This window comes from Alexandromys fortis, unplaced genomic scaffold (assembly GCF_014885135.2).
Source record: "Alexandromys fortis isolate MF-2015 unplaced genomic scaffold, M_Fortis_MF-2015_v1.1 scaffold_116, whole genome shotgun sequence".
NCBI classification, from domain to species: domain Eukaryota; kingdom Metazoa; phylum Chordata; class Mammalia; order Rodentia; family Cricetidae; genus Alexandromys; species Alexandromys fortis.
Window position 1 is genome coordinate 4982634 of NW_026067998.1, and position 72089 is coordinate 5054722.

The 72089-nt window shown below is 39.6% G+C and overlaps 1 long non-coding RNA gene across 1 annotated transcript; it reads left to right on the forward strand.

Moving 5' to 3' along the window:
* The first annotated feature begins 27650 nt into the window (after positions 1-27650).
* LOC126512645 (uncharacterized) lies at positions 27651-50696 on the forward strand. The gene is made up of 4 exons (XR_007595112.1): positions 27651-27845; positions 41325-41467; positions 49372-49411; positions 50200-50696. It is a non-coding gene; the product is annotated as an uncharacterized lncRNA (long non-coding RNA).
* Positions 50697-72089: the final 21393 nt, after the last annotated feature.

Here is a 72089-nt window from a genome sequence, read left to right on the forward strand (position 1 = left end):
TTTGTCTCCAATTGATAACCATTTGCAAGTGAAAATTTAGGGTGTCTCCCCGGGGAAACAAACTACCTTTTTGTTGTTGTTGTTGTTTTGTTTTTTGTTTTTGGAGATAGGGTTTCTCAGTGTAGCCCTGGCTGTCCTGGAACTCACTCTGTAGACCAGGCTGCCCTCAAACTCACAGAGATCTACCTGCCTCTGCCTCCCAAGTGCTGGGATTAAGAGTGTGCGCCACCACTGCCTGGTAAAACAAACTGCTCTCACGGGTAGGCTGTGAGCCCAGCAGTAAATGACCAACAGAAAATGAAGTCCATGGTCAATGGCATCACAGGAGGCTTCTTAATTCATGATGTTGTGTCAGGCTTTTCTCTTCTTTTTAAAATTTTATTTTTATTCCGTTTGTTTATTTTACCCTACAGGTTCTTTATTTATTACAGCTTCTGATTTTGTTTGATGTAATTTATGTGTGTGCAAACGAGCATATCTCTGTATCTATATCTATTTTTGTACCCTTTTTTGGGATCTTTTCTTCCACTTTGTTCATTTTTCCTATTTCAATTTGTTTTTACTTAATATATTTTATTTTATTATGATCTTTTAGATGCCCATTTGTTTTCTAATGAGAGTTAGAAATGGGATAGACCCAGATGGGATGGGAAGAGGGGAAAAACTGGGAAAAGTAGAGGGAGGGGAAACAATCATCAGAGTATATTTTATGAAAAACTCAAATTTTAATAAAAGAAAAAAATCTTTATTTAGGGTGAAGTAAAGATAGCTGGGCAAGTTTCTGCTTTTGGAGAAGGCCAGAGATTGGATTCCAGCCTTCCTTTGGAGATTCACAACTGCATGTAACCCCAGTCCCAAGAGATTCAACACCCTCTTCTGGTCTCTGTGGGTACTGTGTGGTTCAGTGTGTATGCTTTGTGTGTGTAGGTAACTGTGGAATTCAGAAGAGCCCCTAGAGCTGGAATTACAGGTGGTGGTGACTTGCCAGAGTTGGGTGCTGGGAACTGAAGTCCAGTCCTCTTCTAGAGCAGCAAGACTTCCTAATTGCTAAACTGTATAAATCCTACTTGCATTTTAAATTCTGATGCCCACAGATGACTGTGTCCCTCACCCTTAAGGGAACTTCATTTTGCAGTAGACAGAGATTATTGCAGAAAGCCACATAGGCCACAACTGGTCACATCTGGCCACAATTGGCCACAACTGGCTTCAATGTATAGAACAACCCGCTGTGGGGTTCCAACCACCCACAACCCACACATCTCCAACACAACTGCTATACCTAAGGCTCTGGGAATATCATGCAAGAGGGGATGAAGAAGTTTAAGAACCAGAGGTCCAGGATATATGCTGTGAGATCATGTCTTCTGAACCCAGAAGCTTCATTCATAAAATCACAAAAGAGATGATTCTCTAATCAAGACCAAAAGACGACACTATCAGTTAACACACCAATGTTCATAGGGAAATCTCACAAGATTGCACTCCTAATTGAATAACTATAGGCAATTAATAACTCCTGAGAGAGGGAGGCTTAATCATCCCAGATATAATCTCCTAACTGGCTGTATAATTCCAAATGCTAAGCCCTGAAAACATATACATACAAGCAACACTAATCAAACTCAGGTATGTTTATACATTTATTCACACATATATGAAAATAATAATTAGCCAATAATAATTTAAAAGAAAGTAGGCCATGAGATTGAAACGTTGAAAGGAGGGAAATGATGTAATTGTATTTTAATTAAAAAAATAAGAGCGAATCACATGTGCAACTCTGTAGGCTGCACACTGCCTAGCTCTGGGGTTTGCTATTTCTAGGTGCTGAAAGAGCTGGCTCCTAAAATAGAAAGGGATATAGGACACGTGGAATGGGATCAACATATCAAAAGAGGGAGAGTCATTATTTGTCAGGAAGATCACAGAGGATGCTCAGCATGGGGTGGGGTCACCCTAACAGCGTCTTCCAGGGATGAAGTTCTTTTCTTTCTGCTAACAAATTGAGAACCAGGCTTTTGTTGGGTTCTCTCCAGAACCTGTTGAATGTGGAAGTAGATGTGTTGTGTGTGAAGACCCGTCTGTCTTGTCAGCAGTCTTCATGTCCACCTGTGCAGTCAGTTACCTTTGCAAATTCCCTTCCCACCCCCTGCCTCCTGTAGGCTTTGGCTCACCACCCCTGATTCACCAGTTATGTTCTTAAATTGTGTTATTAACAGGTTAGCTGAGCAGCCCACACTTCCTGTGTTGACAATCTTTACACAAATATGCATAACTTCCTATACACTTAAAACATGTGCCATTATTTTGACAATGTCTTAAAGTGCATTGCCAAGAATTAACGCTCTATCGTCATTTTCCATTATCAGGTAGACAGTCCATTTCAGTCCCGTGTGAAGTCCAGTGGTGCAGGACTCCAGAGAAGTTGAAATTTGATAAAGCAGGTGAACCAACCTGATCTCTAGACCCCCACAGTGGAGGAGCAACAATTTCCCACTAGGGTGGTTCAGCAAGGGACTTTACCTTGATGCACTTGAATATGTCTTGCCTCTCAACAGTTTAGAGTCTTCATCCATTTCAAGGCAGGTGATAAGGGGTTGAACATGTTTCTGGGTGTGTAACTGTGCCATCCTGTGTTTATGACATACAGCTCATTTTCCTAAGAACTCTATGGAGGTTGAGTGTTAATATCAGAAAACTCAAGGTCTATGTTAAGTGACATGAAATATAAAATTGAGCTCCTGTCATCCCAAGTAAGCAAGAAGATAAAGGCCATTTTAAAGTGCTTGTTGCTTGATTTTATTCTTGGCAAATAAACTTGGAGTACATTCCTTTCTAAACAAAAACAGACAGGTACTGAAACTCATTGTCTAAGATGTTCTTCAGCTGATCTCTGTCCTAAGGAACAGTTAACTTTATGATAGAGTTGTCTGCAAAGGCATGACTTCCATACCACTTACAGATTGATCAGACTTTTTTTGGTTTTGTAGCTCAGTCCTGTGTGTTTAATGTTGTTCATCTTTCTCTTCTTCAGTTTGGTCTGCTATTGAGAACAACTTCGTTGGGACCACTAGAAATCCTTGAATGAGAAATTCTCTGTGCATTGCCACATATAGAATTCATCTGGTATCTACAAACCTCTTCAGGAACTTACCCTGAAGACCTTTGTCCCAGGTAAGTAGATCAAAGAAGTGACACAGAACCAATGTGTTTCCTCAGGGTGGGAGCAAGGTTGGAGGCAATTTACAAGTCAGTCATGGATGGAGAGAAAGAAAACAAAAATGTGTGTTTTGAATAACCCAACTCTGGGTAGTAGCAATTTCCTCTGTGGAAGATCTTGGATTTTTAGAAAAAAAATTGGAAAGAGCAATTAGAGCCAAATAAGAAGTGGGGACTGTGTCACAGTGTGGCTTTCTAGAGTCTTGGGGAAGTGGAACCCCATGATCCTTAAGGACACTCATCAAAAATGAACTCGATCTAACAAATCAATCTGGGAAATCTAACATCTTTCAGAGTCTGGTTGTTTGCACTGTGTGTGTGTTTGTGTGTGCGCACACACACGCGTGCACACATAAAAATACTATTATGGGGTGAGAAAGGAGTAATAATTTCAAATTCAGGACCCCAGGGTGTCTGGTTGATGATAATGGGGAGTAGACAAAGAGAAGATGCAAATATTTTGGTTAATTCTAATAGTCAAGCTTTGTTAAGTATTCATTTTACTATAATGAACACTTCTGTCATATATCAAGTTTATCTATAATGTACATTCTATTATAGGGGCTGATGTGTTTATGATCTATAGTATACTACGATGTGAGCCCAGAATATAAATAATATGGATTATATGTGCTATAAAGCCAGCATATACACAAGCATCAACTATTTTGTAAAACATTTTACTAAAAAAAATCCCTTTCTCATGGTCTAGCATTTGTCTAAGGAATGTTTGAGAGGCTTAACATTGGGCATCTATTTATGTAAATCACTATATGACTCATTAAGAGACAAAAAATGATTAGCCCAACTGATATCAGAAAAGCAATTAATGAAGTGCCACCAGGATCATTTGCTGTAAAATGTGAACTGAGACTGCAAGAAGGAAATTTCCTTCCTGTCATAAATCACTCACCAGAAAATGACAGCAAACGTATTGAGTGCTAAAAGCTGAGCGCCATTTCCATTAGAGACTGGAGTAAGGAAACGTTGCCTGCCATCAGCATTTTAACGAGTGTTCAACAAAAAAGAAAGGAAGGAAAAGTAATAAAATAAAGAAAATTAGTCTAATTTGTCTACAATCAGAAATCTACTTAGAAATGACTAAGGAAGATATGAAAATGTTAAGTATGATGTCTAACCCAAAATTGATATCCAGAATGTGGTAGCTTTTTCCACTTGAGTAGTAACCAATTTGAAACATGAGAGACAGCGTGTCTCACTTCACATAGCAACTTGAAAATTTAGATAATATATTTAAAACTGTGTTGAAAGGTCAAATGAAAGATAATACATTTTCAGTGTCATATTTCTGAATGCAATGCTCAGCATTTGTCTATTGAACAAACGTTTAACTAATCCCATACTACATGTCAAACTCTTTTCCATAGTGCAAGAAAAACGATTCTTAAATGAGGGGCATAGACATTAACCAAAGGCACACAAATAAGCAAAATACCAAGCAGTGCTAAACATTACAGACAAAAGCGTTAATTGGAGAAAGGACAGGCAGGACGGGGTTCCTGTGTAAATGGAATGTTCATGAAAACACTCACCTTGGAGCAGGGCATGCTGCTCAAGGGTGTAGCTTTTAACTAGTACAAAGTTCCAGGTTCAATTCCAGCCCTGGAAAAGCATTCTTTATAGGGGAAATTAGCATTTCAGTCACAGTAGCTGCTGGCAGGATGACTGTGTAGATAGGTAATCCTGTCTGAGGAACAATGGCAAGCCAGGGGCCTTGGTAAGAGGCTGGGAGACCTGGCATGGAGCTGTGCAGGCTGCTGTTAAGCACTTGGTTTGATTTGGGAAAGGAATGGCTTGAGAACTGATACGACTTAACTTGAGGAAGAGCTGTGCTAAGACTGTGGTGATAAATGACACACAGAGTTAAGGGTGGGTCAGTAAACCTGGGCAGGAGCTCAGGGAACAGTGGTCAGATCCTGGAGCCATTGGGGAGATAGAGAGGCGGGAAATCATTTGAAAATGGAATGTGCCATGTGGTGAAGGGGAAGGACAAGTGATGAAACTGTGACATCTTAGTCGTAAAAGATAGTGTTGTCACTTTCTGAGGACAAAGCTATGGCAGGAGTGAGAAGTGTGGACATCAGTAGGAGCAGCCTTGGTAAGTGGTGTGGATAGCAATTCTCCCTAAATTAATTCTTAAATTCATTGCAACACCAGTATGGATTTCAAAAAACCTTCTATACAACCATAAAGGCTGGCACTGAAATTCAAGTGGTAAATGAAATTGAGTCCTTATCTCATTCTTCATACACATGCACATACTCTATCCAGGTGAAAGGAGGATGGTAGGATCACAAAAGAGCAAAGGAAATCATTTCTAATGCTAATAAAAGGTACTGGGTTAATTTGCAACATATACAAATTAAGTCAACAGATAGCAAGGAGAGCACAGTGGTACCAATATCTGCACAGGTTGGTGCCTTGTCTCTACTAGAGGAAATGAAGGTAGAACACGCATTCAAGAAATGACACGTAAATATACAGAATAACTGGGATGCATGCTCTGGTAGAGCAACATCACCTGCCACAACTAGAACCTCCATGTGTTTATAGCACAGAAGAAAGGAGCTAGTGAGTCTTGGTAGAAGGTCTCTAAGTGAGTAGTCTCAGGCATCAGATGTCCAGGAGGAGGAAGATGCATTCATTAGTGTTGGCACACACTGACCAATCATTCATATATACTCTTACTTAGACTAGAGGAAGGCTTTGTCAATTCTTACCCTGTTCTGTATTCACTCATGGTATGTTGTTATGCCAAATTTTAAGTTGATGAGGTAAGTTGTATAATTTTTAAGATTTAAAACATGAAGAATAATTTGAGAGTCTACTTAATTTTTCCTTGATTTGTAATGCTTATTTAATTGATAGTTTTAGTATTTGTTATTTAGTAAAAGCTAACATTTGTCTCCGTAAAATTTCATCTTATTCTACACAAACTCTGCAGTTTCGTAAATTGCACGTTATGACAGCTATTCACACCTGCTTAAGGGAAGGCAGAGACATCACAAATACCCACTCACTTGAATAATGATGTTTTCCATGTAAGTTTGGTCACTGCTTAGGGAAACTAAATGTGTTGCCAGAAGCTTATGGGCTGGAGAATATCAAACATAGTTAGCCAGCACATACCTGCTTTAGGTCCAGGGGTTCCTATGTGAAACCTATCTATTTTCAAACACCAATATTTGGTGTGAAATGACTTGAAAGTTATACAATATTGCTTCCTCCAGCCTCAGGGTGCTGGGAAAATTGATCATTTGTCAAGGATTTTGCAACACTGAGTTGGGAATGTATTTACTGGAGACCATGAGTTCTTGCTGGGTTACTGAGTGCTCATGTACGGTCTATGGCTGTTTCTAAGTATGCCATTATTGTCTGTTGAGGGTGTGTTGCTTGTCACCTGTAATTTGATGTCAGATGCATTAAGTGATGGAAATTGTGTATTTACCTGTCTGCGTGTTACACATCGGACAACATGCCAAAGCCAGTGCATGCAGATCTAGTCTTAGTGTTGAGAATATTTGCTGTCAGGCCAAGGTTTATCTCTCAACTTCAGGCTGCATCTTGTGTTTTGGATACTCTCCATCAGATTGAAGGGTCTAAAACTTTTCTGAAAGCTAGTCTTACCTTTTAGAATGTTAAATGGATTTGTCCAAGTGACATGGTATTTTCAGGACAGTAAGGTAGCTTAAGCAGCAAACTAACCACGGAAGTTGATATTGACAGTTGTAAGTCAATAGTTATCCACTTCTATGGGATTCCTTATTCTAAAGACTCAATTAGAAGGTATCTTATACACAGTGAGTTGGTCCTTCATATACACACATAAAACTAGTTAGGTTTAATATTCAGCTGCTGAATTTTAGTTTCAAAGACTATTTCATGTATTGCATTGCAGAGTGTTATTAGAAGATTCAAATCAATATTCACAACCTTTCAACTCAATGTAGTCCTCTCTAAAAGATAGTAACAACAATATATGGCCCTTATCTGGATAGAGAAAATATGAGGAAGTACAGACCCTGGGATCGTAGGATATACTGGAAGCCACAACACTCTGGAAATTCAGGTTATGAATAGAGGCATATGGATAGTTTACAGAATTTAAGATTTCCTCAGCAAAAGGTGCAAAGCCCAGGGCAGTGATGCAGGATGCCCTTCTGTATGTGTATTGCTTTTATTGGTTAATGAATATAGCTATTTCGGCCAATGGCTTAGCAGAGCAAATTCATCTGGGAAATCTAAACAGCAATATACAGAGAGAGAAAGAGTAGGCAGATTCAAGGAGATGCCATATAACTGCCAAAGGAGAAAGATGCCACCAGATGCTGCTGGAAGCTTACCAGTAGGCCACAGCCCTGTGGTGATACACAAAATAATAGAAATGAGTGAATTTAAGATGTAAGAGCTAGCAAGCCATAGGCCAAGGATTTTTTATTAATATAGATTTTGTGTGATTATTCAGGTCTGGGAGGCTAGAAACGAAAGGGCAGTCTGTTTACAATGCAGACAGAACATTCTTGGGTGAAAAGTCATATATGTAGTGTTGGTGATTCGAAAACAGCTTGACTAAAATTAAACTCCTCCTTGTGGCTTTTCCCAATGTAGACATTCCCCAGGATTAAAGAACATTCCTGTTTTGTATAAAGGGGACAGCATTCCTTGGTGAACTCTTTAAGAGAGTGGAAAATGTCAATGCTCTGATATACAGACCAGATTCTTCTCACGGTAAATTGCCTCCTGTGTTTGTAGACTTGCGTGAATCAGAAAGGGATAAGAGATATCTCTTTTGAAATCAACCTACTTGCTAGTAATAGAAGAAAAATATTCAAAGCTACAAAGTGAAAGACAAGATTTTTCAACCTATTACCAAAGTCTCAGATCCTGTTCCAACTTTAACATATTCACTTATGAAACTTGTTTTTGAATTCTTTTGTAGTTAGATGCTTCAAGGAACAGATCCCATAGCAACCATCAATATTTGCCAATAATGCATTAAAACTGCTGACCCTTTGTTGATTTTGGTGCTTGAGCTTGAACCAGGGTCTAATACAAGATCACACATGCCCTGTCACTTAATTATGCCTCCAGCCCTCTTGCTCTTGATCAATTAACTTTAGACAGTATGGCAGCTGATCAATTTTACTACATATGGAATCAAATAAAACCCAAGCATCTGAGCAAAACTGTGAGGGATTTTTTTATCGGTTGAATCATTCGATGTGGGAAGACACACCCTGATTTTAGATAATATGAGAAGACACACCCTGAATCAGGGCCACCCATTATAATGGTAGCCCACATGAAAGGAATGAAAGAAGGAAGCTTTTGATTTTCCCTGTTTTTCCTCACTCTCGATGGCAAATTCATTTATTCTGATACTGGGGTGTTCCTTTACTGCCATCAGAATGTACTTTTTAAGGATTATAATGTAGACTGAAGGTTGGCAGTCCTCTAGGACTTCCCTGGGACTTCAGCACCAGATTGGGACTGCTGAGACATCCTGTATCATGGCCTGAACAACTACTGTGTTCTTGGCTCTTCCATAAGACAATCATTATTAGACTACTCAGAGAGCAGAATGGAAGCCAGTCTCATAAATCCTGTGTGTGTGTGTGTGTGCATGCGCATGTGAATGTGTGTGTGTGTGTGTGTGCGTGCATGTATACATAAAGTTCTATTCCCTTACAGAACCCTGGCTAATACAGACAAGATTTATTTACTCTTCACTATGAAAGATGACACATAAGATTTACTTACATAGAAATACTTTGACCTGATTTCTGTGCCTTTTGAGCCATAAGCTGCCCTTCTTTTCTAAATCACTGTGATATTCTCCTTTATCTCCCTCTATTACTTTTCTGACTGTGTGTCCTGCATTGTGTGGGGTAAATGCTGGACAGAGGTACAGCATTATCAAGTCCTGTGCAGTCTCTCTCTCCCACTTGCTTTTGCCCCAATTGTCTTATATATCTGCTGAGTCGCAGGCATGAGGTATGCATGTGGGGAATATGCATATAACCCTGCCTCCGTTTGGTTCCATTTGTCCATTCAGGTACCTGACCTATTTGTGCACAGTGTACTGTTATTAAACCTTTGATTATCATGGCTCTGCAGAGTCTCTAAATATTCAGAATGACAAAGGCCACCGCATCTAGTCTTTTTTAGAACTGAATTAGGTGATAAGGTAATTTTAGCATATCAGAACAATACTAAAATCTAGACAAATCTTCCTAGCAGATTTTTAGATGTGATGTTTAGGTAAGGTCACCATGGCTGTTATGAAACACCATGACAACTTGGGCAGGAAAAGGTTTATTCAGCTTACACTTCCGTATTCGTGTTCATTACCAAAGAATGGCTTATGATTTCGTATCAATGTGCATCACTGAAGGAAGTCAGGATTCCTATCAAACAGGGAAGGAACCTGGAGGCCGGAGCTGATGCAGAAGTCATGGAGGAGTGCTTCTTATTGGCTTGTTCTTCATGGTTTGCTCAGGCAAATTTCTTAAAGAAATCAGGACCACCAGCCAAGGAATAGCACCACATACGATAGGCTGGACCCTTCCCCATCAATCCCTAAGAAAATGCCTCACAGCCAGATCTTATGAAGATGTTTTCTCAATGGTGGTTCTTTTCTTTCATTTGACTCTAGCCTGTGTCAACTTGAAATCAAACTAGCCATCAGAGAAGATAGAAATGTTTCAGACTGAATTGAGGAAAGCGGACCCGCTAGTACTGCGAAGTAGATATTCCTGGATATGATGTAGCAGAGTTTACATCTTGCCTCTATGAATCTCAGGACTTGCTGTCTTAAAATTTCAGTTTCTCTGTTTTTTAGTTCTGTGTTTATCATAGTAACATCTTATTTTACTTATGTTTTCTAGTCGGTTAAAACTGGCATAGAAAAAAATACTGTTGATTTTGTAGGCTAACATTTACCAGTCAGCCTGTGGCAATCTCTTCTAATCTAATTTTCATAGTATAATTTCATGCTGCTACATTAAATTATAGGTATATATCTCTTCTTTCTCTCTACTTCATGTTTGTTTTTCTTTGCTTATAATGTTTAGCAATCTGCTCTCTTAGTTACTTTTCTATTGCTGCAATACGATATCATGGCCAAAGAAATCTGGAGGAGAAAGAGTTAATTGCTATGGCAGTTCACAGTTTCGAAGGGCAGCCCATGACCCACATGGCAGCAGGCAGGTACGGCATGATACTAGAGTGGCAACTAAAATCTTATAATCTTGTCTGGGAGTAGGAGGAAGAGAGAGAGCTATCTAGGAATGATATAGACTTTTGAAATCTCAAAGGCTACCTCTAGGGACACAGTCCTCCGATAAGGCTATACCTCCTAAATCTGCCAAACAGTTCCACCCACTGGGGACCAAACATTCAAATATATCAGCCTTCATATCCAAACTGCCATACCTGCTGTAATCCTTGTTAATTGTAAGACAAAAAATAATGTTTCAAAAATATATATTGATTCTTCATTCAATATGATTATTATTGTAGGAGTTAATTTAAGGGTGTTTTGTACTACTATTAATTGGCAATCCTTCTACTTTTAGATGACAGGTATCTGATGTTATGAAAGTCTATTTATAGGCAGTCACACATTGTTCTGATCCTCATGAAATGATGAAAATGTTGACTTAATGACTCTCCACTTATTGATTTTTTTTCACAGTACCAGATGTGCTTATTTATATCTTGCTTAGAATCTAAACTCTTCCATTCTCCTTTGCTTGGAGCTTATTACAAAGTTTAAAAACAATAATTTTTAATCTGTGATGGTGATAGACATAATATTTACCATAGAGCCACATGTTAAGTTTGAGTCCTCAAAACTGGTCAGATGTGGAATTCAAAGACTAAAGTAAGATTATTTTTATTTTCTGTATTTTCCAATTATGTAATAGCATTTTGTCTTTTCAATTTCTCCAAGGTTATACAGCACAATTTTGCAATGTTTTATTTTCCTTGATTTTCTAGTAATAGTTTACATTTCTTTTTGAGCTCACTCAGCATTACGACTCCCTTTCCCTATCTAAGAGAGTTTCTCATTATGTAATCTAGGCTAGCCTTCAACTCCCAGTCCACCTTCATTAACCTCCAGAGTTCTGGGATCATCAGTATGTACCAATTTTGCTGGTCTGATACATAGAATACAATTGCTTTTCTGTCTTAGTTCTTTTATCTATCTATTCAAAGAATGTATGTTTTTCCCCTGGAAATATTTTTCTCATTTCCATTACAATAACGATAAGACTAGGAAGTAATGAATATATTAATTAATTCAATTTAAATGAGTACATATTCAAAATATTAGGTTGCACATAATAAACATTTAGTTTTCACTTGTCAAATAAGGGAGTATCCAAAATATTCCCACTTTTCTCTTCCCCCTGCCGTGTGTGTGTGTGTGTGTGTGTGTGTGTGTGTATGTGTGTGTGTAACTAGTCAATCTAGTCAAGTTGACAGCCAAATAGTTGGTTGTTGGATTGGGGAGCTACCTGGTCATCTGCCTCTCTAGCTTGTAGACAGCCTTTTGTGGACATCTTGGTTCCCATTGTGCAAGACAATACAATAACCTCCCCTTGTATAATATATACATACATTTTTATTGGTTCTGATGTTCCAGAGAGCTCTAATACAGTAGATGCAGACAATTTTGTTATGTATTAAGATATTATGTACATAGGCATTGGGCCTTTTTTCTAACACAGTAAGATTTACAATTAGTCTTTATATTTGAAAACGATCATTCTACATGGTGACAGAAATGTGTGTATGTATTTTGGGGTTCTTGGGATTGTGTTATTCTCTTGCAGAATGTGAAAATAACTGTGTTCCCAGGAAAATCATTAAATGATGAGATGCATCTGCAAAGTGAGTTTGAGAAGATTAGCTGAATTCCAGGGAGCCTAGGGGAGGATTACTAGTCAAAGGTTGTAAATATACTGATAATGAGGCCGAGCTCATTAACTTCTCTGGGACTTGCTTTGTGTGATGGTTAGTGTTAATCGAGAAAAAAAAAATCTAGGATTATCTCGAAGAGGTGCCTCTGGGTGTGCCCAGGGGTGATTATCTTACTTATGTTAATTGATGCGGAAAGATCCATCTTAACGGTGGATGGGACTATTCCCTGGGCAGAGAATCTTGGACCTGCATAAAATACAGACAGGGAACTGAGGAGTTGCATGGCATTCACCCTCTTTGTTCAGGATCGGGGGTGTGATGGGACAGTTCTCCCCAGATTCTGCTGCCTCTACTTCCCTGATGTGGTGGATTTCACCTTAAACTCTAGATAAAATATGCCCCTCCTGTCTTAAGTTGCTTTTGTGAGCACGCGTTATAATGACCAGAGGAACATAACTATGAATGCTTACTAATGGTTCTAAGATCAGTTGTGCTCAATTGGCACAACTCATACTTTTGAAAAATCCACTGCAATAAATGTATTTCTCTCCCCCAAAAGCTCAAAAAGGGGAAATCCATCCACCCATATTATGTATATACACAGGCCTTTATACACAGAAAGAGATATACCATGGAGGTAGTCGCTATTATATCACTTGAATGGATTGTCACCTTCTGTTGGCAGTTAGCAAATGGAGGGCAAATAGACTAATGCTCCAATGATTCACTCTCTAGAAAGAATTGCTTCTTCTCTCCCCAAGGTTCCATCAACTTCCAAGACAGCGCCACCCACTGGGGACCTAGTGTTCAAACATGTGAGCCTGTGGGGGACATTTCACACTCAAACCACACAACTATGTCAGGATCTATCTTGCTTACGGCCTTGTATCCAAGATTGTGTCATACTTCTGCTGCCTCATTCTCTCCCTGATCTGATGATATCATTTCTTCTTAAATTGCAACCCCTTAAAGCTGCTCGGATTCCTCTTATGGCTTCCTCTTGCTCTTCCCCTCCAGTTTCTTTCCACTTTTCCACTTCTCTTGTTGCTTCCTCTCCCCACCAGACTGTCCCTCTGAAACTTAGAAAGGCATAACCTGGTAAAAAATATAAACATGTATTAAATGAGTGATTCAAATGGGCCAAAGCATACAGGAAGACGTAAGAACCACATATGGGTAATGTGGGGTCTTTGAACCCCTAAGATTCCTTTGGGAAATCTGAGGGTTCAACTCTCAGTGTACCTGTCATCCCAGGTGTTAAAGTTTAAAATGGAAAAAGAATCCAGTTCTCTGTTCCCATGGGCAGGGACTTACTAAATTTATTGTATTTGTTTTACCTTTTTCCCCTGAGAAATTTTTATATGATCCCCCAGCTGTAGAGATGTATAAAGCATATATACAACTCAGACATTTGCTAATAACAAGACATTTTAAACAATTCTTTGGTGCACATGTACTTGTACTATTTATTAAAGGTCAGGGGAAATTTGAACAGCAGTGAGATGATGTATTTCCTTCTACATCATGGCCTAAGTCTTGGCTAAACATTTGATGTACAGGAGGTCCTTATAGAGCTTTTCCAGTGCTGATTGGCATTTCCATTTAGAATCTTCAAGACAGAAAGCAGCACTTCCCACAAGCATGGACACGCTAGGGTCACCAGAAAAATTCCATTCTAAATACTTTGAAATAAAATACTCAAACAGCATTAAACTTGTTTTAAAAATTACATTTATCTATCTATTTATTTATGTACATTGGCCTGTGAGAGTCAGTACTCTCCTTCTGTCATGTGATCCCCAGGGTTTGAACTCAGGTTTTCAGGGTTGACAGAAGGCACCTACACCTGCTGAACCATCTCCTTAGTCCTCAAACAACAATTAAAAAAATAAACCATTTTAACATAACATACCAAAGACATATTCATTTGGCATATGCTTAGAAACCATGACTAAAGGCATTGAAAGTCTTTGCTTTTTATAATTATAGTGTGTTATTTTACTAAGAGCAGAAACCTTTCATGTGCAGTCAATATTGGGCTTGATAACATACAATCTTGTCAGGGTCTTTTAGGCAACATCACTGGCATTCTGTGCCATGATATCATGGGCAATGCACAGTGCAAGTGCCCTGTGCTCAGAGCTGTAAAGTCATGTGCTGTAAAGTCACATGATGCAACACAGGTGAGCACTGCCAGAGATACCTTGGCTTTACTACATCTTTTATTTTAAATTAACTTTTGGTTGCTGGACCTTTAAAAACCTTTAATGTCGGTATTTTTTTCTCCCCTCTTCATTTTGCGAAGGTATCTGCACATGGGCCCACAACCTACATGCTGAGAAGCTGTGGCTTGGACCACTCTTCTGATCTTGTTACCATTTGCTTACGTTTTAAAAACTTAGTTCTGGCTAAATAATTTTGGATGTATGGGAAAGAATTGAGGAAACAGACAAAAGCATTTAAAGATGTTGAGAGACATGGAAAACAATAGAGGGATTTCTCCAGAACAACACATTCGCAGGTCCCCAGGGAGCATTTGAGGAAATAAAGATAATGCCTCTGGACAGAGACTGGACTTCTCTAGACGTGGGACTCTTGGGGTGAGTGATACAGAGCATGATGCAGCAGTAGGCCTTTCCTGAACATACAAAACTACAAACTCACCATAATTTAGAGGAAAGTCCTCTTCCCGTAGTGGGTATCAAGTGGGGGCACCCACCATTAAGAAATACCAATTTTTTTTTTTTTTGCTTAATCTTGTGACTCGTACCTTGCTAATTTCAGCTCACATTCATTTTTGTTTCCTTTCTTAGTTTCCCTTTGTGTGGTATGAGAGTACCTTGGCAAACCGTCGGCATGTTTTTATAAGAATGACCTTCTATTCAATGCCAAAGTTTGAAAGTTTTTGGTAACTCACCTAGTCATAGAAGTGATAACAGGAGAAAGATGAAGAGCTCGGGAGTAATTAGCTTCAGGGATGCAGACTGAGTGGAACCCTTGCATTTCAATGCCCCAGAAGAGCCCCGTTGCTCTGAAAACTGCCGTTAGAATAAAAATAGAGATATAAATACAGCCGCAGCAAAGCAAAGCACTGTAGAATCCAAAACTCCATCATGCTTCTGGGACGTAAATCACTGCCGTCCTTCCTGGGCATCTCTCCTCACTGGTCCTCCCAGGGAAAGGAGAGAATGGGGCTCGTGTGAGTTAAGTGAACCTTTGCTCACTCAGCTCTCTGCTTCAGGGCAGGGTGAAGAGTTTCCCTCTTAAATCAGACATTGATTATAAAACAACAAAACAACAAAGCACTTGACGTGGAAGTCTTGGAATGGGCAATTCTGCCATCTTCATTATTTCTTCCTGTCAAGAGGAATCCAACTTAATAGCATTCCTCTCACAGGCACGGCCATAAAATATGTCTAGCTGGAACATGAGAAAAGCTAGAGGTAGGTACAACTAATTGCATTTTATGTCAGGTGCCGAGAATAATCGATATGCCCTTGCTTTATTATTTGCATCTGGCCCAGCAGATACAAACTTAATGTTCAATATTATTCTTACCATGTTCTCATCGGTAGAGTTATAGAGGAAAGATGACCCAAATAATTTAGCACCAGACACAGAGAACTGTACAACTACCTTCTGTAGCCAAAGTTTAGCTTGCTTTCTCCAGACAATTCTCTGTTCTGAAGCCCTTGGCCTCAGGTGGAACTTGAAAGTCAGGTTACCATTTTGTGTCTTCAGAGGAGACTCACTGCCCATCCTGGGGTTTTGGCTCTCAGAATATGGCCTATTTCTCAGTAGCGACCAACTATTCTCTTATTTTGGTATCAGTAATCTGAAATCCTAATAACCCTTTTGTCTGACTCCCTGGGTTTCTCTATGTCTTAGAACCTGTCTGTGTGTTTGCTTCTAAGGTGGCAATGTCTCTTAGTTGACTCCTAGATGGTCAGGGTGAACACCTGAGGAGATGAGAGAGCTGCCCCTTGACCACTGGGATACGGACCCATATTTCTGCTAGATGACCTATATCAGTATTCACTATGACCTAAAGAAAATTCACAAGGTTTTCTTTAGGGTCCTTATGTTTGGGGCACACTGTCCTTGTTCAAGAGCATCTCAACCAACTGAAGATGCTTTCAATAATGGTTTCATTGGTGACTTCCCAGCTCTGATATATAGCTATCCAACCTGGGGTTGACTCTAGGAGGAGTTCTTGTCTCAGAATCCACCAGGCTATCACTTATCTCATTGCTCTGTACGAGTGTTATCAGGTGACTCCCAGCTTCCCTTGTTTGCAGTCAGTGTTTTGATATTAGAATAGTGTAAAACGTGATGAACTTTCGGTAGAAGCTGCACTTACCGTTTTGAATTTGGATTTTTTTCCCCTCTGGGTCGGTGATTTGTAGACTAATCCGCAGAAATGTTGCTGGACAGCAGCAGTGAGCACAGCAGCACAGATGGCTGTGGAGAAGCAGCTGGACCTGTACTTTCTTGTTGCCAGAGTTCCTTTGGATACAAGTATTCAATTAATTACATGAGAAATTAGACACCCTCCTATAAAATAGCCTTTGCATCAGAAGATTTTTGCCGACCAGCTGAGTAGGTTAGTAAATTAGGATCATTCGATGCTTTCAGGACATATTCAATTTACAACGAATCAATTGAGACATGACTCCACTGTAAATCAAGGAGAAATTGTACTTCAACGTGCATGGTTATTGTTACAATTTCATGATAGCTATACAATATTGCACCCCAAGACTTTGAGAGGCTGATGCAGGAGGATCACAAGTTCAAGGTCAGCCTGAGATGCATACTGTGATTGTATCAAAAGAAAGAGCAAAAAAAAAAAAAATCTAACAAGCAAAATTGTGTGAAAATGGCGGGCTGCTCATTGTCCACCTCCATAAGCAAGTGTGCTGATGGGGGAGGAGCTAGGATACGAGGGCTCGACTCAGCAGAAAGCTTACAATGTGTTTTCGCATACAAATCCAATGAAGAGTTTTTTTCTCATGTGACCTTCAACTCTGCAATTCCTCTATTTGCCTGAGGAACCAAATCCATCCTATTCAGACTTCATCCTCTCTTCAAGCTAGGGCTTGACTTTGCAATGCTTTCCACAGCAACCAGGGCACCTGTGTGAATGTGCCCTTTGAAAATCGTAATCCCGTCTTAGGGAGCTTGCTTCAAAAATCAAAGAAAAATGCTTAAACAAAACTTTGAGATTTCTATCATTGCTTACAAAATAAAACGATGCAGTTAACTTGGCCTGAGAGGTTACATTCTTTCAAGCTTATCCAGGAAACACTTCCTTTTGAATGAAAACCGACGCATGCAGGCAAAATAGCTGGTTTTCTGAGTTGTCATTAAAAGAGAAAGGAACAGAGGCAGAAGCAAGGCTGTGGAGATGCCCTCACCAAGTCTTTGATATAAAAGTAATAGAGGAACAAAAAAGATATGAGATTTGGCATCCAAAGAAAAGAACATTATAATCTTCAGAGATTCCCTGGATAAGAAATATGCTTTTCTTTCTAAGCTTTGAGCAAAGTTAAGCTGCAAGGGGGAAACTGTAATGAAAATTGATTCTTTACATCTTTTGCTCTCTTTTGACTTTCTTTGTTTTCTTTCCCTTTTCCTAAGGAAAGACTGTTGCAAACTTCAAACTTTTGTGATTTAATAGCTACAGGAACTATTCACTAGTTTTTCCCTATGGGGACTGCTTTGCTTGACAAGTAAGTTACAGGCCATTTCCTCAAGCAGTGGACTGGGAAGCTAGCTGGCAGGGTCTGCGGTTGCCACTGAGCCCTGAAGCTGCCTGGGGGCACTGGTGCATCAAGATCCCTAGCACTGTCTGTGAACTTGCACTTAGATGTCTGGTTATCAAAGAGCTGTAGGAATTCTTTCCTGTACTCTAGACTCTTGAACCCTCTCCTTCCTGTCAAAATATAGCATAAAAATAACATTTCTTGTATGCTATCTCTAGGTTGGGAATGTTTAGACTTAAGCCTGTAAATTTAAGGCTCCTTGGGGGTGGATTTTCTTTGTGGGTGGTGAAGGGCAGTGGAGGCCAAAACACCCTTTGCAGTGTCTGAAGGACGACACCTGTCTTGGCACTATCGCTCATGAGCAGAAGCAGGGCACAATGGCTAGGTTCTGTCAGAGTGGGATGCCAGTCACACTGACACTTCTGAAGGTTGGGGAATAATAAGTTGCTACTATAAGCTCACAAGAGGGGACATGAATGCTTGTTTCCCAGGGTGGTTGTGTTTCACGTGGTATAGTAGGCCAAGAGAAAGGATTGGTGATGCTTCATGGTCCCAGATCTCCATGTCAATATACACATTTCTATATATGTCCCTTACATCTTCCATTCTTTACTCATAATAAGGTCTGCATTGACCATCTTATTCCTAATTCTAGCCCCTTTTTCTTCATTCAATAAACTGCAGTAGTTGGTAGAGTGAGGATGGTTGGAGAAGAGAGGTTTGCAGAGAGACCTTGTGGAGCAATGATGGTGAGGGGGTAAGGACACCACTCGTATAGACAAAAGGAGGGAAGTTAGTAGAGGACCAACCAGGTCTTTTAACTGGATTCTTGCTCGTTATCTTGTAAATGCAAGGCCCTGAAGACCCTTCACTTTCAGCCTTGAAGAACTTCACTTTAGGCAGGAGAAGGAAGAACTAGTTCATGCCAGCCCAGAGAGCTGTATGGTCTGCAGAGGTGCTCAGATAATGAATTTGGACTGTCTTAAGTTGTTCAGTTTATGATGATCTGCTATGACAGCAACATAATTTTCATAAAACATGCAGTTTACTTGAAATGAATGAATTTTATAGCATGCAAGTTATCCTGCAATAAAGCTGTTTAATAAGTACAAAACAACTGTTCCTCCATTTCAAGAGTGGACATCAAGTATTGAAGGTAAAAGTAACCTATTATACTTTGGAGAAGATTCTCCAAGATGGTCCAAGAGGACCACTTTAATTCTAGTATGTCCTTGGAATTTTCTCAAATAAATGCATTAACATTTATTTACTGATAATGTGCACATGTTTATAAAGGGAGAAAAAAATAACTCTTTTGGAATATTCTGAAAGTGCTGTCTTAATTTTATGAGTCAAGGTTGAAAAGCTTGAATCTATGGAAGGGGGAAAAAAGAGTAAAGAAATAAGTATTAGATTTTAGTTATTGAAAAGCAATCAGGCCAGTGGCCAAGAAATGCTTTCTGAGATTCAGCTTCAGAAGGCCATTTTCTTGACTCCACAGTAAGGGGCAGAGTCTTCCTCAAGCTAGCACCCAGGACCCTCTGCCATGGTTTTATTAATTAAAACTCTTTAATACTCAGGGTTAGATCTGGACAACCAGGCTCACTCAATGCTGAGCAGAGGACCTGGCTGTCAGTTGTTGGGAAACAGAAGTCCTTTCTCTTTGAGATGTTAACTTTCAGATTTTTTCATTTCAAAGTGAGGCTGCTGCTCAATTTGATTTGTGTGTGTGTGTGTGTGTGTGTGTAATTGTTTTAGTAAAAATGTGGGGCTATTTTTGTTTTGGCAACATCTATCCTGATAAGACGGCTGTCAATTCTTAAAGACGATAGTCGATTGAGGAGAAATCTCAGATACTGCACCGGAAAAGTAGACATGGTGCTTTCAAGATAAGGCTTGACCCAGTAGGGGATCCAGGCTGTAAACCCAATTTGTTTGAGAGGAAGGGGCTTGAAAAGATGGAACCTTCAGGAACCCTTCTCAAAGCAATTGTCTGTGGAAGCATTTTAACAGCTGTAATCATAAAAGTGAGAGAAGCTGATGCAGCTGTGGTCTGAGGGTGAGGCTGTTTCTCTAGATGGCAGAGTTCAGCATCATCCACATCATACCAGTTTTTCAGTCATGCAAAGATGCAAGAGTGAAGAGACACGGAGGCTTGCACTAAGATTCCAAAGCAGCTTCCAGAAAAGATACAGCAGGACCAGATTCCTTGCAAGGAGATCTCAAGTAGATGTTGCTTAATGCGGTGTAAGTGAAGACCAGGTTTCAGTGGTGATGTCAATATATGGGAGATACCAGAAAGGTGACATGTGTGAAGGACAGGTTCAGGTACTGAGTAGATCCAGTCCAAAAGAGAAGCCATGCGTGTTCCATGCCCCAGAGTCAGAGGGGTGAGGCTTTTCAAGCCAATTAGAAGCCAGATGGTGCCACAGTGAATCCTGGATACGCATCATGGAGCTGCGGAGTTTAATGTTTGTGGAATGTTGGTTTTGTTTGGTTCCAGTATTTCCTTCATTCCCCCTATTCCTCCCTATTGTAATGGGTAAGTTTACCCTGAGTACATTGGGAACATGTCGATTGTTTCTTTATTTGACAAAAAAACACAATGAAAAGATTACCATGACTCACAGAGGGATTTTGAGTTTGGGCTTTTGGACAGGGTTAGAACTGTAACCCACAAAGAGTTTTAAAGAAAAATAAATGTGTTTCAAATTATGAGGTAGCCATGAGTCTACAGAGGTTGGGGGTGGAATGCTGTGGTTTGATTTTGGAATAGCTATCATAGGTCCATAGATTTGAAAATTTTATACTCAGATGATTACACTGTTTTAGGAGGGAATTTGATTAGAGAAAATGTGTCATAAGGGATCGGGCCTTGACCTTGGTGGCTTGACTCAGTGTTCAGACTTTTTTTTTTTTTTCTCATACTTTCTCCTTTGTGACAGAATGCATTTTAAGTCATGAACCAAAATAAAACACATCTCTCCTACCTCCTTCTTGCCAGGTAGTTGGTTACAGATAAAAATATACCTAATACAAACAGCAATAGTATTTACTATAAGGTGTCATTGTACTCAAGTGTGGCCATAAATTCTAAATACTCAAGAAGAGTGGAAAATAGACCTCAAATCATTCCTTTCTTGTCCATTCTGCCAGTGATGGCAAGGAGATGGTGCTCTCCTCTTTAGTGGGTTTTACTAAAAGCTTTAGGAAGCCACAGGCATGGGGTAGGATTCTGGTCCTGGTAATTAACTACTGGATGTTCATTGGCGTGATAATTAGTCCAACAAGTTCAGACTTCTTGATTTATGCCAAGAAGATTAATTTGTGGCAACTGCTTAAATTAATGAAGTTTCCTTTAGCTGTCCCCAATGTCAATTCAATGCAGGCTCCACTGAAACCAATTTTCTAAGTGATAAAATAGTTGAAATCGCTGATCATCAAGAAAATGCCAATCAAAATTATAATGAAGTATCACCTCTGTACAGCTAGGATGACTATAATTTAAAAAGATTGAAGACAATAAATATTGGTGATGATGCAGAGAAAAGGGATGTTTGCACACTTTAGATATGAATGTGAATAAATACATCCACTATGGGTATATCTAGTATGAAAATTTCTCAAACAGTTAAAAGTACAACAGCCACATATTTGTTTCATTTCTCAATAGCAAAGATATGGAGTCAATTCAGGTGTCTATGAGCAGAGGAATTCTGCTATCATGAAAAGATAGAATCTTATTGTTAAAGAAAGGACGAACCTAGAATACATCACAATACTGCATGACCCCATTCATATGTGGAGTACAAAATGTTGATCTCAAATAAAGAGCACAAACAAGGCTTCCAGAGGTTGAGGAAAAACAGGATGAAGGCAGGGATTGGAGAGAACTAGTTAACTGGCGTACAGTTGCATGTTAGAGGAGTAAGACCGGATTGCCACAGCATAGTAGTGGTGACTGTAGTCAGTGTCGGAAGAGTGTATTTAAAACACTAGAAGAGAGGATTTGGAACATTTCATCACAAAGAAATGCTGATTAAAAGAGAATAAACAGAGACACCTGGCAAGGTTTGACAGAGGAAAAGGAAGGATAGCATTATATATATATATATATATATATATATATATATATATAAAAAAAATAAAAGTAGAAATGATAAATATCTGATATATGCTAACTACCATGATTTGATCAATGTAAAATATGCACGTGTATTAAAACATCACACAGTATCCCTGAACTTTATGCAACTAGCACACAACAATTAAAATATACAACTGGCTTCTCTTTCCTTTAGCTTATTCTTTTGTGCCTGTGTCTTCTCTGGGACACTTGCATTTATTTGTTTAAAATATTTTTATGTTGTAAAATTTACTCTTGAGAGCATGAAGCTCTTTGACTTTTAACATATGTGGAGCTTTTTATAGTCAGAATTTTTCAAACAACCAAATTCCCCTGTGTTACTTTCGAGTCCAAACTGTCTCCACTTCTACCTTCTGCCAAATACCAGTCTCCTCTTACTTCGCATGGCCTCTATCCTTTGAGACTGACTTCTTTTACTCAGCGTGTTTCCTTGGTATATAGCTACATTTTTTTTAAAAAAGTCAATAGTTTATGTTCCCTTTTATAGTCCATTACATAGAGTTTATGCTCTCACTTATTCAAGAACATTTTAATTTGAGTTTAAATGATATTTATGAACATGTTCTCTCCCGCTCCCAGGTCCTTGCTCATTATTATTGTTATTTCTCCCTTTTGCATGCTTCTGAGGACCTTAACTGGTATCATATAAAGAGAAAGGGAGAGACGATGTTTAGCTATAGAAAGGGAGAGACGATGTTCAGCTATAGAAAGGGAGAGATGATGTTTAGGTATAAGCTCCATTGTTTCTTCACTGATCCACAACAACAGATTGAGCATTTTCCACCCCACCCCCCATTTTCTTCATGATTACTCTGAGTCATTTTTTTTTTCAGTGCTGTGACAAATGTCTGAGAAAATCAACTTAAAGAAGGAAACAGGTTTTGGTCAGGGATTCAGAGTTTCAGAAGGTATCAGTTTGTGGTGGACTTAATCTCTTGTTTGGGGCCTGATGTAAGTAGGGCAGAAGATTTTATTGATGGGAACATATGAGAGAAGTAGCTTCTCAATTCATGGTAGTTGTGAGTTAAGTGTGTATGTCTGTGTGAGTATGAGAGAGAGAGAGAGAGAGAGAGAGAGAGAGAGAGAGAGAGAGAGAACAAATCTTCTCATGATAGACTTTTTTCCCCAACTAAGCCCTACCTCTCAGTTCCCACCACCACCTAATAGTCTATTTGCCTATTATTTTTGGTGATTATTGCTCAGGTTTTGGTGTGTTTGGGTAAGAAGGATAAAGGGAAGCTACAACTGCTTCACAAGCAAAGGTCAACTTCTTAAAGTTTTCAGGTTTCTCCTGCTGGATCTGGGTTTTGTGTTCATGTTTGTTTATACATGTACACATGTGGAGGAAGGGTGGCCTAACAAAACAAAGTTTGTGTGTAGCATGATTTCGCTAGTAATATTCCTGGGGTTTTCGAAGCTATTTTGGAAATACCTTGGTAACACAAATCCACAGATGGCAGATATAGAGGAGTTATCTGCTGGTCTGGTGAATCCATCCTCTTGTCTTCTACTCATTCATTTATTCCTGCATTCGCGTGCAATCCGCTTCAGTAGAAGGAAAGTGGCGAACTCCTCAGGGTAGCTCAGTCCATCTCAGAAGGCGACTGAGGGTGAAATCCCATTTTTCAGAGGACTGATTGCCAGCACCCAGACCACTCATTCTAATCTGGTACTTTGCTTTGACTGTAGATATCTAATCAAACCTCATTTGGCAATAATAATTATACAAAAGGGTTGGAGAAGTATTGCAAATCTTCCCAGATTCATGACTCTCTGTTTCTTTTTTTCCTTTCAAACACTCACGTGCATTCTCCAACTTTGCAAATGCCTTTTTTATTTCTGGAGGTTTTGTGGCGTTTCTGGGGCACTTTGGGAAAACCCGCTCTATTCCTTGTTCTCCATACTGCGTATGGTGTCACAGAGCTTAGGGGCGTAGAAGTCTGTGAGCAAATCCACCAGTGTTTGCTCAGCTCCTGATGCATGGGAGGCACAGAATGGGAATGAGCCATCTGCTCTCTGTATCCTCCTCAAAGCCACCCTGTTAGGAAACATAAGGGCGTCTGCTTTTCCAGTTGAGGAGACAGGTGTTCGGAGAAGAAGCAATTCTTGTTGCCAATCGCTGCAGCGTGAGGATTCTGGTCCAGGTCTGTTTGACTACAGGTTTTGCCCCTTTCCTTGGCAGTTCTGACCCTGCTTTCTAGGACATGAGACAAATAGCATCAAGTAGACCGTGGACAGCATCCAGTCTTGGAAACAGAACATTCATATTTTGGGAGAGTAAAGGGGTGTCTCGGAGAAATCTCACCCATCACACCTCCAGCACATTATGCTTCATGATCCGGGTGTTGCAATACTCAACTCCTGCTGGATGAGGAAAGAGATGCCACAGAAAATGGTTCATGGTGAGCAGATTATCCATATCCACAATAAGCAAAACCCACAGGAACTTCCTTGAAGGCACAGAGTACCTGAAGGCCTTAGAGTTTCAGTGGAAATAATTGCAGAAGGTCCAGTGTATTTTATCTGGGAAACCCAAAATTTGTCAAGGAGGTTAAACCCATTTGCCGCTTTGCCTTCTACTTATGTTTTAATATAAATGCTACTTAATGACTTTATTCATTTACCTTTGATTGAACTCACAATTCCCCCACTTTGGAGCATCTAATTCGAGTGTTTCTAGAAGTCTGGGCTTATACCACTAAAGAAGGCACCATTATTCTTGAAACAGGAATCATCACTACTACCCAACCCCTTTCTTTGGCATCTGTCTGCTAAGCACAGGATGCAATTGCAAGAGTGTCACAGTGTTGCTAGGAAATCCATTTGTCTTAAGTCTTGAAGACGAAGGATCAAGCACAGCTGAGAGATGTCTGAGCAAAGTTAAAGGATGGAGAAAGCTTCAGCATCACTTCTTATTCTCCACACATCTCTTTCCCTCTCCCTTCCATTCAGTTAGCTAATGAATGACGGGGCTGGGCTGACTCTCAGACCCTGAAGACAGTTAGCTTCTGGAATTTGGGATGATGTACGAAGGTTGCTATGGACTGGGACTGAGAAGGCAGTAGTGAGGGTGGCAGGGATATAGATATTCAACCATGGACCCAGCATGGTTGTCGTGGAAAAAGAGAGCAGGTGTATTGTGGCTTGTTACATTTTGTTAAGGTCTTTAAGCTTACTTGTGATCTCCAATGTCTATCTCTCACCTGTATTTGCTATGGAACTTTAGATCTCTACAGAATCAATGTTATTTATTGGTTGGATCATGTGCGGGATACTTCTTTTTTTTTTTTTGTCAACTTGACACAAGTTGTTAGGGTGATCTGATGTTGAAACACAGTCAAAAGAATGGCCCATGGTGAACACGGCCTTGAGGAATTGTGAGGAAGGTTTCAGGAGAACAGAGCCTTTTATCTCAGGTGCATTTTGTTTCCTGGCTTGTTCTTGGATGTGATTTCATGCATCCTGTGACATTTACATTCATCTTATGACACATGTTTATTCTTGGATATCAGAACACAGCTACCAAACCCAATCAGTATACCCTGAATCCGAATATGGCCTTCTGCCTGGCCTTTGTGCTTGCTTCCCCGATATAATCTCTAGTACGTGCCTGACAGTTGTGTTTTAATTGGTTAGTCCTGAGAAAGTCCTGGGAAAGAGCTGCCCTGTTAATATTCAATATTTGCTTACTGGGGTCTATTTGCTTGTTTCGCTAATCACGTTTTCCTGAACTCAAACAGCCTTCCTTAGATCGCTGCTTTCTTTGTTTCATTTGTGTATAAATGTGCACAGAAACTGGAGAATGTTGTCCACAGCATTAGACTGTAGTCTGCCCCATTCTTTTAGGCCCTCAGATCCCAGGTTGAGATCTGCACAGGTGGGCTGAAAAGCCAACAACCTGGGAAGAGGAAAAGTTACTTAAGGCTGTGTCTATCACGCTAGCCTGCAGGCAAGTTGGTGGGAAGTTTTCCCAATTCATTAATGAATGCAGAAGGGACCAACCCAGTAAGACGTCTTGGGCTATATGAAAAGGTAAGCTGAGCAAACTGGGGGAGAAAGCCAGTAAATTCGTTCCTTCTGGCCTCTGCTTCAGTTCCTGATACTGGGTTTCTGCTTGAGCTCCTGACCTGACTTCCTTTCACGATGGGCCATGATTAGGACAAAGAAGTCAAACAAACCCCTCGCTCCTAAGTTTCTTCCAGTCATGGTACTTGTCACAGCAATAGAAAACAAACAGAGACAGCCTGGCTTCTGAAATGGGAAGCTGGGCAGTTCAATCATGGCTGTCTGCAAGGGGGTGAGGTAGCAAATCCAGAACGACGGATACCTCCACAGTGCCGACCTGACACAGAAGGCCTTTAGCAGGAACTCTATGGAGAGTGGCCTGTTTTGAGTTCATATTAAAAGTCTGATAAAGCAGGACTCTCTGTTCAGAGGGAACTGCACAGAAATAGATACACTTGGTAAGGAAGAAAGGGAGCTTGCACACCTTACTGCCAGCTTCCATTTCTCCGACTTTTCCATCAGGGCCTCCATCATGGTATCTCCAGTATTCATGATCCTTCCCATTAGTGTCTGTCCCATCTGTCAGTCCTCTCTTGAAATGCCCACACTGACTCACCCCAAGTTTGATTTGATAGTCCTAAGCCGTTTCACTCTAGTCACGAAACTATCAACACCAATGCTCACATTCCCAAATCCCCTTCCACCTGAGCTGGGCGTCCTCTTCGAATCTTTCTGCCTTTGCTGTATCATTCACGTCAGCTGGAAAATGTTCCCATATAGCCCTGGTTTATTTTTAGAGACTGATTTCTCTCTCTCTCTCTCTCTCTCTCTCTCTCTCTCTCTCTCTCTCTGAAAAGAATGTATTTCCAAAGATCACCTTCATTTGGTGAAAATATATAGGAAGGACTCTCTGAACGAATAATGATCCAGGAGACATGGCTTGAACTTTTGAGCCAACCACACCCCCACCTTTTCAGGACTTTCCAGAAATAAAATGCACAGGGCAGCTCAGCTTTGAACAAACAGCTGACTGACACACGGACACACGGACACCAAGCACTCACCAACATCCTACAAAGCGTTCACTCACTGAGTCACTTGCAGATCCAGAAACACTGCTCAGTGTTTACTACTTCTCAGACTCTGGGGACTCTACAAGAATACAAATGTGACCTTGTCCTTGGGAAGCCTGTGGTCTGAGAACAGAAAGGCATGAACTTTATTTTTGTTACGTTCTCAGAGAATTGGGGGTGAAGTCATTGCAGCCAATGCTCCAGACTTCAAGCAGCTGGGGAGGTCATTTAGTTGCTTTCTGAGCTAAAAGTCCCGATGCCTGTGGTGATACAAATGGGCTGGCAGGCAGAAGGGCTGCCCCAAATCAGGAAGTCATTCTTTTTGCATATGAATCAGAGCCCTGGGAGTCACCTATCCAAGGGCAGAGGTATGGTCTGCAAAGTGGCTGCTATTTATAGAGTTCTTAGCCAAAGCAGAAAGCCAGGTATATTGTCATTACCATCATTATCACCGGGAGGAAACTATCCACCTGGCAGTACCACTGATATGTTCTGACACTGTTAGTTGCTGATTTACATTCACTTAGATGTTAACTGCTCTGTAGGCTAGGGCATCCTCTTTCTTGAATAGGTAATAGCATATTTGGATTTCAATTTTTCTTTCATGTCTCCAGCTAAGCAGTGCATGCTGCTTTTAGACAAGCATAGCTGACCAGTTGCAACCGCCTCATGATTCCATTTAAGGTAAGAACAGCCTGGTGAACAGAGATCGTGGAGTGAACGTTTTTTTCCTCTGACTTATTTTTGTCCAGATGGTCTACAAGTTGTAGTGTAGTTGAAGGTCTTTAAAGTTATGGGGAGAACAGAGGATGGTGTATCTGCTTTTGCCTGGGAATGTTCTGGAAGGGCTTAAATAGGTGAAGGACATAGAAGAAGCTGGTGCCTTTCAAGGAAGAGGGAACAACTTCAAGGTTGAAGAGGGGTTTGGGGTCAGTCAGATAGACCCCAAATTGTAGCCTGACTTTGTTGCTTGCTAAATGAATTGGCCAAGGCATGACATCCCTAGAACCCTTGGCTCCTTCCCCTACCAAATATACACCTATACTTATTTGTCAGACCAGATTTGTATAATTCTTCCTTACAGGAGGCAAGATAACTAACTATACTATAAGTAGCTACATTGAGGGCTGGTAACAGTGTCTGTCACTATTGAAAAGGGCAGAGGCCAAAGGTTGGACAACATAGTCAGCCCAAAGGCTTTATTTTTTTTTTCAAGAGTTTGGAATGGCTAGTGGTGTCTAATTTGGGTTAAATAAAAGCATTTATAGCTGATGAACATTAAGATGGCTCAACAAATAAAGGCACACATTGACAAGACTACCAGCCTTAGTCCAAGACCCAGAAGTCCCACAGTGGAAGGAGAAAACCAGCTCCCTATGTTGTCTTCTGACCTCTACACATTTGCAGACTTACAGGCACACACACACACACACACACACACACACACACACACACACACCCCAATCCATCAGTCAATGGCAAATAAATAAACATTAAAGAATAAAAAATATGGCTGACGAGATGTAGACAGGAACCCTGGTGTAGACAACCTCAGTGACTGGTTTAATCTCACGAGGGAACCTGGAAAAGGCAGAATTGCAAAGCTTCCCATGCGTAACTTCAGAAGTCAGGAACTGGAGAACATCATGTATTTTAACAGCTTTAATTTGAACAAAAACAAATAATGTGTTCAATAGACTGTAATCGTGCTTATTTGCTAAACAGACCCAGTAGGACTGGCACTTGGCCGCGTGTTATCAGGAGTGAGTTAATCTGAAAGATTCCTTCTGTATTTAAAGCCATAAGACTCTTCCTTAAAATACTTGATAATTTGAGTTTAGTGCTCATTTCTCTCAATTAGGTCTAATTAGTGTTCCTTCGCTGTGCCATATGTAATGTTTGCTTAGCCTGGCAAGGTGATCAATTACTTTGGTTTAGTATTTTGTCTCAAGGCTATTTGTAAAGGAAAAAAAAAACCAACAACACCCCACCAAGTAGCCTTTCAGTGAATTAAGGTTCCATAATAAGGGTAACCACATCGTAACAAACCTTTAAACAGGGATGTGACAGCATGGATATGATTGACATTATTCGTTTTTAATGGATATTACTGGTTTAGAGTTTGTGGTTTTAATATAGATAAATACTTGGGTATAAGCTCTTTACTTTAACAAATAAGTATATCTATCATTTGACACCATTTATGATTATCCATCCAAACATCATGGGGCAGGGATCATGCTTACATGATGCAGAAATGAATGAAACACATTCGTTCTTAGTAGGCTTTAGAATCCACTGAAGGCTCTTAGGTACATCAAGTCGATCTCCTGGTGTATGTTAAGAGGGTAGGCTGGATGTTGAAGGACTATAGAGAGGCTGGTGTTAGGGTTCAAGGGCTTGGGCTGGGTGGTGAACGGTGGTCATTTTCTTGGGAAATCTGGAGATATCAGATTTGCATGGGTCTTGAAGGATAGATGAGACTGGTCTTCTAACTGTGGTTGACATAGTGTTTGGTTTTCACCTCTCTACTGTTTTCTTACTTGTAATTTTTTATAACCTTCCTTTGAAAAATAACCAGACTTGTGTGCATGATAGGAAACTTGGAAAACATAATACAAAGAATCAGGACAAAATAGCACAGAGACAGACCAAGTCATCCTTGGTGGAGGATGGTTCCAACTCCTTGTATTTACTAAGATCCATGGCTGCTCAAGACCCTTACATAAAAGGGTAGTATTTATGCAGATCCTGTGCACATCAGCCAGACATCTTTAGATCATTGTAATACCTAATTTAAATGCAATGCAAATAGATATTCTGCTGTATTGTTGTGGGGAAAATGACAAGAAATAAAGTCTCTGAATGCTCAGTACAGATACTACCCGGCTTAACTACATAGAGGACAGATCAGCTATGAGGCAAATAGTTCTTAACCTGGAGACTGAAAATCTGTGGCATGACATGAAACACTGTAGCTGTATCTTACTGCCACTTCATCGCCCTAGATTCAAAATAACTAGAGCTCAAACCAGAGAAAATTCAAGCTTTCTGGAGCATTCTTGAATTTTCATATTTCAAAACTTTTCAACCCAAGTTGTTGGACCCTTAGAGGCAGGGCTTGTGAAGACAGATGAGAAATGTTTGCTTTATGTAACCATCCCAAATATGCATACAATGTGAAAACAAAATATTCACACAATACCCCTATGCATTAGTACCCAGTCTCATTGAGCATTATGTTCTGCTGCAGGGAATGAGTGAAGTTGTGAGCAAATGTGCATTGTTAATATGGCACAGACAGGTCAAGAAGCCCAATGCTTCAACCCCACGGGGATGGCAAAGCCTTCCCTGTGTGATGCTAAGTGGAATGGCAAAGCCTTTCTCGAGTCTCAATACAAATATTAACTGTCTTTACAAAAACTGTTCACCATTGATCTCTCCCCCTGAATGTTTACTCTCTGGAAACTGCTCCAGTACAGAGACTGGTCCTACTGAGATGAGGTAAACCTACCTCCTTGTGCAGCTGGATATAATAAACACTCTGAGCTTCTGGGATACTATGACTTTATTTTATCCCAGAGCACCTGATCCCAGGTTTTTGTAAGTGTGTCTGTCATTTCACCGGTATCTATCATTATTTTTCATCATTTCATTGCCTTTAGTCAAGGTTCTGCCACACAAGCTATAGGAGATCATGGCATTCCTCCTATTTACTGTTTCAATAGCATCATAATTATCGAACTAAATAACATGTACATGCACCAGTGATTTCTTTGCAAGAGTTGAAAATAAAAGGCTTTCAAATCAAGGGGTATAAGAACATTTTAAGATAATCAGATAAGATTCCAGAGTCATTGTAGCCACCCAAACCTTTGGCGTGTTTGTTAGAGAGCACATCCTTTATGAGAGTTGCTATGAGATGCAATGTTTGAATTCATAGACCGGTTATGAGAAGCCTCAGCTTTGCTTGGGTACAGTGAGAATTCTGGAAATTAGGAAGTGAAAGGCAGAGATAAACAAGGAAAAGGAGATATGATGGGGTTACTGTTGTGATGGAATCACTCTACAAGATCGTTATGTAACTTCAGGATTGTGGAAAAACAAGATATATTCAGAAGCTGTGTTGCATGAGTGGTGAGCTGCTTGTTGGTTCTTGGACACCCGGCTAGCTTAGACCCAAAATAACCACACAGAAACTGTATTAATTAAATCACTGCTTGTCCCATTAGCTCTAGCTTCCTGTTGGCTAACTCTTACATATTAATTTAAGCCATTTCTATTAATCTGTGTATCACCACGTGGCTATGCTTACCATCAAAGTTTTGGCACGTCTGAATCTGTCAGCAGCCCCATGGCTTCTCTCTGACTCCACCCTCTTTTTCCCAGAATTCAGTCTAGCTTTCCCTGCCTACCTAAGTTCTGCTTTGCTATAGGTCCAAAGCAGTTTCTTTATTTATTAATGGTAATCGCAGCACACAGAGGGGACTCCCACATCAAAACTGTATTCATGAGGTAGCATGGTTATCACAAAGTATATGTAACAGACAAATGCACATTATTATACTTTCTTTTTTTCCTGTATATGTGTTGCTTTTTATTGATTTTATTGAGCTATACATTTTTCTTTGCTCCCCTTCCTACCTCTCCCCTTCCCTTCAACCCTCTCCCAAGGTTTCCATGCTCCCAGTTTACTCAGGAGATCTTGTCTTTTTCTACTTCCCTGTAGATTAGATCTATGTATGTCTCTCTTAGAGTCCTCATTGTTGTCTAGGTTCTCTGGGATTGTGATTTGTGGGCTGTTTTTCTTTGCTTTATGTTTAAAAACCACTTATGAAAAGAACCAGGTTCCCTGTATGCCAGGGACCTCGCCAACCAAAGGCCTACCTCTTTGATTAAATTGTCCTGGGGCGATCTGCTCTCAGTGTTGCGCTGGTCCCTGCCGCCTGCGTTGCCTGTCACTGTGTCAGTACCCGCCGGTCCGGGTTCTTTCTTCCTCACTCTTCCTCCTTCTCTGGCATATTAATTATGTATTTTACAAATTAATTAATTTTACACAGTCTTGTCCATGCAATCCTGTCCAGCCTTGAACTCATAAACCTTCTGCCTCAGCCTCCCACATGCTGAGACTACAGGGATTGGCCACCATACCAAAAATTTGTTTTGCTTTTTAATTAAATATCTTTGAGACAGGGTTTCACCATGTAGTCCACATGGCCTTGAATTTGAACTCATAATGCTCCTGACTTGACATTGTGTGTTGGGATTAAAGGCATTCAGTAGTATGCAAGGCCAGGGATATTCATTTTTGACGTAAAGATGTGAACACAGGCATGTGTGTGTGTGTGGGGGGGGTGATTGTACATGTGGGTCCGTGCATATGTACAAAGAAATCATTGTCTTTATATTTAAATACACATAAAGCCATTCATGAAGGAGAAAATGGCAGCTTTTATTAACATTCCTCCAGAACTTTTTAGTTACTATGTAGAAACTTTGTCACAATGTTTTATAAACAGAAAGGAATCATAGCTAACAATGAACTTCAAGAGCAGGCAAACGTTAGTCAGGACTCCTGACCCGAGTGATCTCATCACTTGTTGGAAGGAATTTGAGCTGTAATGGGCACAGTGACAGAGCAGTGTTCAAGCTTCAAGCACAAATTCAGATAGGCTTTGTTTGGTCGTCAGTGAAAGCCTTGTCTAATGGAGCTAAAATGCCATGCAGAACGTATCATTTTGTAGACATTGGAAATGGGATGAAAGAAATGGTATTAAGCAAGAGCAGTATATCATGCACATTAAAATGTATGAAAGTTAAATATGTTTATGGAGCACTGAGTTCGAATGACTACTTAATCAAACTATTGTGGTCAGTAAGAAGCAATACAAAGTAAATTGCTTCATGATATTTAATGAGACGTGCTTACGAATCACCTAGACTTCAATTCATAACTTTCAGGATATTACAATAATTAGTTACTGTCTGCGGTCTCCATCTTATATTGGGAGAGTTTTCCAATTGCTTGTCAAGCTTTAAAAATGCTCTAGAATTAGTCTGCCATTTGTTTGAATCCCGAGTCTCCCTGGCGGTGGAATCAATTTGTTTCCAGACAGTAGTGCTCTAGTTACTTTACGTAATAGTTGTTGCTACTCTTTGCAGAGTTTGCGTTGAGATTTCAGCTGAAAAGCTACAGCTTGCTGTTACTCACTCATGATTCCCCAGGTTGACTGTGGGTGGACTGAGGAGTGTGGTCCTTGGAGAAGTTATGCTACACCCTTAACTTTCAACTCACTGCACACTGAGGGGTGAATAGAGAGACACAAATAAAGATAATGTATTCTAAATGTAGGGCAATGTCTATGGAATTCCCCCAGACTTCCACAGCCAAGTGTTTGCGATTTGAATTGTCAATATTGTCATCCAATAGCTTTACTGTGGACTTGAAGGTTCATGGATTACCTGATGTTCCTATATGTCCAAACAGCTGTCATTATTGTACGAGACACACAGGGATGTCAATATAAGTGAAGTAGTATTTGTATCACATACAGACAATGCTCAGAACAATTTGTTTTCTCTTAAGAGATCTTCACTTAAGGTTAACCTTCAAACTTCCTGACTTTAAACTTCACAAGCCTTTGACTTTTTCCGCGATGTGCCAATCCCAAGACCATTCTGTATGCATGCCACTTTCAGCAGCTACTAGTTTTCAGGCATATCAGATAACAGAAATACAAACTCCCAATACCATTTCATTAGCTGCAAGTCAAAAGTGAAGCAGGGTGTGTTTCCAGCTGTTCTACATGAGAGTGTTTCACCAAATTTCCAGGTGAGAACAATAGCAATGCTGTTTAAAGTCTGTGGGACGTGTGCTTGAAGCATGCAGATGGCACATTCTAATGATTCCAGATAAATTAGGCTATAATTTAAGAGACTAGCTATAGACTATAGGCAGGGGAAGACAGGACAGAGCAGAATCAATCCTAAAATTACCTCATCTCTTGCTTCAGTGTTATGGCCTATGGCTAGCAGCTCAAAGGGCACCGGGCTTTATTTATTATCATGTAAAGCAGGCCTACCATAGATGGGAAGTGCAGAGTACCAAAGAAGAAAAAACCTCAGCAACCAACCATCCAGATTACTGAAGTCGTTAAAAGTATCGAAAATGTATTTGTTCAAGCTTGTAGGGTAGAGGAGTGATTGGATTGGGGGGTGAGGTGAGAGGGTTAGGTGAAGGGAAGGGGAGGAGAGGGGAGAGTGGGAATTGGGATTGGTATGTAAAATTAAGGAAGATAGTTTGTTTCCTTTTTAAAAGAAAACTTAAAAACAAATTAGAGAAGAAGTTAGAAGGAGACTAGAAAGAGACTCTCTGGTTGAGATTGCATACTGCTGTTCTGGAGGACCCCCCTTTGAGAATAATATCCATGTTGAGTGACTCATGGCCACTTGAAACTCCAGGACTAAAGGAGGTGATGTCCTCTTCTGGGCACTGATACAAATGTGGCATATATGGACACATAAACACACAGACGTATACATAAATGAAGATAAACCTAAAAAACAGAGCAGATAAGAAAACGGTGTGTAATCTCAAATACCCAATGTATTTGAAAGAAAAGGGTAAAAATAATATCTAAATACTGCTTAGAAAGAATCAAAAAACAAAGCAAAAAAAAGCAACCCCTCAAATGATTGAGCCCAACACGTATAAAAGAAAACAATAACATAAAAAAAGATAAACAGATATTAATGAAGTATGAAATAAACATTATTAGGGCTACCAACCAACCCGAAGGTTATTGCTTTTGAGAGCTTAATCACACTGATAGTACTATGTATTTGTCAAAATGGCATGAGAAAAATACTCACAAGTCAATAAAAGATTGACACAAAAGAACATTAGTGCCTATATCAAACTCCCAGCTATTGTGGGTGCTGTACAAAGCAATACACAAAATCATAACACATTTAAAACTTTAGATAGAAGAATAATGTGGACTGCTTTGCAGCTAAAATTTTAATTTACTGTGAAAAAAACTTTGCAGAAGGAAACAGGAAGATCAGCTTCATTCAAAAATTATATAGATGTTAAAGGTAAGGAAAACTATAGTACTTTGCATGTCTTCCACAATATAGAAATAGTTTATATCTACTGCAACTGATTAGATGAGGAAAACATGCTGTTTAAGGCAGTTAACCAGCATCTAACATGACATAAAATAAAATAAAAGGTCAATTTTATCTATCTAAAATGTATACATAAATTCTGGTAGAACAGCAAGCAAAATTTAGTATTACACAAAGAAATACATTTTTTATAGTAAACTAGTTCGCTTAATGTTCATTAATTAATCAGACAGCTGGAAGTGAGCCTCCGAGGCACCATGTTGTTGTTCACCCTGTGAGGTCAGGACACTTGCCAAGATTTCATCCCCAACACCACAGGTCAGCCTTTGAGGAAGTGCAGTGCATGACCCTTCAGCTCCCAACGCACACTGCCTTCAAAGGTCAGCCTGTGCAGTTAGACATTGGATCCCATCACAGGTCACCCTGTGAGGATGAGGGAGAGCACTGAGGAAGAACAGAGAGACCTCAGTGATCACCTTCTAGGTTCAGGGAGCATGCTGAACTTGGGCCTGATGGACCTTCACCTGATGGGGAGTTTTCATTCCCTCTTTAGCTATGCTTTATTTGTATGGTATCTGAAATGACTTCACCAGGTAACTCTGATAGTTGAAACTATTCTGCGTCTTACAACCCTTTCCTCTTTCCTGGGAAAAAGTTTGTGTTCTATTTAAAGGTTTTCTGTAATTCAGTATCTGGAAACATGAGGTTCTGCTTTCAATCAAAACTTCATCTCCAGTGCAACCGCGTCTCTACTGAACACTGAAGTCACCTCCACTGCAAGAAAAAGATGACCTGAATTCATAACAACAACAATAAATGTATCCACTAATCTAGCCTGTGAAGGGAGGATTTCACCACAAAATCAGAAGTAATATGAACAGCTAAGGTCCCCTCCAAAGACTACCATTCCTGCAGTAATAGCAAATGAGAGCTACTTAAATGAAACTCTAGGCAAAGAAGTTAAGTACCACTTCTTAATAGTTTCAAAGAAGTAAGACAAAAAGAATAATCTGGAGATCAGACCTCTGTCTGATGTGCTGTTAGTGAAGATCTTTTCCCATTGTAGGCTATCGTTTTGTCTTGTTGACTGTAGACTTTGCTTTACAGAAGCTTTTCAGTATCAGGAGGTCCCATTTATTAATTGTTTCTCTCAGTGTCTGTGATGCTGGGATTCTATTTAGGAAGTGGTCTCCTGTGCCAATGTGTTCAAGTGTACTTCCCACTTTCTCTTCTATGAGGTTCAGTGTGGCTGGCTTTATGCTGAGGTCTTTGATCTATTTGGACGAGTTTTGTGCATGGTGATAGATATGGATCTATTTTCATTCTTCAACATGTTGATATCCAGTTATGATAGCACCATTTGTTAAATATTCTTTTTTTTTTTTGATATTTTTTGCTTCTTTTTCAAAAATCAGGTGTTCGAAAGTGTGTGGATTGATATCCGGGTCTTCTGTTCCATTGGTCCTCCTGTCTGTCCTTATGCCAATACCAGGCTGTTTTCAGTACTGTAGCTCTGTAGTAGAGTTTGAAGTCATACAAAGGACTCAAGAAATTAGCCATCAAAAGAACCAATAATCCAATAAAAAAATGGAGTACAGACCTAAACAGAGAACTCTCAACAGAAAAATCTAAAATGGCTGAAAGACACTTAAGGAAATGTTCAACATCTTTAGTCATCAGAGAAATGCAAATCGAAACAACTCTGAGATTCCATCTTACACCTGTAAGAATGGCCAAGATCAAAAACACTGATGACAACTTATGCTGGAGAGGTTGTGGTGAAAAGGAAATACTTCTGCATTGCTGAATTAAATAAGAAAGTTAATTGTGGGTGTGAAAATAGAATTCAATAAATAGAAATAGTGACTAAAGCCCAGTGTAACAATGATGGAAATGAAAAAAAAACAATACTTTAAAAAAACATTCAAGGAGAAATACTCAGCAATAGAATGGAGGATTCACCAATAGAATGAATATGAAGGATGCACTATCAGGACATGAAGACAAGGCAGAAGACTTGAATCATTTAGTTTAGACCAATGATGTATTTAAAAAGTGTGCAAATGGAACATACAAAATATTTGGGACACTCTGAAAGACAAAGCACATTATAGATATAAAAGCAGAAGGATTTCATGCCCAAACAGAAAATATTATCAATTAAATCATAAAAACAAATGTCTCAAAGCTAGGAAAAGAATTGCCTATGCAAATTCAAAAGACACAGAGGACACCAAAAGGACAAAAACAAAAAAGAGACTCACCAAGTCAATCATAATTAAGTCACATAATTTTAACATACAGTCTAAAAAGAGAAAAAGAGTATTGAGCTAAAAGAAGGGATGACCAGTCACATACAAAAGCAAGCTTATCCGAGTAACAGCTGTGTTTTTTTAATTAATAATTTTTAGTACAATCTTTTCTCATTTTACATAGTTATCCCCATTCCCACTCTCTCCCCTCTTCCTGCCCGACCTTCCCCCACTCCCTATCCACCCCTCAGAAAGGGTAAGGCTTCCCATGAGGAGTCAATGAAGCCCTCCCCCCTATATCTAGACTGAGTAAAGCATCCCTCCAAAGAGAATGTGCTCCAAGATGCCAGTTCAAGCACTAAGAATATATCCTGGTCCCACTGCCAGTGGCCTCCCAGATTGACCAAACCTTACAACTCCCACCCCCATTCAATTGGTCCTATTCAGGTTCCCGAAGGTTAAAAGTCAGAAAGGACTTGCAAAAATTTGTTTCAAATTTTAAAAGGTAACAACTGCGAAAGCATCATAAAAAGGAGATAAATACATCTAACAGACTACGGGGGGATTAAACAATACTAATGTTATGTTTAGCAAAAGAGGGCTGTGAAACAAAAACAGACTACAATCTGTTTTAAATGACAGTAATTAATATACACTGTTCATTAATAACTCTGGATATAATGGTCTTAATCCCATTCCAAGCAAATGGAAGCAGGAAATAATTTTTCATCACTGTTTTAATATCTGAAAAAATAGACTTCAAGCCAAGGCTAGACAGAAGAGATAGGTACGTTCATTTCATGTGATCAAAGAAACAATCCATCAAAATGACATTGTAATTCTAAACATAAGTATATCAAACACAGCTGTGCTCAGTTTTGCCAAACAAATGCTCCTACATATAAAGACACACACAGGTTAATCCAAACATAGTAATAGTGGTGAAGTTCAATGCTTGACTGACTGATAAAGAAGTCACTGGGATAAAAATAGAGAAACACTGGATTGAATAAATGGCATGATAAATGAAATGGACCTAACAGACATCTGTGGAACGTTCCACTCAGATGCTAAAAATACACATTCTTCTCAGCAGCCTATGGAACTTTCTCCAATATTGATCTCACATTAGTACACCAAAAAAAAGTCATAACAAGTTTGGGGAAGTTTAAGTAACACCTTCTGTTTTATTGGATGGCAATGGAATAAATCTGGATACCAATACCAATGGAAGCTACAGAAAACACACAAACTCATGAAGATTAAAAAACACACTATTGACTGATGAATAAGCTATTGAAGAAATAGAAAAAATTTCCATAACTGAATAAAACTGAAAACACAATATACCAAATTATTTGGGATGTTATAAAAGCAGTACTAAGAAAAAATATATAGTTGTAAGAGCCTACATTAAAAAACATAACTCAAATAAAAAGCTAGCTGGCATACATAAAGGCATTTAGAAAAGAACAACAACAACAACAAAAAAACTAAATCAAAAGGAGAATACATGAAGGAATAATTAAGAAGAGACCATAAGTCAATGAAAAAGAAATGATTAACATGCTACAATAAATAAATGAAGTATTTATTGCTTGAAAAGAAAAACAAAATTGACAAAACCATAGCCAAATTAACTAAAAGAAAGCATTAAAAGATTCAAAATAATAACACATGGTGCTGGTCTAACTAGATGTCAGAATGTAGTACAATACAATAGGTCCTTATTTATCACCCTGCATAAAACTGAAGTCCAAGTGGATCGATACACTAAACCTGATAGAAGAGAAAGTGGGGAATAGTCTTCAACACACTGACACAGGTGTCAACTTTGTGAACAGAACATCAAACACACAGGCAATAAGATCAACAATTAATAAATGGGATCTCATGAAACTGAAGACATCTGTAAAGCAAAGGATACTGTCGATAGGGCAAAACAGCAACTTACAGAATGGGAAAAGATCTTCACCAACACCACATCTGACATGCATGAAGAACTCGAGAAACTAGATACCAAAAAAGCAAACCAAAACAAAACCAATCCTGTTTAATTAATTAATTAAATTAATTAAATAATGTAGGTTAATTTAATGAGGGTAACCCTAGCTAACACTCTTAACAATGTGGGACAAGGAGACTGAATCAGCCCTTTCCTGTAACCAGGCAAGTCAATGAAATTTTTCCTATGATATTCTGCTAAACTCATAGATGGCTGCCTAGCCCAATTGTCATCATAGATGCTTCACCCAGCAACTGATGGAAACAGAGCAGAGACTTTCAGTCAAACCTTAGACATAGCTCTGAGAGTCATGTGGAAGAGGGGGAGGAAGGATTGTGAGAGCCAGAGGGGCCTAGGAGAAAACCCACAGAATCAACTAACCTAAACTCATAGGGGCTCAAAGACTAAACCAACAACCACAGATCTTGTGTGGGTCTGACCTAGGCACTCTACATGTATATTACAGTTATGTGGTTGTGTACCTTGGTCTTCTTTTAGGACTCCTAACAATAGAAACAAGGGCTGGCTCTGGCTCTATTATCTGCCTTTGGAACCCTCTTCTCCCACCTTGTCCAGCCTCAATAGGAGAAGAGGTGCCCAGTTTTACTGCAATTTCATATGCTATGGCTGACTGGTTTACATGGAAGGCCTGCCCTTTTATGAAGAGGAAGGAGGAGTAAGAAATAAGGGGAGGGAAGAAAGGAGGTTGGGAGGAGGGACTGGAAGGAGAGGAGGGAGGAAGGGGAAAATAAATTCTGCAGGGAAAATTAACCAATTAAGTAAAAACTAGATCCACATCTCTTCGTCTTGGTGCAGCGGAAAAATGGACTAGATCTGCATCTTTTCCTCTGCATGAAAAAAATGACCCAAAGCATCAGGACCTTAATTAACAGCATAGGAACTGGAACTCAGAAGCTGCTTCGTGAAAAGTTCAGGAGTACCTGTCAAGATATAGAAATAGGTAAGGATATATTACATAAGAATAGGAACAGGATGTTGGGCATTTAAGGATCCCATTGGAAAACAGGATCACGAAAGTTAAAAAAAACAAATTGTAGCAAAGGAAACTGCCAAGTGAGAGCTTCCAGAATGAAAGAAACTCTTTGCAAACTGAATATCTGACACAGGATTAATGTCTAGAATATTTTTTAATATACAAAAATATCCCACTGAAATCAAGGAAACAAACAACCCAGGGCTGGTGAGATGGCTCAGTGATTAAGAGTGCTGGCTGCTATTGCAGAGGACCCAGGTTTGATTCCCAGCACTCAGAGTGGGTCACACCTCTCTGTAGCTCCAATTCCAGGGATTGAACCCTTTTCTGGCCTCTTCTGTCACTGCACACACTTGATATACAGATGTACAAATAGGCAAAACACTCACAACCATAAAGAAATAAAATAAACAAATCTAAAATTATTTAAAAAATAAAACAAGCAACCCAATTGAAAATGATACGTGAAGCTGAACAAAAGAGTTTTCAAAGAAAAACCTAACTTACAATTGCTTAGGAAGTATTTGTTTTACAAGTTATTCAATGCCCTTAGCCATCATAGAAATGCAAGTTCAAACTATGTTGAGATTCCATCCCATCTAAGTCACAGAGGCTACAATCAAAAACAAACTACAATTGTGGGTAAAGATGTGGGCAAAAGGGGAACCTTTAGTCTCTGTTGGATGGGATACACAGTGGCACAGCCACTGTGGAAATCAGCATGGAGGTTTCTCAGACATCAGAAAAAGATCACCATTATGACTCGCCCACTCAATTCCTAGGCACAGACCAAGGACTACATTCTACGGCAGCGATAAGAGCACGCCTGCAGATCCACCTTCCCTGCAGCTGTGTTCACAATAGTAAAGACACAGAACAAGACCAGCGGGCCATCAAGTGAGGAACAGATGATGAACATAAATAGGTACGATATAATTTTATTCAGGGTAAAAGAAAATGAAGTTATAAAATTTGTAGGAAAATGAACGAGACAGAATAAAAAGGATACCGAGGAAGGTAACGAGGCCCCCGACAGACGATTGCCACATTTTCTTCTTATTTGGGGATACTAACATTGAATTCTTAGACTTCTGTGTTTAACTTGGAATGCCTGCAGTGAGATGGGAACTAGAAGGGGCCATTAGAAGCTAGAAAGGATACAAAGGTGGTTGGTTGGGAGAGACCTTAACGGAAAGGAGGTGACAGAAGACATGAGATATAAAAACAGTTGGGAGGAACACTGAGGGTTCCCCAGTGAAAACTTACGTGGGGATAGAGGTTGGAGTACAGGGAAGGTAGAGATTGTGGAGATGGCTTCCCAAAGACTAAGGTTGTATGGAAAAACCCTATGGAAACCTATTGTTTTCCAAGTGTATTAAAAATGTAATTAAAATATTCGATAGCGACACCCCATAGGGTAGCTAATGCCCTTCCCAGGAGCCAAAGTTATTAAAGGATCACCCCAGTTATTATCTGTGGAATTCTTACTTATGAGTTGTTGGCTCGGGAGACCCCTGAGACTCCCAGCATTGCAGGCTGTTACAATTGCCCTCCATTGCCCACCTGACCTGATTGCATGGACTTGCTGCTCCAGGGCCAGAGAGTACCCCCACCAAAGAGATTTTACCTCACAAAGTTTCTACTGCCTCCCAGCAGTGCCACCTAGCAAGCCAGACTTTTACCACAATGGCTTCTGAAGATTATTCATAAGCCACTTCAGAACACAGATACACTTTCATACTCTTGGGTATGTACAAGAGACATCCCTGGAATCACTTCATCTGATGTGAGACTCTTGTCATGAAGACTTTATTTTGGGAGCCCCCCCCCCCACTTATTTCATGGCTTTGTGTGGGAGCTCTTTAGAAGTTCCACAGAATCTTCTGGCTCATGCCTTGACAATGACAGACTTGAAACATATAGGTCAGCTTCCTGTCAGTTTGATTTGTACAGAAACCGTTGCACATTGGGAAGCAGTTCCCCCTCTCAGTGTGAACATATTTCCTGCCTCTGTGACTACTCTGTTATCCAAGTTGATTTATTCAAGTACCAAGGTGATAATATTCTTGAATTGGTACAAATATTGAATTAACAGAATCAATCAAATGTATTCTCCGGGAAACTTGAGTTAGAACAAGCAATTGATGGAGCTTTCAAGGTCTCTGTGGTATTAGACATTTCATATACATATTTCATGGAGAAGATGTATTACAAAGCTTAGAATGCATTTGGTGAGAAGGGAACATTTTCCTAACACACTTTTCTTAAGCTCTTTTGTTAAAGGGGCTACCAGATCCCAGACTTTCCCGTGAAGACCAGGAATAGAGCGGTCACATTAACACCAGTTCCAGTAACTAGGCTACCACTCATACCTAGGGCACTGATTAGATATTAGGTTTCTTTAATAGATACTATCAAACTTCATTTTGTACACATATCGCTAAGCAATCATCTTTTAACCACAGCATTGGAGAAACACAAGTTTGGAATCGCCCTGATGGCTCTTGTCTTACAGTCTTGTCTCAGATACTGACTCTTGCTTAAAATGTTTTTCTTCCTTATTGTAAGAAAAAGAGGCATTGGCAATGGCCAGTTCTGTGTAGACATGTGTGGGGAAGAAGACCTAATAATGTTTATGCACATGTATGTACGTTTTCCTTCTCTATTTTAATCTTTTTGCTTTTCTTCTTTGTAGATTCTCAAAGCAGTCTATCAAAGCTTCCTCTTGCTCACTAAGAAGTTGATGTTTCATCTCTCTTCTTTTTTGTTAATGATTCTCTGTTTGAATTTTTTTAGGCTGGTTGTGAATATAAGAATATAAGAGAAGGTCTGTGTGTTCACAAATCATGGAATATGTGCACACACACATCACACTAAAAAGTAAGGCAGCACATACATGAGAACATAGAAGACAGAGAATGATTACCAGGGTCATCAGTATAAAGAAAGGAAAATTCCTGCCAAAGCAAAGTTTAATAGTAGAACTAACACTTGGGAAAGACTACAGTAGAAATGATATGGCTGGACAAAGAGAAGGAAAAGCATGAATGTCAAGTATGGTAATGGCACACACATACCCTACAAAATGACTCATTACTTAAGCCTTTTTCCATCACAGAATTTCAAGGAAATGTCACTTGCCACAGTGAGTCAAAACATTTAGGATGTGAGATGTGACTTGACAGATACCCAGCTTTCAGGAACACTGAGAATATGCATATGTTTAACATATAGTACCACTAATTGCTCCATGCATTAGATAATATGATGTGTTATATCCATTATCTCCTTTAATCCCCATCAGCCTATATGTTATTTCTTCTTTTCATATGGATCTGAATCTAGATTGTAAAACCAATGCATAACAAAGTAAACAGCTTGATGGAGGTCACAACATTGTTATCAGAGAAAAGAACCAGGCACAGACATTGTGGTAGAATGTATGCTCTTAAATATTGTACCACCAAACTTGCCATTCATTCATGCATGCCCATGATGCTGTAGAGCAGGGGTCAAGTAGTTAACAAATTACATGATTCCTTTAAGGTCTGAGAGATCAGTGGGAGAGACGTGTAAGTAAATAACCAATTGCCAGTTGGAATCAGGAAGACATTAATAAAAGTACTGCAGAAAGGGGTTGAAATGTCGTTCAGTGGTAGAATATCACTTGCCTGAAATTTGAGCATTTCGTCAGGTAAATGTGCCTTGTGGTTGGCTGCCTAAGACAGTAATTGGCAGTAGATATTGGGAAAATCAAATGACTTTTGGAAATATTATATTAGATATAAGACTAATTGGCAATTGATTGTGTGGGGGATGCTGTAAGGGATGGAGATGACTGAAAAGTGTTCCTGCCATTCTCCAATAATTCCCCTGCCTCAGCCTCCTAAGCAACTGGAACTGAACTCTTCTGTGCTGGATCATGGAGTTGTTTATGCTTGTGACTCAGAGTCTTCACTAAACATTTGACAGACAGATATTCTCAGGAGTTTCCAGGACTTAACTCATTCCTACTGAAACACTCCATTGTCACTAACTTTTTAAAAATACCAGCTCAAGTCCCTTTGAGGAATAATACACTTCTATTCCCTAGCCAGCTATGCAAACACCTTACCACTTAAATCAGCAGCTAATAACTTGTAACCATGTAGTACAATGATCCTACGTTGAAAATTCATGCTAGATATTACAACACAACTAGAGGACCTTTTCATCATCCATCATTATCTATAAAAATATTATATGGGGGCATTTCATGCTTTCTAATTCAGATTAAGATGTTTGTTTGTTTATTTATTTATTTATTGATTGATTGATTGTATGTGTGTGCTCATTTATATGTGGGTGCCCATGGAGGCCAGAAAAAAAAGCAACACATCACTCTGTGCTAGAGTTATCCACAATTATAAGCAGCCTAATACGGGTGCCAGGAACGGAATGCAGGTCTGTGGGAAGAGCAGCAAGTGCTCTTAACCACTGAGCCATTCCCAAGCTCCTGGACTTTGTTCTTGTTCTTTTGTTTCTCTTTATCCATGTTCCAAGTACCAGATGGATCCAGATGATTGATCATACCAGCCATCCTAGGTGTCAGGTCTGCTGATTGCACTGGGGGCAGACCTTCACTCAGGCCTGCTCTGGCTCAGGATAGTGGTGACTCACCTAATTCTAGAGGAAGAACTGGAGTAGGCCTGGGTAGGATAGATATCATCTAAAGGAAAGGTGGAATGAATCCTCGAGAGTGTTTTTCAACCCCCTAGAAGGCTTTGGGGGAGCGGGGTTAGTGGTTTCCTTACCTGGTGCTGCTCTCTTTGTTCCTCTTCATTCTCTGGATTAGACAATAGGCAACCGCACTCAAATCCAGCTGAGGAAGGGGAGGATGACAGGACTGTTCCAGAGGCAGGGACACAAAGGAGGCCTTAGACTGTTTATCCATTTCCTCTTCTGCTAGTCCTATCATCTTATAAACAAGTCATAGCTTATGAAATTATTTTTGGATATTGGTAAGTCATATTAATTCAAACAGAAGAATCCAATATGGATATTTTAGTCTGCTAAGTTTTACATAGTGAGAGTGTTAAAAAAATAGCAAGAAAGATGACACCCAATACAATGAGTATTAGAGGATTCGTGATAAAATAAGGCAAGGCAAAGCAAAACAAAACCCGCTGAACTTCATTTTGAGGTTTTTCTACCATATCCAAATCCTCCCTTTTCTCCCATTTTATTATTCCCTCTGGTAGTAAGGCATTCTATGATTTCTTTTTGTCCATTTACTTTTATTTTTATTTTTTCCCCTTTAATTTCTATTGCTAGAAACAGCAGGGAGGAAGCTGTAGGGAATCCAAGGCTGGGATTATGTTTAAGCACATGGGCACCTGGGCCTTTGTGCACCTCCTGAATCAATTTTATTTTGGGTTCAGAACAAAGAAAGAAGATGTTTATTCAGGGCTCTCGAGCCGCAGCTTCCTAGCTGCGTTTACACACAGATGATGCTTTACTGAGTGAAGGCTGTGGCTAAAATGTCAAGTCATGAAAGGAACAAGGAATGTATCATCTTATCATAAGGGTTTCAGATTGGTGCTGAAGAAGGCCATGTGATCTGTGATTTCGGTGACTGTGAACATCCCTTGGTAGATTGCTTGGATAAGGTAATAGAAAACAAAATAAAATGGTCAATAAAAGTCAGGTATGGAAAAATGGCTCCAAGATGTCAGCTTAAAACTTAATGCATGAGTGTGAGCAGCAGAGTCTAAAGTATGGATGCAAAAATGTCTGAGATACTCCATTTTGAAGACTACCCCGAAATCATTTCAACCCCACCTTCCTAGAGATGAGAACAGTGTCTTTCTATGGGATCCAGGCAAGGGAAGACTTTACACTGTAATTATTCCAACCCCATTCACCTTGAGACGAGAACAGAATCTTCCGATTGGGTCCAGGCTAACCAGGGACTTAGATGCCTACTGCTCCTCGAGTTCTGAGATTACAAGAATCTAACAGCACGCCTAGCTTGATTTTTTTTCTTGATACATTCTACACAAGAAGCAGAAAGGATGGGAGAGCTATGAAGGAGAGAAGAAAAGAAATACGTGCTTGGTTGAGTGCTGGTAACATCAATGTTATGAGAAGAGCCTGGTGAAGGCTGTTCACAACTACAGTGATTTGAAGTAGAAGACTTTCTTCCAAGGAACAGAGAAGAACATTCTGGGCACAGATGATAACCCAGTTTTTGTTCCTTAGAGAAAGAGACACCACATGTCTTGCTGGTCTGTCTACCTATTGCCTTGGGCTGGACCAGTTGTTGGGCTCTGTTCTTGTTTTGGTAAAGAAGTATTGCATTTTCTTCACACTTTTCTTTTGAAATCTAGGTTTCTAACAGGGATGCCACCTGGCCTGCCATGATTCCTTCTGTCTGATCTTCCTAGTCCTGTGCTATACTCAGCTAGGCAAATGATTATCCACAAAGAGCAATCATTTCTCTTCTTTCCTAAAAGGGCTGAAAATGAAGTGGAAGTGAGAATGTGTTGTAAGAGGCTAGCTCACATAGGAAAACTCAGATCTGCACAACAGACACAAATGCTCAGTTATTAAGGATTTTAAATGAAATTTATTTATGAAATCACATACTCACATACAGAAAGAGAGACAGAAAGGGAGAGAGGGAAAGAGAGAGGAAGAGAGAGAGGGAGAAAGAAGGAGAGAGAGAGAGAGAGAGAGAGAGAGAGAGAGAGAGAGAGAGAGAGAGAGAGAGAGATTTGCTTGCTAAGGAATTTGTTGCCTGGCATAAATCACTTTTAAGGAAAGCAGATTGTGTTCAAACTTGAATTTGTCATTACTGTGTGTTTCTTATGCCCTTTCCCTCCTCCTCCTCATCTTCCTTCTCCTTTTCCTCCTTCTCCTCTTTTTGAAAATTGCTGATTTATTTGTTGTAATGAGGCTGCTTGTTGGTTCCCGGCTGCTCAGCCCCAAAATAATCACACAGAATCTGTCTTAATTAAATCACTGCTTGGCCCATTAGTTCTAGCTTTTTATTGGCTAACTCTTACAAATTAATTTAAGCCATTTTTATTAATTTCTGGATCACCACATGGCTGTGGCTTACCAGCTAAAGTTCCAGCGTCTCTCTCTGGTGGGACTACATGGCTTTTGCCCTTCTTTCTCCCAGCATTCAGTTTAGTTTTTCCTGCCTTCCTATATTCTGCCCTACCAACAGGCCAAGACAGTTTCTTTATTCACCAATGATATTCAAAGCATACAGAGGGGAAATCCCACATCATTTATTTGAGAAATAAAGTGAAATATTTGATATGCTGGTTAGATAAAGTGTTCAATATTCTGCTGGTTATTATTGGAATAGTCACTGTATTTGAAATATGATTCTAACCTGTGTTATTTTTAATATTATATAGGTTCATTAAACAGAAATCCACAGAGGGGTCCAATGAAAGGCAGATTTTTTTTTCTCCAGAGAATTTTTTTAATCAGGCAATTTACAAATCAGCTCATTTCCTTCTTGTGACCTTCTTTCCCGGTACTTACTAGATGGGCTCAGTAATATCCCTGAACCATTGATTTTCTTTGGTTTGCGGTGCTGGTTATTTATTTATTTATTTATGTATTGGTTAACTTGATACAAACTAGTGTCATTTGGGAAAAGGGGACCTCAATTGAGGAGGTGCCTTCATTTTCTTTGCCTTTAAGAATGTCTGTGGTACAGCTTCTTATTTGCTAACTGATATAAGAAGGCACTGCCCACTGTGGGTGAATGGTCTCTAGGTCGGAAGGCTTGGGATGTCTGAGAAAGGCAGCTGAGCAAGCCAGTGAATGGTGTTTCCCTGTGATCTCTGCTTGAGTTCTTGCTTGGCTTTCTTTGATGACAGACTGTAAGCTATGAGTCAAATAAACTCTTTCCTTCTCCAGCTTGTTTCGGTTCATGATGTTTAGGACAATATTACTCTAGATGTCCTATTGCATGTTGGGAACTACATAGAGACGCTGAGTGATGGCATTGCTCTAAGTATGCATTGAGAAACAGAATGCTGTAATTCAGCATTTAGACTTATTAAATCTACCCCTAAATTAATCTCTCTCTCCCCTACCTCCCTCTGTGTATGTGTGTGAGGTATATATGTGCATTCACTTGTGAAGGCCAAAGGAGGGCATCTGGTGTCTTCCTTTATTACTCTTTGCCTCATTTACTGAGTCAGAGTTTCTCATTTAGCCTAGAGCTAGGCTGGCAGCCAACAAGCCCAGCAATCCTCCTGTCTTCGCCGCGTACATGCTGGGTAACAGGGTTGTGATTGGCCATGCCAGATTTATACATGAATGCTGGGGAACTGAACTCAGGTTTTCACATTTACATAAGTAATCTTATAAATAAGCCATCTCCCCAGTCACCATGTTTTGTATTTTAGAAAAGAAATTAGAAAATAAAAATTGTTAAGGGAAAATGGGTTTCTTTATAGTGTGGTCAAATGGAAGGGGACTTTCTTTCCTTCCCATGATGCTTATGGTCATCTTTCAACCTAAAGAGCACCATGTGCCACAGTATAGGCACATTTAACTGTGAAATTTGCTAATTGCTCCTTTTCCAGGGCAGGGGGACCCCAGGTTATGTCTGTTTATTTCAGGCTTAGGAAAATGGAGTCTTAAAGAGCCACCATTTTGAAAGAGAAAAGAATTAACTCTCAGGGGTGTAGGATATCCATTCAAAACATTCTGTTGAGAGATCAGTACAAGCCTTTTTTTTTAAATCTTGTCTTTGGAGGTCAGTTTCAAGATCCAGTCTCTCATATTCCTGCTAAACATATCCATTTTTTTTTTACAAAGGCAAGCAGGTCAGAATCTCATGGACGAAGGATGGACACAGGTATGAACTCATTGCTTCTTGGCAAAGATAGCTCCTAAGTTCTCATGTAATTGTGACATGGATGTAATCTCAGCTTCAAGGAGCTTAGATGGTTTTTGAGGAAAAAAAAATCTGTGGATGCAACCCATGTGCACAAAAGAGGGAAGAATTATTTCTGACTACAGGGAATGAGCACAGGCATGGATGAGTCGTTGGGAGGCTGCAAGACCACTGGAAGAATGGCAGAGAGTAGGACAAGGAAGTAAGGATGTTCGGGGACACCAAAGACTGAAGGAAATCCACAAATGATCCCAAGGGATGTTGCTATAGGTGCTAGGGATATATCAGTTGCCTATTTACATTAACCCGAGTGGGAACCTTGCTAATATTTGTACATTTTCCTGTTTTAGACAGAAGTTCTCTTGCAAGAAAGGCATTTGTGAGAGTCTTAACGTTTCCAGAAGCCTGTTTGGAGAAGCAAGGCTGGCAGCTGGCGTGATAATAAAGCCGTTTCAATAGAACAAATCCCATTACTAGTAATATTAAGCAGCCATAGAATGATTCATGAAGCTCTTTGGAAAAATTCAAAAAGTGCTTAATCAAAAGGAGGGGGAGGAGGAAGAATAAACAGAAATCATGTCAGAAGTGTATTATTGCCGGCTCTCTTTAAGCCAGAACTGCAGTTGCTCAGGCTGACTGATGCTCAGGTGCAGAGCACTGACTTATTATATTAAAAAAAAAAATTTAGCTGATAAGGAAAAACTCAACACAAAATTCTAAATGTCCGTGCTTTTGACTGAGTCTTGCAGGACACACAACTGGCTTAATTTTGGAAAGCTGTGAAGAACAGTTGAAGAAGCAGAGAGCAGGGGCAGCAAGATGAGTTTGTGAAGATATTTGAGAAGGCTTCTCTTGCAGGAGGACCAACATGTTCTCTTCAAGTGGCACGTGACTGTTCTGTTGAAGCCTCTCCTCCTTCCCTTCTAGCATTATTCTCTAAATTGTTCTGGTTAACATTTTGTTTTTGTCAACCTGACTCAAGCCAGGGTTTTCGGGGAAAAGGAACCTCAGTTGAGAAAATTCCTCCATCAGAATGCTTGTAGGCAAATCCATGCAGCATTTTCTTCGTTGATTACTGATGTGGGAAGGCCCAGTCTACTGGTTTTGGGTGGTATATAAATGCAACCTGAGTAAGCCATGAGCCGTGAGGAGGAGGCCAGGAAGCAATATTCCTTTATGGTCTGTGCTTCATTTCCTGTCTCCAGGTTATTGCCCTGGTTTCCTCTTATTATGGACTATAACCTGTAAGCCAAATAAAAACTTTCCTCCCCGAGTAGCTCTGGTCAGTTTTTTATCATAGCAATAGAAAACCTAACTAAGGCATAAAGCTAAATGTACTGCCTTTAAGGGATGGTGGGAACCACACTAACCACTTCTGTAGATCCCACCTCCATCAGAACAAAGACAACTTCCAAACCACATTACTCTCTTCTTTTTGTCTTTTTAGCAAATTTAACTGGTCTTCAATTTAAGGCTGAATTTTGTTTTCTTTAGAATGTCAACCAACATAAATCATCCATTTTAGTTAATCTTTCTCTCTCTACTAGATTCTGACTTTTCCATGATATTGATGCTTTTGTTTTTCCTCTTTCTGTATACAGTGGCATTGTGGAATCTTAAACAACATGTAATTATTATCTTTACACATCTCATGGGTCACCAAATCATTTTCTTTTCAGAGCATATTTTCTGTATTTAAAGATCTGAGAGAGAGAGAGAGGGCTGAGTCAGGGGCCTGGGAAATAAACAGCCTACAATCTGCCTGTGTGAGCAGTGTGGGTCTGTGTGAGAGAGGAACACAGGAGACAGGAAGAGGGCATGAGGAGGGAAGAGAGCCCTTCACTCTGAAGCTTGGTTGACAGCTCTCTGCATTGAAAAGTTAAAATTCAGCACAACCAATAGCATTTATGTGAAGCTTGTTTACCTACAACCCTCATTCCTTTTTTGGAGAAATATTCTGAACAAATATTAAAATAGTCATGTTTAAAGCTTATGTAGATATGCCCAGGTATGCCCTTTCTTCTTTCCCAGCTATAGTCCTGAAGTTTTTAGGAATCTTAAAAACAACAACAACAATAAACTACTTACAGTAAAGTACATTTTTTTTTCATTTTGAGATCACAATTTTATTGCATTTCTCCCTTCCTGTTCTTCCCTCCAAACCCTCCCACAATATTCCCTGAGCTCTCCTTTAAATTTATGATCTCTTTTTTCACTAATTGTTATCACATGCTTATATTTACATCTGTATGTGGAATATGTGTATGTCTCTGTGTGTATGTATATAGGAATATAAATATATTTACATGGATATGTATATATTCATAATTATAGCCTGTTCAGCCCATATAATACTACCTGTAGATATATTTTCAGGGCTGACCATTTGGCACTGGTGTGGTCTTCTTGGAGAAGGCCACCTCTCCTGTTCCAGCTTTCCTCAGTTGCCCGTAGTTTTTTTGTGTAGGGTTGATGCCTTGTAGGCTTATCTCTCATGTTTCAATCCCCGTGTGCAACCTTTGTACATATGGTCTTGCCTTATAACTTTACACAAAGTCCTTGTCCAGGACTGTTGGTTGTGCTGCCCTATGATACCACCGAACTGAAAAGGGGAAGTGGAAAAGAAGGAAGGGCAAGGGAAAAATTCTTTACACACTCTTTGTACAGTACACATTCAAAATCCTCCAGGATTGGATACATGACAGTTTCTAAGATGCTGACAAGCAGTTCTCCCGAGGGAAGTCCACATCCACATTCCATTCTGTCTGATCCATTCCTGGGATTTCTTTCCATTAATGCTCATGCTCAAGTATGTTTGAAAAATACCTTTAAGTGCCAACATTGATTCATACCAACCTGCCTTGACATTCTCTTCTGAGTTGAAGTAAGAACTCTGCCTCACCTGAGCTGTATCTCTGAAAAGAGTACAAGGACAGTATCTAGAAGCATGGGACTGAATTCTGCCTCCTATACCTTCCTGCCACCTGCTTCTCTGTCTCATCTATACAATGGAAGGAGACATAACTTGATGGCATGTGTCTTTGAAGAGACAGAGGCACACAACAAAGAGTATCACTTTAAATATGTTACTTACTGGTGTTTATTGTTACTAAGTGATTTAATGCTTGTTCTAAACAGAAGGGTGGATTTGTAGACATTCATGAGGCCAGGTAAGCAGAAGGGCAAAGAACTCTTTGGATGTGAACATCCAAACATTTAGCTGCATGCCGTTCTGTGTTCTGATGTCTTCTAGCAGATAGATGGTGAGATGAGATTCCTCCATTCTATCTGAGACAAACAAAGCCTCTGTCTTTTACAGTGCCTCTTATGAGAGTGGACATAAATCTTTCCATAAACTACATGGCCGTTTGCATTTAAAGTAGGCTGACCTTTTTTTTGTTATAAATAGCCCTCACATTTATAATTTAGAGACCAGAGCATTTTTATTATATTTCAAAAAACAGTTTATTCATAGATTTTTTTTGTCCAGAACTCTGTGAATTTTATTCTAGAATATTCAACTATGGAATTTCAGATTTGTCAAGGTCTATAATTATTTCCATACTGGCCAGCTGAGATTTGGGAGACAAGACTTGTGACTATCAGATCTGTAGTTAGTGGTTATCCCCATTGTGTGAGAGACGTTGTTTTGTAACTTGCACACTTCTTTCCTTCATTTCTTTTTCTTTTTGCATACGAAGAAAGAATCCATGTAGACAATTTCAGGGAGTTTTGATTTCCTATAGGGTTTAGGGTTTAGAGTTCTGACTATAATGGCAATGGAGACAGAGTTTTTAGCTTGCAGCGTCTTTCCATGTGGAGCAAAGTTCTATGATAGGGAGGGGTCTCAGAACATCAGCCAGACAACACGACTATAGAGAAACATCTGGATTTCTTGCATTGTCTGGAATCCTAGCAACATGAAGAGAAACTAAGACTTATGTCATCATCCCAACTCTATTAGAATCAATTCAGAAGACATAAAAAGAGAACTTTATGTGTCCAAGGGAAGAAAATATAGGTCCCCCACCCCTCATTGACTCGGGAAGCTTTTCTCTGGGTACAGTGATACATAGGAAACAAATTCAACACTGTGACTGTCTAAATTAGGGTTTATATGGCTGTCATAACACACCATCACCAGAAGCAACGGAGGGAGCAGAGAGCTTATTTCAGTTTACAATCCATCAGGAAGGAAAGTCAGGGTAGAAACTCAAAGCAGGGATCTGGAGGCAGAAGCTGAAGCAGAAGCCAAGGAGGAAAACTGAGTACTGACTTGCTATTTATAGCTTGCTCAGCCTGAGTTCTTATATACCTCAGGACAACCTGTTCAGGGGTGATACCACCCACAGTGATCTAGGCTCTCCCATATCAGTTAAGAAAATTTCCCACAGACTACAAGCAATGTAATGGAAGCATTTTCTCGATTAAGATCCCCTCTTCCTAGATGTGTCTAGGTTTGTGTCATATTGACAAGAACCATCCAACACATTTACATAAGGATGATGTGGGATATCCTTCTGTATATGTGTTGCTTTTACTGGTTAATGGATAAAGCTACTTTGACTCATGGCAGGGCATAATATAGGCAGGCTGCAAGAGATATATATATAGAGAGAGAGTAGGCGGAGTCAGAGAGCTGTAGCTACCTAAGAAACAAGAGGTACCAAACCACAAGCCTCATGGTAAAACATAAAATAATAGAAATGGGTTGATTTAAGATGTAAGAGTTAATAAGAAGCCTGAGCTAATAGGCCAAATAGTTTTGTAATTAATATAGTTTCCATGTGAGTGTTTGGATCTGAACTGTCGGGAAATGAATGAAGAGTCTCTGTCCATATAATGAACTCTGTAAATGCCTAAAAGACCCCCCCAGAGGGGCTGCGGTGTAGCTCCACTAGCAGAGTATATGTCTAGTGCATGTGAGGACCTGGTTTACATCCTGCTCTACAAAGTTAAAAATAAGACAGTAAAGAATGAAAGAGAAGAAAGAAAGGAAGCTCAACGGCTGCCTCAGGACCAAAAATGCTGGTGAGGATATTGGGACAGAGGAACCTTTATTCATTGTTAATTTAAGTGAACATGTAAACTGAATGTAAACTGGTGAAGCCACAATGGTAATCAATGTGGAGTTCTCTTTGAAATCTAAAAATGGTTCAAAATATAATTGCCAGACCTGAATATCCAAGTTCAGTCCATGAACAAATGCACGCAATGGAAGAAGATCAAACCCTTGAACTTGTTCAAATGCACCATGGGATGTATATCTCTACACATCTGCATCCCCCCCCATAGACACATAAACATGAATCAATGTAAAAAATATTCAAACATGATCAACTTCAACCCCTGACTGTATGCCTAGAGGACTTTTTATCTTATCACAGAGAGACTTAAACATTCACGTTTATTGCTGCTTTATTCACAATAACCAGGAAGCAAAATTAGCCTTGGTGTCTATAGACAGATGAATGGATATGGATAATATATGAAAATATACAGAGTGGAATCTTGTTCATCCATAAAGAAAAAGATGAAGTTAAAACTTTGCAAAAAAAAATGGTTAAACTGGAAAATAATCTACTAAGTAAGGTAAGTAGTGGTCAGGAATATAATACAGTAAGTGTTCTTTCTTATGCAACTGCCAGCTTCTTATATATAATATATATTCTATATCTTATATTATAATATAAGATATGTTTTATATATAATATATTTAGGATATATTACATATAGTATATAATATATATTACTTTTACATGTTATATATGTGAGAATTGAGGGGAGATAGAAAACAGGAAACTGGAACGAACTGATGGGATGGGAAATTCAGCTTTGAAGAAGAGAGGTGGGTGGGTAATAATCACGTGTGATATGAGAGTAGAAAGGGCAGGACTTGGGGCAGAGGGGTAGAAGTGAAGGTGGCATGGAGTGTGAGCGGGAGCAAAGAATCAAGCAAAACTATGCATGTGCAGAAATGCATGAGGGCATCTGCAATTTTGGACGCTAATTAAAATACACACTAAAAATCAATCTGTGAATGAATGAGCCAGGCATGGTGGCACGCATTTGTAAGTCCCCTACCTCGAACGTCGACAGGAGGCGTTCAAGACTAGCCTTAGTAGTTGCCAGGTCATCCCTGGCTACATGAAACCTTTCCTATCAACAAAATGAAACACAGTTTGTAAAGACGACTGAGTTTCCTCCTTGAAGGAATAAAGAACATACATACAGTTTAATGGCGATGGCTGATGGCTTCTCATTGCCGCTCTTGCCCTGAAGCAGAGTAACGTGGCAGTGTTCTCACAAGCACAGCCATTAATGATCTACACGCCTGCTGCTGTGGTCAGGGCAGCTGTGTCAAGCCTTGCGGAAGTGTGATGAGATTCAAGCCTTTTAGCTTAGTACACGTTTTTTGTTGTTGTTCCAGGCTGGCAGAAGTAAAGATGAACTCAGTATAAGTCATCTAATAGGAGGCTTTATTCCTTTTTTTTGGGGGGGGGGGTTCTTTTTTTGGTTTCTTTTTTTTATTTATTTATTAAAGATTTCTGTCTCTTCCCCACCTCCGCCTCCCCTTTCCCTCCCCCTCCCCCAATCAAGTCCCCCTCCCTCATCAGCCCAAAGAGCAATCAGGGTTCCCTGCCCTGTGGGAAGTCCAAGGACCACCCACCTCCATCCAGGTCTAGTAAGGTGAGCATCCAAACTGCCTAGGCTCCCACTAAGCCAATGCGTGCAGTAGGCTCAAAAACCCATTGCCATTGTTCTTGAGGTCTCAGTAGTCCTCATTGTCGGCTATGTTCAACGAGACCGGTTTTAACCCAGGCTTTTTCAGACCCAGGCCAGCTGGCCTTGGTGAGTTCCCAATAGCACATCCCCATTGTCTCAGTGTGTGGGTGCACCCCTCGTGGTCCTGAGTTCCTTGCTTGTGCTCTCTCTCCTTCTGCTCCTGATTTGGACCTTGAGATTTCAGTCCGGTGCTCCAATGGAGGCTTTATTCTTATGCTGACACAGGCAATTTGAAAAGGTGCTTGCAAACTGAGTACCCTTGCCTGTGTATCTGTTTGTATGGTACACTGCAAGATATGGGGGATCAGGCCAGTTAAGGAGAGCTGGCTCCCACATGAAAGGCTGGCTGTGTAACTAACTTCTAGATCTAAGATCTGAGATTCCCACCATTGAGGTACAAGCTGGTGTTGCTTCTATGGCTGCTTTTAGCACTCCGAGCACTCTGCGTGCCTGGGTCAACTCGGGTGGAAGCTGTGTGGCTTTTTGCTGGGAATAGTATAAAGAACGTGCTAGCCCCATGTAGGATTTTAGACTTTCATTGTTTCTGACACAATTTCACCCAAATACCCAGAATGGCTAAGGAGATTAAATATTTATCCTGAGGATGATTGGGGCAGGAAATATGAAATTACTTTTCACGTATATGAAATGCCTTTGAAGTTGTAAAAAAAAGGTGCATAATTTATAGTTTAACCCTGAGTGCATTTGTGTTTATTTTGAAAAGTTTTGCTTAAATTCTTTTGGTGCAAGCATCACAAATTTACTGGAATCATTTATGCATGAAAAGGGAGCTTGGGTCGAGGATTCTCACAGGGTGCAAGGCTGGCTTAGCTCCATTTTTCTGGCACTGGCCCCTGTTCCCCCTCTTCCCTGCCTGTCCCCTCTCCTGGGTCATGAACATTTGATTTCTGCCACATAAGCATCTCACTCTTGCGGACTTTCCCAGTGTTTGAATTCCAGTATTCAGTAGCAAATACTAAGGCCTCTTTGCTCACGACTGGAATGGGAGGTGCATGGGTCAGGTTGTTCCTCTCAAGCTAAAGGACCTGAAGGACCAAAAAGGAAGTGGCTCTTGACTGTTTGACACATATGCGGATTTCATAGGAATAATGGGAGGGGCAGTTGATGGATAGTGGGAAGTTAGATACAGACAGCGGATAAAAGCAATGTCCCAAGTTACCATCCACTATGAAAAATAAAAGGAGAAAATTCACCAATTTCTCCCCTATAGTAAACATGGAAGTAGTTAAGGATTAAGGTTAAGTTCTAGATTTCTGATTCTCATTTATTACCTGATGAATGTAATGCTCCTCTAGTGAGAACAGATTTTATTAGTAAAAGTAAAATAGCATTTGCCAGATAAAGCACAACTGATTTTGATGATGTGCTTTTTACATATAGGTCAAAAATAGACAAAAAATAAAAGTAGTCCTTAGATTTAGAAGCATTAAATAGAATAAATTTTCGAACTTGAGTTGCAGTTTTGGCAATAACCAATTGTATTATTGTGGTGTAATAATTACATAATTTTATCATGTCAGCTTGCTTAAGTGCTCAGCTCAGTGATATTAATCACATTCATGTGTGCATGATCATCACAAGTTTTCCAGTTTCTGGAACTCTGATCCCTGACTGGATTACATTCCTCCCTCTGCCCACAGTTGTAAGCTGTGCCCCCCATGGACCAGTACAGTCTACACAGTTCATAGAAGCAGAATCGCTTGCACTTTGCATTTGGCTAATTTCACTCAGTGAACCCAAGGCTCATCAACATTGTGGGATCAAAGAGAACTCAGTCTTCGAGAGGCTGAATGGCAATCCAGGCATGCTCATGCACACCCCATTTTCTTTGTCCACGCGGTTGTCATTCAAAGGAATTCTGGCAGTTGCCTCTTCTCGGATGCCATAAAGACGGTGCTATGCACAATGACATCCCTCACTTCATTTCTGTAGTACAGCTCTGGCAAGAATTTCTCCATCATAAGGCAATTTCCTTGTGGAAACTAGCTAACTGCTTCCCTTAGCAGCATTTTTACCTTACAGTTGTAGCAGTGTGTGCAGGGCTCTGACTGGCTCCACGTCCTCACTGGTCCTTATTGTCCTGTTTTCTATAGCTGTCCTAGCAGCTAGGAAGTAACATCATCTTGGTTTATATTCCACTGCTGATGAATAGTGTAGGGCATTTGTACGCATTTGTGGGTTATTTGTGTGTGCCCTTTGGAGAAATAGCTATCAAATCTTTTCTCAGTTTCTAAAACCTGCCGAGGTGTAGTTCTTAGATATCCTTTATGCTAAAACCTTATCATATCTGTGTTACAGTTTTCCTATGGTGTGATTTAACATTCCCCATGTAATGCCCTCCTCGGTGGTTGGGAACTTTTTTATTTAGATGAATTATAGTCTATAGGTCTTCCTGTTCCTGTCACTGCTTCTGTTTTTGTTGCTATGTTTTAGAATCAATTGTCACATTCAAGGTTATGAAGAGTTTCCTCTCTTTGTGTATGTGTGCTTTACAGCTTTATGCTTTTCTATTTAAATTTTTATATTTTTTGTGTTCAAATTTATGAAGAGTTTCCTTTCTCTGTGTATGTGTGTTTTACGGCTTTATGCTTTTCTATTTAGATTTTTATATGTTTTGTGTATTGTATGGCTTTAAGCTTTCTGACTTAGAACTTTATATTTTGTGTGTTTGTGTGTGTGTGAATTGTGATGTATGTACATGCATGGGTGGGGATGTAAGTACTGGTAAAGGACAAAGGAGGATGCCCAGTATCATGCTCTCATATTCCCATATCCATGAAGGCATGGGTATTGCTCATGACAATGTTTAGCTTTTGATTTTCTTACTTGAGTGCTGGGGATTTGAGCTCAAATGTTTATATAGCAAGTGCTCTTAACCATAAAACCACCCATCCAGTCCTAATTTAAGTCTTCAATGCATTTTGAATTAATTTTTGCATATTTTCCATGGTAAAGATACAAACGTCTTCTTGTGCAATTCATGTATTCTAGATCAATTTATCTCTAGTCTTTCCATTTTGGATGCTCTTGGCTCGTTTGTCGAAGTTATTTGGTTTTATTGGCATACAAATCTTTGCATATGCTATACCACAGTTACTGGATTATCATAATTTATAGTGTGCTTTGAGAAAAGCACTAACATTCTTACAACTTCATCTTTTTCCAAGTCTTTTTCCTATTTTGTACAATTTCGATTGCATGTGAATTTGAGAATAGGTTTCCACTTTCTTCCAAACGATTTTGAATCCTATCAGTGTTGCCATCTTCAGACTAAACTTTTTGGTGCATAAATACACTTTTTTACTCATTTTTCTCAAATGTTTTTCTAGCAAAACTTTGTAATTTTTATTGTAATATATTTTCATAGAGAAAATTTATTCATATATGCATTTTATTCTTCTAGAGCCTATTGCAAGTAAATTTAAATTCTATTGTGCAAAAATATAACCAATTTTTTGTGAGCTAAACTTTTGTTCTGTGAGTCATTTAGTTCTTTCACGTCTGCTGTGTTCTTGTGTTTGTACATGCATGCACGAATGCATTTGTGCATGCATGTGTGTGTGTGTGTGTGTGTGTGTGTGTGTGAGAGAGAGAGAGAGAGAGAGAGAGAGAGAGAGAGAGAGAGAGAGAGAGAGAATTCATTTGAGATTTCCCATATATAGGATCATGTCCTTTGGGAGTAGAACGTTTTACTCCTTCCTTTCCAAATTATATGTCTATTTCTTTTTTTATTGATTTTTATTGAGCTCTACATTTTTCTCTGCTCCCCTCCCTGCCTCACCCCTCCCCTTCAACCCTCTCCCAAGGTCCCCATGCTCCCAATTTACTCAGGAGATCTTGTATATGTCATTTCTTCTATGCCTATATTGGCTATTTGTTCCTTTATAAGGCTCCTGGCTTTTGATACTATACATTGGAATGTAATGAAGCAATCTACTAATATTTTTTAAAATAAATGTAAACCAAGCTTATTTTTTTATAGTAGTATTCTGTAAGCTCTACAGCTTGGTAAACAATGTAATGTAGTATAAGTCATCTCAAAAGGCAGAGTTTCGTTTTCATTGTTGTTGTCTTTTTCTTTTTTTTTAATGAGTTCTTAAAAGATGCAGCCTATACTAACAGAATAAATACTTTTAGCCATTTTTAAAATGAAATTTGCCTGCTTGTTTCGTGACTTCTGCAAAGACTGCCCCTTTTGTTTGTGGTCCCTGGAGTCTGTTTCTTCAGAGCTGTTTAACTAATCTTAATTTATGTAATATACGTGATGCTTAACTAGTATTTGGGCAGAAACCTCACTGAATGTTGAGTTTAAAATTAGTAGCTGTCCTTCGCTGTCACTGAGTGGATCCCACATGCTTCAGTGACATCAACCAGTTGTAAAATCAGGGATACTCTGGTCTGTCTACAAGCAGGGGCCAGGCCCCACACTGAAGGCACAGGTTACCAGATTTAATATTGATTTAAGAAATGAACAGGGAGAAGAAAAGAAAATCCCCAAAGCTGTCTTTTCAAACCCTTATCTATCTATGTATCATCTATCTATCTATCTATCTATCTATCTATCTATCTATCTATCTATCTATCTATCTATCTATCCCCCCTCTGTCTCTGCTATTCTAAATCCCTGAAAAGGTTCTGACAGTATTGTTTTGGACAGCTTCTGTTTGTTTTTGGGTACCCAGAGGAGACAGAACTTGAAGCTGCTGCTCTCATATTTTACTCATGTTGTTTTACATTGATTTAGTTTTTCTTTCATTTTCTCAAGAAAAGATGATTGTCTTATTTTTTGAAAGCAGCAGTGGACCAACCATGTAGCTATCACAGGGCTTAAGCCTACTGTCTGCTCTGCCAACGGAAACTTTATTGTAATAGCCACACAATATGCATTTGTGTATTATCTACTGGCTTATTGTCCATGCTGTAATAATGAAGTTAAATGACTTTAACAAAGTCTGGGGTGGGGGTGGGGTGAAGAGTCTACTGCTTAGCTTCTGGACTTTCACACAAAAGTTAGAAGAACCCTCACTTTAAGCCAAACACTTAAGCTGTTCTCTATTGATATGTCTAAACATAGTTGCAAAATGGCTCTTTGTACCTCCAGCATTCATAAGTGTATGGAACAAAAGCCAATTTCAAAAGGTAACCCCCCAAAATCAATGCCATTCGAATGAACCACCTTGACTTAAGTGAGGTTTTCTTGAGCAATTCATGATGCTCACTCTGATCAGAGAAATTATTTGCCTCATTTTAGATCTTGATGACTTGATTTCACTTTTATTTTTGATTGTGAAAATAACTCCTTTGAATCATGGCTATTATCATTTTATTTTATTATTTTCCCCTTTGGGAATAAATTTACAGGTTGTACTTGGAAAGATGGCTTGAGTTTGAAAGCCAGCTGTTCAGATCATGTCTCCTTCTGTAGTTTGGGCCCCTTGAGAAAAGAGTCCCAAGAAAGGACATTGTGTAAGAAGTATTCTCAGAACACTTATGAGAGCAGAACTATGGAAGCAGAGTGGGAAGGGCAAAAGTTGAAGGAGGTCTGAGTTAGGAAGTTCCAACTTAGTCTGCTGCTGCAGGTGGTGCTGATCTGTAGATCCTACAGTCAGTGAACAGCAGAGGCCAAGAGGCAGGGCTTTGCTGCTCACAGAACTATTCAGACTCAGCTTAAGCATGGCTACCATGTTCCCTGTGGGTATGGATGCAGTGGCTCTAGTAGCCTGAGAATATATCTGTTAGGACAGATACAAGTGTCATCTCTGAATGGCACAGTACACAAGGCTAGTGGGATGTGCTCTGAATTCTCACAGGAGTCTTAGAAATAGAAAGAATATCATGCTCACTCCATACTTCTAAAAGTAAGGAAAGAGAGCCCACAATTAAAATGATCTGTTGCCTGTTTGCTGTTGTCTAGTTGTAAGCATACATAAACAGAAGGCCATGTTGGCCTGCAATGTGTACAAATTTTAAATTTATTTTAGGCTTTCCAGGCTTCAGAATTCAGGTTATCATGATGGCTTCCCACTCTTTTCTATTCAATATAAATTATACAGTCTTGGGTGTTTTGTTTTAGCAACATAATGTACTAATAAAATTTCCTTTATATTATTTTTATTTTTTATTTTTTTTGAGACAGGGTTTTTCTGTGTAGCTTTGGTACCAGTCCTGGACCTAGCTCTTGTACGCCAGGCTGGTCTCGAACTCACAGAGATCTACCTTCCTCTGCCTCCTGAGTGCTGGGATTAAATGTGTGCACCACTACTGCCAGGATAAAATGTCCTTTAATAAGTAAACAAAATCCATAAAAATATTAGTGTGGTGGTTTGAATGAAAATTCCGTAGGGTGTGACACTCTTAGGAGGTATGGCTTTTTTGAGGTAGGTGTGGCCTTGGTGGAGGAAGTGTGACTTGTGGAGGTTGGCTTTGAGGTCTTTTATACTCAAGTTACACACAGTGTGGCACTCAGTTCACTTCCTGTTGCCTGTGATCAAGATGTAGACCTCTTAGCTCCTTCTCCACCATGATGTCAGAAGCTGCCATGTCTCATGATAAAGGACTAGACCTCTGAAACTGTAAGCCAACTCAGTTAAATATTTTCCTTTGTAAGAGTTGTCATAGTCAACTTCACATGCAAGCAAACCAAACACATGAAAAAAACATATTTATTTTATATGTGTTGACAGATATGTATATCTACAGATTTCATTTTTCTACTCAAGCCCGAAAAGCAATGACCCTGAGTAGAACAAGCTTTCTTGGCCTCCAGTCATTCTCCATAGGTGCCTGCACAGGTGAGAACACATACATACACACAAAAACGTAGCACACAATACACAACACACTATATATACATACCACACAAACAGCACACATATATACACAGCACAAGCACACTCACCACACACACTACACACACATACACCATATACACGCATATCACACCTTCTAGACACATACACCACACCAAAACCATACACACAAATGAAACATACACACACCAAAAACACACCACACATGCAGTATACCCCACACACCACACCATATACACCACAATACCACACACATATAACACATGCACAAACCTGCCATACACATGCATATCACACACACATACATCACATATCATCCCACACAGACAAACACACCACACACACACCATACACACACCACATACAGCAACACACATATACATGGGCATGACACACACAGACACTCACACTTATCACATATACCACATACACACAGATAGACAGACATACATACCAGGCATATAATATGGAAAGCAGATGAGTGTGAGATCAGACATGGGCATTATAGTGAGTCCCTGTTTCAGAAAACCACAAACAAGACAAGCAAAAGGCCTATAAAATGCAAATATTGATTCCAAATGAGATGAGTTGGTTGATATAGAACTTTAAAAATAGTTTTTGATACTCCTTGGTTGGCCAAGACTCTGAGACTAGCTAGGCCATAGATTTAGGGGAAAACAAAATATTGTTTTTTCTGCTAAAGGAATGTAGCAATAAAACAATTCCTAACAGGAATCTGCTACACCCATACGTCAGTGTCTCACACTTAAAGAAGGCCCCATGGCCAGCAATAAATGGCCAACACAAAACAAACTCAATACTATTTTTGGAAATGTTTTGTATCAAAGTGATTTCTTTGGACATTTTTTTAACCTTACTTGTCTTTTGCTTATCTGTCACAGTTTCTTTTCTGGTTTTGTGTGTTTATGGTGTGTGTATGCGTATGTGTGTGTGTGTGTGTGTGTGTGTGTGTGTGTGTGTGATGCCTGTGCTGTGCATGTGTGTGCATATGTGTGTGTGTGTGTTACTCTTGCTTTTTCTTTGTTTTGTTTTCTCTGTCTGTTTGCTTTATTTCGTTATGTTTTTATTGGCCTGTTAGTTTTCTATAAAGAGAAAGAAGACACGCTTTACATTATTCTATTAATATGCATAGGTATAACAAAATGCAACCTTGAATATTATAAACAAGGGACTTTTCTTTTAACAGCTACCTTAGTTGCTTTTCTTATCACTATCGCATAATTCTAACAGAAGTCGAGTCTGACAGGAAGGGTTTATTTATTCCAGCTCCCTGTTAAAGGGGTTATGATGGGAGGTCATAGCTGTGGGAGCTGATTTGTCTATTGGGAAAGCAGAAACCTACAAGCTCTGACCCACGATGGCCTATGTAATCACCAGTGATAGAACTCAACATATATGGAATGCAGGAGAATTAGGTAAAGAAAGGACCAGAGGCCGAGCTAAATGCAAAATTGCCTGCCTACAGGAGGGAGGGTATCTTCACTACTTAGTTATACATGCATGCAGTCATTGTATTTAAAGTAGTATACAGGAACTGAAATACTCAGTGAGTGATTTGTAATGTATTTAGATATTTCTTTAGAGGCTCGAGAGCCACCATATGTTAAACACCTCTAAGCTCAGGTTCATGATAAAGTAAACCTGTCACAAACCATATCTCAGAATGATAGCAGCTGCTCCTTGACTTCAAAGGAATGCAAAGTGCAGGAAACATCTCCAAACTTCTCTACTGTTCTGTCAATCAAATAATCCAGAACAAATTTGAGGCTCCCCATGCCCTTGATATTGTTGCTTTGAAAATTGACTAGAAGGTTGAGGCTACGCAAGTGGCATGTGCAAATGGGTGTTCTTGGCATACCAAATAAAACTACACAGCAAAACCAACTGCAACCCCAGCTCCAGAAACTGCCCCGCAAGACAACTCCAGGGACCCTGATGATGATAACTGGTTACTTCAAGGTATACCTGGTACCTGATGTGGAACTGCCTCCCTTTGATGTGCTATGTGTCAGAGTTGGGGGCATTCCCCAGGGCTGTGCTACAGGTACCTAAAAGAAGTAGCAGCGCCGAACCCCTCTTATCTATTTTTTTTCTCTTTTCCAACAACCCTTCTTTTCCTGTTCCTATGATGTACCCAGAGCAGGCCAGTTTGTGAGCATTCCCTGAATGGCTCACAACTCAGAGCCTTATCAGAGGACCCGAGTTTAGCTCTGAACGCCCTTGTGCAATTACTTATAAGTTCACCTCCTGGAGATCCAATGCCCTAATGTTCTTTTCTAGTCTCTGTGATAACCTGCATCCAGTGGCATACATCCACACAGACATTCACACATAAAAACTAAAAATAAGCATTAAACAACACTTTGTAAGACTTCCCTTCTTTATAATTTTGAAAATATAGGATCCTGTGGACAACCAGTTACGGACATAAATATTTTAATAGAAATTTGCATGTATGCATAGATATAAAATGATTCATAATTTTTTAAGTAACATTCCCTACAACCAAATATTGTGTTCTTGTACCTTACACTCTCATATTCAATATGCAGTTGTCCCAATGCAGCATCCTGGAGATAAAGACTCACCCCTTCCTCTATGAATATTTTAGTCTGTTATCACTGGGGATAGAGAGCAATAACTGGAGAGATCTATTACCATGATGAGCAAAAAGGCAAGTCTTCTGAAGACAGCCTCCCAGAGAAAGGTTCTGATGCACATGGCCCCTCATTAGCTTTCCAGGTGTGTTGGAATGTCTCCTCAGTAAAGTGCCCCAGGGAAGGTGAGGTGTGTGCAGGTAGCATGCTAGGCACCGATAACCTTGAGAAGCAGTTCAGGATTGTGAAGAAAACTCTCTAGGAAGAAAAATGTCCTTCTAGAATGTTCTTAGCTAGCCGTTTCCAGCCTCTGTGCATAATTCCAACAAAGTGAGCAAAATACCTTCTTCTCAGAGAGCATCAAAGACTCTGAAGAGAATTCCCTCGTCGATCAATTCATCATTTATAGTTCATGGCAACAAGAAAGTAGAAAAGAGCATGTCCTCTCAATCCTGCCTATAGGTCTTTTTAAATCTGTCTTTCAGTTTCTAGCTTTCTTTCATTTTATTCATATATATATATATATTTCTATGTTTCTGTGGAAATTTAAAATAAGCTTTTTATTGATGGAAATTATATACAGGAAATCACAAAGACATCTCTCTATATTTAATGAAATGCAGATATCCTTTGAAGGCCAGTCAAAAACAAAATACAGAATATTAGAATATTCTCTACCTCGTTACTACCCACCCACTCTCTTCCACATAAAGTCAGGTTGGCCTACATTTATGCCTGCAAAGATACATTATAAAGTTTATTCTGTCAAGTTTCCTTTATCCAGTGATGTGTCAGTGATCTTTATTCATGTTTGTAGGTATGATAGTAGCATGTACTTGTTCTTGAGTATAGTGTTTCAATTACATTAGTTTTCTATTCTACTACTAATGGATACTTGTGACATTTCTAGTTTGCATTAATGCAGCTATGAACATACTGTTAATCCCTGTAGTTGAGAATGAGACAACTATCACAAATTAAAGCCAAAACTGAAGCAGGTTTTAATTAAATACTGGCCAGGTGGATGAGTTCTGGCCAGGTCCCTCTCTGGGTTTCCAGAACGTAGCCCCAAATCAGGGTGTACAACAGATTAAGTATTTTCCATCAGGTCCAACCAGGGGCAAGCAAACATCCTGACATACTGCCAGCCTACATCCAATCATGAGCAAGCATACATCACAATTTATTTCCTACCTGTGAACCTGTCCACGAGTGATCAAGCACATCCGGTACAGGTGGGTCAAACAATCTTGTTTAGGGGAGTGAAAAACACGTGGCTTGTAATCTCCCATTAGCAATAGCCTTCAGCATTTTGGGAACTGTTTGTCCTTGAGCAAGTGGCTTGCAGATCAGAGACATTTTTCTTTCATGGATCTCTTAAGCATAATAATTAAAAATTAAAATGCACCTTTGGTTTTCACAATACTAACATGTCTTTTGACGAACATGGTTATGCAACTTTGCTGGATATATTTTTAAGATAGAATTGTGTGAAGTAAAGTATATGTGTAAGAATTTACATATCTATATGTACAGATATATGTATGTTTTTAGGGAAAGGTTCCATTATGTAGTCCAGGAATATGCTAGTCCAAGGTAGCTTGGGCTGGCATTGAGAATTTGTTCCCCTCTGCCTCAGTGTTCTGGGATGAAGTTTGTTATTAAGGTAAATACATATATTTCCTGCCCAAGGGGATGTGAGTTCTAATCCCTTCTCAGCACCACCACTGTGGGACATTGCCATGCCTCTGTTTTATTTTTTCACCATTTGAATATGTGGCCATGAAATGGTATTGTGGTTTTAGATTTCAGTGATTACTCGGGAAGTTTAGTACATTCTCTTGTTAATTTCTGCTCCTTATCCAAATTTAAGGAGTCCTGTAATGTCTTTAAGTAAAAGATTATATAAAAGTTTTTTATGCAAAGTCCAGGTGGATTTCATTTTCCTCATTTATTTTCAATACCTACTGAAATATTCTCATGTGTTTTACAGTTAGAAGGCACATATTACTGCTCCCCCACTTTCTGACTCACTATCTTTTTTATGATGTCATTTAACATGATATTTAAATTTGTTATTTAAAATGTAATCATATCATTTCCCCCTACTCTTTCCTCCCTCCAACCCTGCCCGTTCCCACTGCTTACTCTCTGTCAAAGTGATGGCCTCTTTTTCTTTATTGTTGTTATACCCACATGTGTGACTGTGAATGTATTCATCCTACTGATTCTGATTTTGCTGTGGTGCGTATGATTTCAGAACTCACAACTTAATATTAGATGATTGATTGGGGGTCATCATTGAGAGATACTAATTCTTCCTCTTTCAGCAGTTATTTCTTGCTTTTTGGGTCTAAGAGGAATGATAAGGAAGCTACATCCATGATACTTCAACAATATGGCTGCCTAAACAAGATGTGTTGAGGGCTAGGTTTATCCAAGCCTTTCCCCAAGGCTTTGATGTATGGAGAAGTAACTTGGCTCCTTTTCCAAAATAATGAATATGCTTGGCAGAGACAGTAATGGCCCGGAGCCAGGTCCTTGGGGGAGCTGAGGCTTCTTATCCTAAAACTCCAACTCTTTTTATCATCCTGGACTTTGGGTATCATTAGCAAGGTTGCTGTGTATTGGTCTATAATGTTCTTGGGATACCTTGCTTTCTCTTTGTGCCACATTGCCTGATTAACTTCCCTCTCCCTTCTCCTCTGTTGTAAAATAGTTTGCTAAGTCTGTACCCTTTGTTCCCTGATCAGTATGTAAATTTCTGTGCATAGCCCACCTGTTTTATCTTCTTTATCTCTGATCCTAAAAACCTTCCTCCTTAGGAAGTTCCACTGAAGAACTGCCTGCTAGTCTGTGTCAAGATCTAAATAATTACAACACCAATAGACACGCTAATGGTAAAGTGGGAAAAAAGCCTCCCAAGAGTCCCACCCTTAGACAAAGAACTTCAGGTCACTGATAACTGCTGTCTTTTCATGCCCTAATATTCCAATTTGTGAATTTTTCCATTATGTTTAAGCTTAATTAAAAATGCATAAAAGGATCCTTGTTTTCTCAATAATTTTGAACTATCACAAAAAGTCAGCTGTTGTGTATTGTTATTTAGATTTGCCATTGTTTTAAATTTTTCAGACTTAGGTGTAGAGTTCACCAACTGTGAACGATTATAGCCAACAGAAGAGCATCTTTTAGTGAAAGGACCCTTTCTCCCTGTGCTGTGGTGGAATCTGTCATAAGTCCTGAACACAGTGCTAATTCTGGACATACTGTTTTTAGTTTGCTCAATCCCACATAATCTGTCCATCTTCACATCATTTCCACTGTGTCTTAATTGCTGATACTTTAACAAGTCTAAAATGTTGACCAATCAAATCTTCCACTTGATATTGAAAGTTACCTTGTGAATTTCCCAACATAACTCCTTCTGGAAGAAATGATACCCCATGGAGAATCCAATCCTTTGGCTTGACAATCATCCAGAAGTATGAACGTGGCATGTTGGACCTTTAATTGATGCAGCTGTTTTAGTTTTGTAGTTTTAAGGTAGAATTTAAAGGTATTCGTTCCTAGACATACCTTTATAATGGTTTGGAGAACTCCATGCATGAGTTTAAATTATTTCTCCCCCTGTTTTCCCTGTTCCAACTCCTCCCATGTCTCCACTCGCTCACATTCATGAGCTTCTTTCTTAATTATTATACACATATCTGTATATAAGCATATACATATACAAATACAATCGGTTGAGTCTATTCAGTGTTGTTCATATATTTAAAGAGATAACCAGTTAGGGTTGGATATGCTATCAGCTGGCTCATTCCTGGAGAAGATTGATTTTCCAGAGGGCTCAGCAGCAGTTGCCTGCACTTCTTCAGCTAAGAATGGGGCTGGCATGGAGACTCAACGTTGTGTTGGTCTTTTTAGGCAGCCACATTTTTGAGATTTGATTGGTGCAGTTTTCCTGTCATATATAAAAGTCATGTCATAGCAGACATCCTGGTCCTCTGGCTCTTGCAGTCTTTCTGCCCCCTTTTCTGTGATGTTGCTTATGTATTAGTTATAGGGGCTGCATTGGAGATGGATCAAAAGGAGTTAGGCACTGCAGAGTCATTTGGTCTCTGCATTTTTGACCTGCTGTGGATTTCTATAATTGTCTTTATTTGTTACAAAACAAGTTTCTATGATCAGGGGTGAATTAGGTGTGGGCGTAACACTTATATGTGGGTATAAGGATAAGTATTTAGAGTGCAGTTAGTTAGAAAAAAAATAAACTGGTTCCTTCCTTGGGCCCATGGCTGCAGCAGCCATTGGTAATTGGATAGGTTTACACTGCCAGTCATAAATTCCCTCCTACTGAACAGGTCTTAAATCCAGTCAGATGGCTGTTGGTTACCCTCAGAATATAAGTATTAGATTGCAAATTTTAACTTTTTTTTTTTTTAAGAAAGAGTCTCACTATGTAGCTTGGGCTGGCCTTAAACTCACAAAGATAGCATGGCTCTGTCTCCTGAATGCTGAGATTAAAGGCCTGTGCCATCATGTCCAGCCTTTTTGACAAAGTGACTTAAATCTGCAGTAATAAGGATCCCAAACAGTGGTGAGTCAGGTGGGAAGACCAGGGCTGAGAAATAATGAAGAGTAATAAGATGAAAACAATAGCTGGGCCCGAAAGGTCTCGCATGAGCTGATGACTTCTGCCAAGCAAGTTTATTAAGGAGTACAGCATCTTATTCACTATTAACAGGGAGAAACAGCCAAGGTCAGCAGGGCGTTCAGTCAGACAATGCTGGCAAAGAGAACCCAGGATTCTTCAGACACAGCTGCCTTAGGGCTGAAAATCACAGCCTAGGGGGAGGACACCTGTCCCCAGAAGCTGCAACTTTGACTCCTCCAAGGCCCTGACTCCAGCTTCATACCAACCTTGCTTAGTCCACTCCTGGACAAGGACACAAAGCTAAAGATCCTTTTGTCCTTTTATCAGGGCCTCTGACAAAGTCTTGGGTCAGCCAGGCTCACTCTATAGATAGAGTTGCCTAGTCTGACCTCAAACCTAGAAACCCAAGACTTCCAGTCACATGAACTTCCCACATAATTGGGAATACATGTGTACATCCCTGTATACCTACACCTGGCTTTACAGATGGCACAGATTAGCGAATGTATAATTGTCTCCCATTTATACAAAATATATTTGCGTTTTAATAATTGTCGTCTACGTGTAAGAAATTTGCTAAAATTTTGTGCATGTGCTTGACATTGCCCTTTTATAGGTTTATCCTCTTTGTCACCAGAGGAGATTGGCTTCTTCAATTCTCCTTGCCCGTTCTGTGTTAGGTTTGTCCCATCGCTTGGACAAAATGCCTGACAGGAGCAAATAGAGGGAATAGATTTACGCTGACTCACTGTTTGAGGAAAGAGGACTCTGTGAAGGGGAGGAGTGGCAGCGGTCATGACCGCAGGAGGGTGTGACTGGGACTCTGTGCATCACAACAGCACACAGGAAGCAGAGATCTTCTTCAGAAAATAGATACTGCTATCTCTCCAAGGGTCTACTCTAATGGAAGAGGCTAGCCCCTGTTTTCCAATGATTCTACAACATCCCCGCCCCCTTGCCAGCAGTGCCACCTGGTGGGAACCAGGTATTTAGGCAGGAGCACTTACAGAGGATGTTGTACATCATAACCCCCCTACACTTTGTTTTCTCTCAATATTTTAGGTCCCCACTAAAAAGTGGCCATATAGCAAACATAACCATGATTTTATACAAAACTGCTTGGTTTGTAATGATTTCCTTTCCTGGCTATAAAGGCAGCGTGGAAAGTTTAGCATGGAAGTTGAATCGCACTAATTACTTTGGGAAGAAGTTGTAAAGCCGTTGGTTGTTTCATTTTAATGATACACACACAGTGGTAGCTTTGCAAAAACGTCTATATTTAATCATATCTTAAGTGGTTGGTTAGAGATTTTGGCTTAACAACTAACACGCTACATTTTTTTAAGACCTATGATTATGGAGAAAGGTTTCTAATTTACATTTTTTGCAAAGAATGTTTGAAAGGATTAATGCTGCAAAATCGGAGATGATTCCTTTTTAAATAGTTCTCTCTGCTGATATGAAACTTGCCGATAAATAATTTATCCACATCTCTTAATTCCTCACTTTTTAAAAATTAGTTTTTGGTTTTCCATCCCATGGCATCACCAGAACACTGTTTCTTTCTTTCTTTCTTTTCTTTTCTTTCTTTCTTTTTTTTTTTTTTTTTTTGGTTTTTCGAGACAGGGTTTCTCTGTAGCTTTGGAGCCTGTCCTGGAACTCCCTTTGTAGACCAGGCTGGCCTCGAACTCACAAAGAGTCGCCTGCCTCTGCCTCCCCAGAGCTGGGATTACAGGCGTGCGCCACCA